The 72,089-nt window shown below is 36.8% G+C and overlaps 2 protein-coding genes across 2 annotated transcripts; both read right to left on the minus strand.

Moving 5' to 3' along the window:
- Nucleotides 1–13,831: 13,831 nt before the first annotated feature.
- LOC145130574 (uncharacterized) lies at nucleotides 13,832–14,638 on the minus strand. The gene is made up of 3 exons (XM_079065352.1): nucleotides 14,347–14,638; nucleotides 14,006–14,103; nucleotides 13,832–13,858 (listed from the first exon to the last, which is right to left on the minus strand). The coding sequence occupies exons 1-3, from the start codon at nucleotides 14,636–14,638 to the stop codon at nucleotides 13,832–13,834; spliced, it is 417 nt and encodes a 138-aa protein (XP_078921478.1).
- A 4,195-nt stretch (nucleotides 14,639–18,833) lies between these two features.
- On the minus strand, nucleotides 18,834–19,181 carry LOC145130575 (uncharacterized). The gene has a single exon (XM_079065353.1). It carries the CDS (start codon nucleotides 19,179–19,181, stop codon nucleotides 18,834–18,836), a length of 348 nt encoding a protein of 115 aa, XP_078921479.1.
- Nucleotides 19,182–72,089: the final 52,908 nt, after the last annotated feature.

Genomic DNA, 72,089 nt, shown 5'->3' on the forward strand with positions numbered 1-72,089 from the left:
GTGAAATCCTCACGATAACCTAAGACCTCGTCACGAAACCCGGAAACCTAGGTACTATAAAGTTGGTAATCTAGGCGGAGACCAGTCATACTCTGCTGAAGGGCAGCAATATCCTGGCGGATGTCAAGATAGTGCTGGTAAGTGAAGGGGGAGTTAGGGTTAGGGTGAGGTGGCTGGGTGGGCTGGGGCTCCTCCTAAAAGTCAGTCTGCATCGGTTCAGGCTGGCTATAGGAGAGTGGGGTGGCGTCCGTGTAATTAGGGTGCATAATGGACGAAGATGGTCGGTCAAAATGCGGACGCGCGGGTGCCTGCTATGACCTGCGTGGGCAAAGAGGTGGTGGAATGTTCGATGGTAGAACCCATGCAGTCTTGCTAATGGGATCAGCGAGGGCGATGTCATCAGGACTAGTGACTTTGAAATAAGTGGATCGTCCTAACATCCAGACATTCCCACCCGGGGCGGGACGTAACATGTGCATTGCCCGAAGGTTCTTCAGGGTCAAACGAAAGGATTCACGCGAAAAGAAGGTGTACTCCGGAAGAAATTGCTCCACGACGGTGTGAGCAATGACTGTAATCAGACTGCCACAACGAATGGCACCACCGGTGTTGACGTTTCTAACCCTATAGAATCTTTTGATGATTACATCACCAAAATGAGGGCGGTACGACCGATGATCATGCACCATAAAAGGAAAAGTTCGGCTTTGCCGGCTTTGGTGGTCTCAACCTGTGCGTAAATAATATTGCATATAACTTTCAATGCAGTACTTCAGAACTGGATGGACAATACTAGTTTGAATGTATTGGTACGCCTCGTAAAATTCCAATCCTGTGATGGAGTGCCAAAAATCGCGCATATTGAAGGCGGCGGTGGATTGGGATAGGTTGGTATGGGTGTGCGGAAAAAGGTACACAACTGGTCGATGTGGATAGAGTGCGGGGTATTGAAATAGCGAAAAGCAACATTTCCCTCTTGGTTGACTTCATTGAGGGTAGCTAGGTACTCTCGGGTGAGTAAGGGACAGGTGGGGAAATCCGCAGATAAAAGACGCTCCCAACCAATATTGGCAAAAAGAGCACGAACACCATCGTAGATATGGAGTTCCCGCATTAATGTGCGGCTGGGGGCCAGGCTTGTGGTAAAATCTCGCGGTCGAGAAGTCGCTAGTAACAGTTAAATGTGGCCTGTGAACCTAAATCTATAGTCACATTGTCCGCCTGAACAATGTATGACGGGTCCAAGATGTCAACATTTCTGCGTGAACAGGAAGGTGTAGGAGGCATTTTTCAAGTCAAAAACTGGGACAGATCAGGCATAATTTCCAGATAAACAATAATCAAGCAAAAAAAATAATAAAAATATATTTTTTTTTCTAACTACTCCCACAACGGATACGCAAGCCTGTGACACCAGTCAAATTTAGGTTAAAAATAAATTGATCAATAATCGTAATTGGGATGAACCAGATGGTAGAGTTTGTAACAAGGTTTCCAAAAATATAAAGAACACTAAAATCCGAGGTATAACGAAGAAGTTATGACCAATCGAAAATCCGCGACAAAACCGGCAAAACATTGTTCAGTGTAAAAAGTGAATTTTCGATAAAAGGCTTTTTAGCCTTAACAATCTAAATGAAAGTTGTAGAATATGTTAAACCGAGAACGTTCATAAAAAGAACGTAAAAATCTGACTTCGTATGAGGAAGTTATGATTTTTCTAAGTTTCGGTTTAGCAGTAGACAACTAAAACCTCGAAATATAAATCGATCGATATTTAGCCGACACAACTTAAACGAGAATCGAAGGTCTCGTCAAAAGTAGTACAACGGTAAAAAGACAGACGAAAACGGACGTCGGATGAAGAAGTTATGAATTTTTAACGAATTTCCTGTCCCGGTCTGTTAAAAATAATAATATTAAAAATCAAGTCTAAATCAGCCGACGAAGTCTAAACCAAAGTCGTAGAGTATAATTTTACCTACGCGTACATATAAAGAACGTCGAAAACGGAGCTCGTATGCGAAAGTTATGATTTTCGCAAGTTTTTGGCACAAAAATCAAGAAATATTGAAAACTGGGCAATTTCGCAAGGCTGACCTTCGGCCACGTCACCTCGCATGCGAGGCCTCCACGTGTTATCTTCTGGTTGGACTGCAGTTTACCGTGTCGCATTCTGATTGGACCGCAGCCGAGGTCCACCAAGCAGCCGAAACCCTCGCATGAGACACCCCCGGACACCCCTCGGACCTTCGTGGCGCCTTCCCATTGGACCGAAGTTGGGTCCAGTCCGAAGCCAACACCTGCGAGCCACCTGTCCGAAGCAGCCTCCTTCCTTCGCCACCTGTCCGAACACGTGTCAGTCTCGCATAGCTTCGGATCCGATGCTCCGGCCTATATAAGGCATGCGAGGGCTTCCGAGAAATTCACATATTTCACCCCAAAATTCATCTTTCTTCACACTTTCTACCCCCACAAGCATATTTACAATCCCTAAAGCCCCGGTATCCTATTTCAAACCCTATGCAAGCCTCGAAGCCCCGAGATGCCCGAGAAGTTAACCTCTCTCCAGTCGAAACTCTGCCCGATTTGAGCCGGTTTCTCGTCAAATAAACTCCTTTCCGGGAAACGAAACGCTGCCCAAATCACCATCTAACAAGTGAGTTCATACCCCTATAATTTTTCTTTTTAATGGTTTTTAAATGCTTTTTAGGGGGGGAATACAAGTTGAACACAATTTAAAATTGTGCTAATAATTGTATGCGATAATAATCACACAAAGGGTTTCCTTATGCTTTTAAGGATTACCAAATACTTCCAAAATGACTTAAAGTCATGTTAAATCTTTAAAGTCATGTAAACTCCGTTAAAATTCTTTGAAAAAGGGTTTATAAACTATTTCAAATTATAATTGCCAAAATCATGTTTATATATGTATAAGTATATAAATAAGATTTGAAGGGCTTAGGACTAATGAATTATCTTATTTCCTTTTCCTTGTTTGGATGTGGACTTAAGGTGGTGTTATTTGTCCGAAGGTCGTTTCCTTCTTAATTATATATATATATATATATATATATATATATATATATATATATATATATATATATATATATATATATATATATATATATATATATATTATACATATATGAATATAAAAGGTTACTCCATTCGGTATCATTACCTTTGTATCATGCTGAGCAAAGGTGTTCATCCATGAGAAATCATGCTAATCAGATAGAACATATAAATTATAATAGGTATAATTTATGATTCAAAACTAAATATACAAGTATGATTCACGATTGTATACTTTCCAAGGAAATTACCAACAATTCATTTATCTATACCAAGATATGTATAATACTTTTAATATAAGGATAATATATGAAAGAAGTAATAATACATTATACCGGGTTTGCATTAACAAAGGTACTATACAGAGTACCAGGGTTAGCAATCACGGGGTAATAATACATCATACCGGGTTTGCATTAACAAAGGTACTATACAGAGTACCAGGGTTAGCAATCACGGGGTAATAATACATCATACCGGGTTTCCATTAACAAAGGTACGATACAGAGTATCAGGGTTAGCAATCACGGGGTAATAATACATCGTAAATCTCGTTGAAACAATAAATTTGTGAGACTCTTCATGGTGTACTTATCTAAGTACGACTTTAAGTCCTGACTTATTAACCAGAATCTCTTGTAGGGGGAGCGTGAATTTGTGTATAGATCTATATGGGACTGACAATCCCGCACCTTTACTGTTCGCTACAGTTTGGCGGGCAGGCCTAGGGTGTCAAATATCATATCGTTTCCGACGCCTGAAGAACGTCACAGCAGGCATATCAGTCATATTTGTATGGTTAATAGAACTCACATGGATAAAACAACGAGTGAATTACTAAGTAATATACTTATCTTAAAACAGTAAGAAAAGATAATTACATCCTGACCAAATATACCTTCTGTTAGTTTTTACTTACAGTAAAAACTACGTATCATGAAATCAAGTATGGTAAATATACTTGTACTTCTGGTTTTGAACATTTAAAACCACAAGGCAGTATTATGGATAATATAATATTTTCCAGGATTAATACTAATGTTTTTACTATAGAACGGATATAACTAAGAATACTTTTACAAATGAAACGGTTTGTGGGATTACACCACTTTTACAAATGAAACAGTTTATGGAATTAAACTACTTTTACAAAGGAAACGGTTTATGGGATTAAACCACTTTTACAAATGAAACGGTTTATGGAATTAAACTACTTTTACAAAGGAAACGGTTTATGGGATTAAACCACTTTTACAAAGGAAACGGTTTATGGGATTAAACCACTTTTACAAATGGGAACTTAGTCATTCACTTTCTGTAAACTAATATAACATAAAGGACCTTTAGTGGTTAATTCTATAATTCCTTAGTTTTTACATCAGAGTTATACATAAGTAATATCCGATTGACAGTGAAATGTGTGACTTCCGCCTTACTTCCTGTTCCTTGTTTGGTTGTGGGCTTTGGGCAGATACACTCATTTAACTGTCCATTCGATATTGGGTTATATATAATTAGTATAAACTAAGTAATTACAGAGGGAAACTATTGAGGTTATCAATCTATCACCTCAGGAAATATAGGATTTTCTGGAGGAACCAGTGAACTTATCCAAAGAACTTAGGGTATACTTAACAGAACTAAAATACTTATGAACTCACCAGCTTAAATGCTGATCTACTCTTTCCAACTAACTTGTATTCTCAGGAATCCAGTACACAGGTACACTCCCGAAGCTTTTGAGAAGACTACCTAGTACCGTACCGCGACTCTTGTCTTCTACTGTACCTACTTTGGTGTTTAAATATGTAATGTTTAAACATTTATGTAAAACTTATACTTATTAATGCAATGGTTGTTTGTACTTTGATTACGATATTACATGTGTTGTGATACTTACCTGAAGTCCTCCGCCCACGAACGTTTCCGCCGTTCTGGTTTGGGGGTGTGACAGATTGGTATCAGAGCAGTGTTTATAGTGAACTCAGTATATCAGTCATAAAAGATATACAACTATATAGTCATTGTGATAAAAACACTCTGACCAAGAGTTATACTTTAAAAATATAACAATATTTTATAAAAGTGTAAGTACATGCATAATATATATAGTAGAATGAGTATCACAAGAAGAACAAAACAAAAGTATTTGGATGTTGGACATTGCAGTTAAACCTAGACAGTAACGTAATCATATCTGGGATCAATATAGCCTGATCAACTATATTCATTCGAGATATGACCAACATATGTTTGGGGAGTGATTGTAGTGTTGCAACAGGTCTAAAACTTCCCTAAGCACCAGAAGAATTCTAGAACCAAACATAAAGATTAAAATACTATGGGAGTATTTTAGGATGCTATAACAAGAAAACTGAAAATTTGTTAAGCTCTTATATCTGGAAGACCAAGAATCAAACTCATAACTAAAATAACATGGAGGTATTTTGCATACCTTTAGGGAAATGTTAAATAGATCTCTTCTGATAAGTCTATAATTACTAAGTGGATACGTTAAGGTTATATATATAGCCGAGATTTTATAGACTTAGAATATGTGATTTTCACTCTACTTCCTTTTCCTTGTTTGGATGTGGTTTTAGAGTAGGATTACTTATTTGAAGGTCTATTTGATCTGGATTATATATAATCGGTACACACCATATGATTGCAGAAGGACCAGAAAGGATCACCTTCGTAAAAATTTAAATTTTCTCATAGATTCTTTAGACATTCCCATTCTCGTGTAAACCCCTTCGATAGATGTAGTCACTCCAGCAATCAATAGAAGAGTCAAGGAGGATCCAACATAATTTCATTAGGAGGATTCCGAGAAAGAAACAGATGATAAGTAAATAAACTATAGAAATCATTTAGTGCCCTTACCCTATTAAGGACACCAATGAGAGGTTCGCATGAACTTCTGAGATTCAAAATCTTCATTATGAAGTAATGGGGATCAGTGTTAGAATCGGAAGTAAGACAGCTCGGGAATTCAATATACCTACAGAGGAGAAGGACACCCTATAGATACCAGGAGAGAACAAATCATTACAACCTAGAATAGAACTGAGAACAGAGGAAAACCACGTGTGATTCATGTGAAGTGTTTCAGCGCCTTTTCATCTAAGTAATAACTAATAAATGATACAACCTAGTGAGTTAGTATTTATACCACTCACATTAGGTTTTGAGCTTATCCTATTTTCCTGTCACGGCTAATAACAATAAATCAGATCACGAAATCTTAATTGATAGTGATTACTTCTCAAATTCATAAGTCTATTTTATGTGGACACTGTTATGAATTGTTTTCGAATATTTTCGAAAGTTGGAAAACGATATCCACCAATCGAAGGTAACTTAGTTCAGATGATACTCGGTTCATAACCATTCTAGAAACTTATTTATGTACCTTACCAGGACTGCATCATGGGAATGCAGGTCGAATCATTGAGAACAATATAACAAAAAGAATGATTTATACAAAGATACAAATGGTTAGAATACATCTAGAGACAACGATAGTCGCTCACGAGCTCATTTTCTTATCATGAAACAGAATCATGCCTCCGAAGGAATGTAACCAACCCACCGGCAAAACACCAATCCTTTAAATAGATGCGGCTACGTTTCAAGCTGCGGTCACAGCAGCTGTAGCAGCAGTCATGGCAAACCTTAATGCTAACAATGCAAATGTTAGTAGTAATGCTATCGGTAACCCCGATCGTGGTGATGGCCAAGTACAACAACGAGCACCTACTTGTAAGGACACTTTGAACCTTAAGCCTAATATCCTGAAACAAAAGTTCGAAAACAAAAAAGGGAGTTGTTCAACTCAAGAACCTAACATAGGGCAACGAACTGGGGCAGTCAATACCCCCATCAGCCCTGTTATTTTAGCACCAACCATGTCGTACTTAGGAAACCTCCCACACTGCAGCAAGTGCAACTATCATCATCATGGAGTTTGCCGAGAGCTGCATTACAATAGATGCAACCTGAAGGGGCATACCACCCGCATCTGTAGAACTCCGTTTGAGTTCATCACTTCAACTACCAATGTTGGAACCATCCCCATATGTCACCTTTGTGGTGAAATAGGACATTACAAGAGGGACTGTCCAACAGAGAAGAACGACGGGGGAGCAGGAGGGATTTGACCCCAATGCATGGGAAGGCATCAAAGAACGCTGTTATATTTTGGTACGCTTCCAAACCCCGATAATTATCTATAATTATGATTACTCTTCCGTTCAAATTAAATCACAACAATTATATAAAATTTGAAACCCTAACAGGTAAGTATGATGACTTAGTGTATACATAAGGGTCATTTATAATTAAGATTTGTAAACTTAGAGTGAGTAATCTCGCCTCATTTCCCGTTCCTTGTTTGGTTGTGGATTTTGGGCAGGGTTGCTCAGTCAAAGGTCTTACCAATCTTAATTATACATGACTTGTATACACCAAGCAATTATAGAGAGACCTAGTAAGGATCGTTTCATGAAAGTTCATAATTTGAAATTATCAGAACCCTCGTATTGGTAGTACCCGCCAATTTCGAATCAAAAAGGGGTTCGTAGCGATAATAACATAATAAAACCAGAAGCGCTGAAAACTTAGGTACATAGGATATTATCCTAGTAATCATTCCTCCCAGAACAAATTAATATCTATTTCGTCGAGAAAATTCCGACATCCTCATTCGACATGGTTTGGCCTGGCCCTTACCATGTGAAATTTTTTATGCTGTATAAGAGAACTTTTTCCTTAATCAGCCGTAAGATGAAATTCTTCCAATCCATAACGCAAAACCCTTAGGTTGTCTCTCATTTCAAAACTTCAGAAGTACCCATGCGAAGGGTACCACGCCATTCTAGCCTACTCAGTAGACAGGAAACTTCAAACGAAAAGCACCGAAGTAGTCTTAGAAGTCAGTAACCACCGAAGTACCCCAATAGATCTCATAGGAAAATCATTGTACCGCAGGTCAAGTTCAAGAATAGAGACTAAGAACTCATTAGGTTAATCTATCGCTGCTAAGTGTATACACGAGAGTGGTATATAATTTAGACTTAACAAGATTTAGGATGTGTAATTCCGCCCTATCTCCTGTTCCTTGTTTGGTTGTGGACCTGGGGCAGAGTCACCCATCCGAACGTTTTGTGAAATCTAAATTATATACGACTTGTATACACGAGGTGATGGTGGATGAGCCAAGTACGAGTCTTATCATGAACTTCGGAGCAAAAGCCTTCATCATATATTCTATCAGGTGGAATTCAACGTGAGACCACGACAGTGGGTCGAGCTACTAAATGACTACGAATTCGAAATTCGTTATTATCCCGACAAAGCCAATATAGTAGCTGACACCCTAAGTCGGAAAGAGTACTCAGGTCATAGAGCCAATCATTGACTATGATAACCCATTCAAATCTGTCCACACAAAGTAAGGAGGCTCAACAAGAAGCCTTGAAACCTGAAAATGTGGCAAGTAGAGAAGATAACTAGAACGTGTGAGTGCACGGTATTCCAATATCTGTTATCTCCGCTGAGATAATAGAATCATCTCCCAGTTCAGGCAGTCACTCAAAAATCACTGGGAACTAGAGTAGTCATGAGCCTATGTGATCGACTATGGTAAAGAATGGGATACCCATTTACCAAATTAGTCGAGTCCTTTATCACACTAGCATTCAAGTTGCTCCATTCAAAACCTTCTGCGGTCACAAGTGCATATCCTATCTGTACTGGACTAAATTAGGTAATACGCAACTAGCTAGAGATCCAATTTCCACACAGCACCTTCGCTGATCTGGAATTCATCCGAGAAACTACCAAAAACAAAATACGAATCAGGAAGCGACATAAAGCTTCCAGAGTCAATCAGAGAAGCTACGGCTTCGATAAAAGAAAACCTTTGGAATTCCAGGTTGATGACCTTGTCATATGAAGGTCTTACCCCGGAAGGACAAGATATGCTTGAGAAAGCGTGGAATACTAAATTCAAGGTACATAGGACCATTTGAGATTCTTACCAGAATCGGTCTTGTACTTATAAACTTAAACTACCACAAAAACTTAATAACATTCATCCCACCTTTCTATCCGATAAAACACTTGTTATTTCACTCGATGAAATCAAGTTAAAATAAAAGTATACACTTTGTAGAAGAACCAATGGAGATCATGGACAGGGAAATCAAAAGAACCAAGCAAAGTCTTATCCCGTTAGTGAAGGTTCGCTGGATTACAAACCGGGGACCTGAATTCACTTGGGAAAGGGAAGATTAGACCTAGTCCATGAGTATCACTTTAGACTTAATTTCGGGACGAAATTCCCTCTAACGGAGGGATAATGTGACACCAGTCAAATTTAGGTCAAAAATAAATTGATCAATAATCGTAATTGGGATGAACCAGGTGGTAGAGTTTGTAACAAGGTTTCCAAAAATATAAAGAACACTGAAATCCGAGCTATAACGAAGAAGTTATGACCAATCGAAAATCTGTGACAAAACTGGCAAAACATTGTTCAGTGTAAAAAGTGAATTTTCGATCAAAGGCTTTTTAGCCTTAACAATCTAAATGAAAGTTGTAGAATATGTTAAACCGAGAACGTTCATAAAAAGAACGTAAAAATCTGACTTCGTATGAGAAAGTTATGATTTTTCTAAGTTTCGGTTTAGCAGTAGACAGCTAAAAATTCGAAATATAAATCAATCGATATTTAGCCGACACAACTTAAACGAGAATCGAAGGTCTCGTCAAAAGTAGTACAACGGTAAAAAGACAGACGAAAACGGACGTCGGATGAAGAAGTTTTGAATTTTTAACGGATTTCCTGTCCTGGTCTGTTAAAAATAATAATATTAAAAATCAAATCAAAATCAGCCGACGAAGTCTAAACGAAAGTCATAGATTATAATTATACCTATGCGTGCATATAAATAACATCGAAAACGGCGCTCGTATGCGAAAATTATGGTTTTCGGAAGTTTTTGGCACAAAAATCAAGAAATATTGAAAACCGGGCAATTTCGCAAGGCTGACCTTCGGCCATGTCACCTCGCATGCGAGGCCACCACGTGTCATCTTCTGGTTGGACCGCAGTTCACCGTGTCGTATTCTGATTGGACCGCAGCCGAGGTCAACTAAGCAGCCGACACCCTCGCATGAGACACCCCCGGACACCCCTAAGACAACCCTCGGACCTTCGTGGCGCCTTCCCATTGGACCGAAGTTGGGTCCAGTCCGAAGCCAACACCTACGAGCCTCCTATCCAAAGCAGCCTCCTTCCTTCGCCACCTGTCCGAACACGCGTCATTCTCGCATAGCTTCGGATCCGAGTCTCCGGCCTATATAAGGCATGCGAGGGCTTCCGAGAAATTCACATATTTCACCCAAAAATTCATCTTTCTTCACACTTTCTGCCCCCACAAGCATATTTACAATCCCTAAAGCCCCGGTATCCTATTACAAACCCTAAGCAAGCCTCGAAGCCCCGAGATTCCCGAGAAGTTAACCTCTCTCCAGTCCAAACTCTGCCCGATTTGAGCCGGTTTCTCGTCAAATAATCTCCTTTCCGGGAAACGAAACGCTGCCCAAATCACCATCTAACAAGTGAGTTCATACCCCTATAATTTTCCTTTTTAATGGTTTTTAAATGCTTTTTAGGGGGGGGAATACAAGTTGAACACAATTTGAAATTGTGCTAATAATTGTATGTGATAATAATCACACAAAGGGTTTCCTTATGCTTTTAAGGATTACCAAATACTTCCAAAATGACTTAAAGTCATGTTAAATCTTTAAAGTCATGTAAACTCCGTTAAAATTCTTTGAAAAAGGTTTTATAAACTATTTCAAATTATAATTGCCAAAATCATGTTTATATATGTATAAGTATATAAATAAGATTTGAACGGCTTAGGACTAATGAATTATCTTATTTCCTTTTCCTTGTTTGGATGTGGAATTAAGGTGGTGTTATTTGTCCGAAGGTCGTTTCCTTCTTAATTATATATATATTATACATATATGAATATAAAAGGTTACTCCTTTCGGTATCATTACCTTTGTATCGTGCTGAGCAAAGGTGTTCATCCATGAGAAATCATGCTAATCAGATAGAACATATAAATTATAATAGGTATAATTTATGATTCAAAACTAAATATACAAGTATGATTCACGATTGTATACTTTCCAAGGGAATTACCAACAATTCATTTATCTATACCAAGATATGTATAATACTTTTAATATAAGGATAATATATTAAAGAAGTAATAATACATGATATCGGGTTTGCATTTACAAAGGTACTATACAGAGTACCAGGGTTAGCAATCAAAGGGGTAATAATACATCATACCGGGTTTGCATTAACAAAGGTACTATACAGAGTACCAGGGTTAGCAATCACGGGGTAATAATACATCATATCGGGTTTCCATTAACAAAGGTACGATACAGAGTACCACGGTTAGCAATCACGGGGTAATAATACATCGTAAATCTCGTTGAAACAATAAATTTGTGAGACTCTTCATGGTGTACTTATCTAAGTACGACTTTAAGTCCTGACTAATTAACCAGAATCTCTTGTAGGGAGAGCGTGAATTTGTGTATAGATCTATATGGGACTGACAATCCCGCACCTTTACTGTTCGCTACAGTTTGGCCGGCAGGCCTAGGGTGTCAAATATCATATCGTTTCCGACGCCTGAAGAACGTCGCAGCAGGCATATCAGTCATATTAGTATGGTTAATAGAACTCACATGGATAAAACAACGAGTGAATTACTAAGTAATATACTTCTCTTAAAACAGTAAGAAAAGATAATTACATCCTGACCAAATATACCTTCTGTTAATTTTTACTTACAGTAAAAACTATGTATCATGAAATCAAGTATGGTAAATATACTTGTACTTCTTGTTTTGAACATTTAAAACCACAACGCAGTATTATGGATAATATAATATTTTCCAGGATTAATACTAATGTTTTTACTATAGAACGGATATAACTACGAATACTTTTACAAATGAAACGGTTTATGGGATTAAACCACTTTTACAAATGAAACAGTTTATGGAATTAAACCACTTTTACAAAGGAAACAGTTTATGGGATTAAACCCCTTTTACAAAGGAAACGGTTTATGGGATTAAACCACTTTTACAAATGAAAACTTAGTCATTCACTTTCTGTAAACTAGTATAACATAAAGGACCTTTAGTGGTTAATTCTATAATTCCTTAGTTTTTGCATCAGAGTTATACATAAGTAATATCCGATTGACAGTGAAATGTGTGACTTCCGCCTTACTTCCTGTTCCTTGTTTGGTTGTGCGCTTAGGGCAGATACACCCATTTAACTGTCCATTCGATATTGGGTTATATATAATTAGTATAAACTAAGTAATTACAGAGGGAAACTATTGAGGTTATCAATCTATCACCTCAGGAAATATAGGATTTTCTGGAGGAACCAGTGAACTTATCCAAAGAACTTAGGGTATACTTAACAGAACTAAAATACTTATGAACTCACCAGCTTAAATGTTGATCTACTCTTTCCAAATAACTTGTATTCTCAGGAATCCAGTAGACAATACACTCCCGAAGCTTTTGAGAAGACTACCTAGTACCGTACCGTGACTCTTGTCTTCTACTGTACCTACTTTGGTGTTTGAATATGTAATGTTTAAACACTTATGTAAAACTTATACTTATTAATGCAATGGTTGTTTGTACTTTGATTACTATATTACATGTGTTGTGATACTTACCTGAAGTCCTCCGCCCCCGAACGTTTCCGCCGTTCTGGTTTGGGGGTGTGACAAAGCCCGCACAAATATATGACAGAAACAAAAGAGTTCAGTTTCAGAACGAATATACCTGACTGCGCACTGAGCAGCAATATATTTATCGCGTTTGAAAAAGTTTTGAGTTTTGAAATTCAGTTCGAATGAACATCTTTTGAATTGTGTCCGGAACAAACGTTTCAAGTTTTCTGGGCATGCGGAGTTCTAACGGAGCGTAGATCTGAAAAAAGAAACTCACAAAAATTCAAATTTCAAAATGAAGAAAACATATTTTTGAAGAATTTCAACAGTGGAATCATGATTTCGTTACCGTAAAGATGTAGTAGAAGTAAAATAGAAGAGATTGATACCTTTTTTTTGCTTGATTTGGATGAAAAACGTGTAATTTATGTGGCTTTTGGTGAGAGAATTCTAGAAAAACTGGAATACGGAGAGAATTTTCGAGTTTGGTGGGTGACAAATGAGAGACTGCGACTAGTAACTATAGGAAAATCACAAGTTGCGATCACATAGACATAACTTGCGATCGCAAGTTTTTAAAAAATGATGATTTTGGGAGTTTTAAACAGTGATAATCGTCCAAATGTAAAAAAACGATACATGCGATCGCATGTATATAAGTTGCGATCGCAACTTTTATAAAACTTATGATTTCCGTTATAAAATAACTCGAGGATGCAATATTATAAAAAAAAATGGAAACATGCGATCGCAAGGAGCATACCTGCGATCGTATAAAATCTTTTTTCGTCAAAAATCGTTCCAAAAATCCTCAATGATCTCCTGCGACCCAAAAAAACACAACTTGCGATCGAAAGGACTGGACCTGCGATCGCATGTACCATAAAAATTGATTTTTCTAAATTTTTTCAAATCCTCTCTGTTCCTTTTTGTATGAAAAACATGATTCAGTTAAAAAGAGACGACCTAAGTATCTAAAAACACACTAAAAATGAAATTAAGTTAACAAAAAAAAAACGAAAACCAAAAACAAACGCCCGGGTTGCCTCCCGGTAAGCTGCCAGTTTTTACTATCGTTGGCTCGACATTGTTACTTGGTTTCAAGTCGGGATCTCGACTACCTCCACTTCCTCATTCGTAACTTGAAACCCTTCATAAAATGGTTTGAGACGATGACCAATAACCTTAAAAAACTTTCCTGTTTGTTCACTCTTAATTTCTATGGCACCATGATTAAACACGTTAGTAACAATAAAAGGTCTCTCCCAACGAGACCTTAATTTACTGGAAATAAGTTTGAAACGAGAATGATATAAGAGTACCTTTTTACCGGTAGTGAATACCTTTTGCGAGATCATTTTGTCATGGAAAGCTTTTGTCTTCTCCTTATAGATTGCTTCGTTCTCGTAAGCATCGTTCTAGATTTCTTCTAACTCTTGGATATCCAGCCTTCTTTTCTTACCAGCCTCATCCATGCTCATATTCAAATTTTTGACAACCCAATATGCTCGATGCTCCAATTCAACCGGTAATCGACAAGGTTTGCCAAAAACAATTTGATATGGTGACATGCCGATAGAAGTCTTGTATGATGTCCGGTGAGCCCATAACGCATCATCCAATCGAATACTCCAATCTTTCTTGACCGGATTAATGGTTTTCTCTATATTTCCCTTGATCTGTCTGTTTGAAGCTTCTGCTTGCCCTGTTGGTTTGTGGGTGATATGTTGTGGATACCCGATGTGTAACACCATATTTCTTGAGAACTGCTTAAAGGGTGCGGTTGCAGAAATGCGTACCCCGATCACTAATAATGGCTTTTGGTGTCCGAAACCGTGCGAATATGTTTGTCTTGACAGAATCAACTACAACCTTGGCATCGTCTATTTGTGTAGCTTTTGCCTCGACCCATTTGGACACGTAATCCACAGCAAGTAAGATATACACAAACCCAAAAGATTGCGGAAACGGACCCATGAAGTCTATACCCCAAACATCAAAGATTTCACATACTAAGATTGGGGTAAGTGGCATTTGATTCTGAGATGTCAAAGACCCAGTCATTTGGCAACTTTCACAAGTTTTGCAAAACAGAAAAGAGTCACAAAAAATATGAGGCCAATAAAGACCGTTGTCCAAGACCTTGCGTGCGGTTCGTTGAGGACCATAATGCCCTCCACAAGCTTCTGAATGGCAGAAATTCAGAATTGACTTGAATTCATCTTGAGGGACACATCTTCTAATCACCTGATCAGAACAATGTTTCCATAAATACGGCTCGTCCCAGACTTATCTTTTCGCCTCCTTCTTTCTTTTATCTTTCTGGGTTCGGGTAAGATTTGAAGGGGGTTCTCTAGAGACCAAGTAGTTCACTATATCAGCAAACCAAGGAGGGTTCTACACAGCGAATATATGCTCATCAGGAAATGTTTCGCGAATCAGTGTCAGGTCTTCAGGTGGGGTGTGTCGGCTCAAATGATCAGCCACCAAATTTTCTCTCCCACTTTTGTCCCTGATCTCTATATCAAATTCCTATAGCAACAAAATCCATTTGATCAACCTTGGCTTTGAGTCTTTTTTGGCAAGAAGGTACCGGATACTGTGTGATCAGAAAAGATTATAACTTTCGTGCCCAGCAGATATTGTCTGAATTTTTCTAATGCAAAAACAATTGACAGCAACTCTTTTTCTGTGGTGGAGTAATTTGCTTGGGCGTCCAAAGTTTTTGATGTGTAATATATAATGTGGGGAACCCAGTATTTTCTTTGTCATAAAACAACTCCAACAACAGTGTTACTTGCGTCACACATTATCTCGAATGGTAAACTCCAGTCTGGTGGCTGAATAATGGGGGCTGAAGTAAGAAGATTTTTCAGCACATCAAAAGCTTTCTTGCAATCTTCACTGAAGTCAAATTCAACATCTTTTTGTAGCAAGTGGCACATGGGAACTGATATCTTCGAAAAATCTTTTATAAACCTCCTGTAAAAACCTGCATGACCAAGGAAAGAACACACTTCCCGAACACTCTTCGGGTAGGGTAAGCTTTTTATAACATCTATTTTTTCTTTGTCGAATTCCAAACCTCTTTTTGAAACAATATGGCCCAGAATCAGACCTTGGTCAACCATAAAGTGACATTTTTCAAAAAGACCAAGTCTGTTTCAATACATCTTTGCAAGATTTTTGTGAGGTTTTTCAAACAAATATCAAAGGAGTCTCCATAGACGGTAAAATCGTCCATGAAGACTTCTATGGTATTTTCGACATAATCAGAAAAGATACTAACCATACACCTCTGGAAGGTAGCGAGTGCGTTGCAGAGTCCAAAAGGCATACGTCTGTATGCGAATGTCCTGAATGGGCAGGTGAAGGTCGTTTTCTCCTGGTCTTCTGGAGCAACTGGAATCTGATGGAAACCTGAGAATCTATCCAAACAGCAGTAGTGAGATTTTCCAGCAAGCCTCTCCAGCATCTAATATATAAATGGGAGAGGAAAATGATCTTTCTGGGTGGCTGCGTTTAATTTTCTGTAATCGATAAAAATGTGCCATCCGTTCTGAGCCCGAGTTGGAACCAGCTATCCTTCTTTGTTCTCTACCACTATCACTCCAGCCTTCTTTGGTACGACTTGAACTGGGCTGACCCATTTGCTGTCAGATATCAGGTATATCATCCCAGCATCCAATAACTTCATAACTTCTTTTTTAACCGCCTCCATCATTGGTGGTTTTAATCTACGTTGGTCTTCCCACAATGGCTTATAATCTTCTTCCATCAAAATTTTATGCATGCTGAGAGATGGGCTGAGTCCTTTGATGTTTGCAATAGTCCACCCAATCGTGCTTTTATACTCCTTCAAAATTCTGATAAGTTCTGACTCTTCTTTTTCTGATAACTTTTTGGATATGATGACTGGTGGTGTTTCTTTTCTCTAATATATGCATATTTCAGGTGCTCTGTAAGCGTCTTCAACTCCAAGATGGGAGCTTGCACTACAGAAGGAAAAAGTTTGGAGTTAGAAACTGGTAATTTAAGAGTTTGGGTACCATACCTCAACTTTCTCTACTGGTCCATATGAGTTGCCATCTCTTGAACTTCTCTATCAACCACATATTTTTCTGATAAAACCTGAGCTGCATTAATAGACATATTTTTGTGGAGCACTAATGCTAGTGACTCACGGTTAGCAATCACAAAATATTCTGCAGAGAGTGGTTCAATTATATCAATGAAATTAAGGGCTGAAACATCATCAGGATAATGAATGGCGTCATAAATATTGAAGTTGATAACTTCACCATCAAATTCCATTGAAAGGGTACCATCATAAACATCTATTTTGGTTCTGGCAGTATTTAAAAATGGTATCCCCAAAAGAATGGAACCTGAATTTTGGTGAGTCGTCATCTCCCATATCTAAAACATAGAAATCAACTGGGAATATAAGTTCATTCACTTGAACCAAAACGTCTTCCATCACACCTTTTGGGTGCATAACTGAATGATGACTCCTGTTCTTTTTAATGGCCCTACCCCGATAGTTTAAAAAGTGAATATGGCAAAACATTTATAGAAGCTCCTAAGTCCAACATAGCTCGTGGCACTGAAAGGTTCCCCAACTTGCAAGGAATAGTAAATACTCCTGGATCGTTACACTTTGGGGGTAGCCTTTTCAGTAAAACAGCTGCAACATTCTCTCTTACTTTAACTGTTTCGTTTCCTTTTAATTTTCTTTTTGAAGTACATAACTCTCTTAAAAATTTAGCATATCATGGTAGTTGTTTAATGGCATCAAGAAAAGGAATATTTACCTCAACCTTTCTGAAGAAATCCATAATATCTTTGTTTTCCTTTTCTTTTTTCGTATTTTTCAGTCTTGAGGGAAAAGGGGGAGGAGTAATTTTTACCTCAGCTTCAGCAGGTCTATCTTTTTTCTGCACCTCTTCAGTTACCTCAGGTTCTTGCTCAACCACGATCTTTTCTTCCTCATCTTCTTGCTGATCTGGTCCTTTGTAGTTTTTACCACTTCTAAGAGTGACAGCTGCTTCGAGTTTTTCTCAGTCTGAGATGGGAATTTTCCTTGTGTTTGAGATTCTAGTTTGCTCATAGTGTTCGCGAGTTGTGATACCTCTTGCTCCAGATTTTTGATGCTAGAATTGGTTTCATTCTTAAAAGCTTGGGTACTGGTAGCAAGACTTTTAACAATGTCTTCCAAAGACATGTTGGAACTACTAGCTTGTGATGAATAGGTGGTTGTTGAAAGTTGTTTTGGTGTTGATTTTGCTGGAAAGATTGCTAAAATCTAGGTGGAGCTTGGTATTGGTTTCTTTGCGGAAAGTTATATTGAGGTCTTGGCTGAAAATTGTTGTTTTGAGGTCCTCCCTAAGCTTGGTTGTTGCGATGTTGATCAAATGGCCTTTGCTGAAATCCTCCCATAGCTTGAACAGATTCAGTATCTTCTTGAAGTAGTGGGCACATATCTTTTGGGTGCCCGGTTTTGCAGCAGATCCCCCAAGGTTTGACTTTTTGCTCAATACCTTTTCTTTTGTCAACAAAAGGACAGCCTTATTCAATTCTGAAATCTGAGATTCCAGGTGGGCGTTACTTATTTCTTTGACTCCTCTTGGCTGGTCTGGGTACCATTCTTCTTCAGTTTCTGAATGCTTAGATTCATTTTCCAGCTTTTTAACCAATGTCCGGATCTCTGTTGGTGTCATATCTGAAAGTGACCCTCTAATTGATGCATTTATAAGTCGCCTCTCCATGGGTATCAAGCCTTCACAGAAACACTGGTACAACTGATAATCACTAATGCCATGTTGAGGGCATCGAACCAGCAACTTCTTGAACCGCTCCGAATAAGTGTGGAGAGCCTCTCTTTTGCCTTGGTTTATACCAAGAATCTCTCTGCGCAGGTTTGACACTTTCGCCTCAAAAAAATATTTCTCAAGAAAAAGTTGCGAGTTCATTCCAGCTTGTTATTGAACCAGACGGGAGGCCATATAACCACTCATTTGCTGCATCTTGAAGTGAAAAAGGAAACGCCCTTTGTTTAATCTGGTCTTCAGTAACTGCATGGGGTTTCATTCCAGAACAGACGACATAGAATTCCTTGAGAAATTTGTGAGGGTCTTCATTCTCAAGGCCTCGGAACGGGGGCAGCAGATGGATTAAACCAGATTTGAGCTCAAAGTTTTGAGCTTCTGGAAAGGTGATACACAGAGGTGTCTGGGTAACCTCTCGTGTTACCCATTCGCAGAGAGTCTTTTCAGCATCGTCTCCGTTTTCGCTCATGATGGATTCTGTTTCAGTTTCAGAAGAATCTATGAGTTCGGGTTTGTCTGAAGATGATGAGGAGTATTTTTTGAACAGGCTGTTAACGGGTGAGGTAGGTGGTGCTTTTGGAAAAGGTTGAAATCAGGCTTCAGGTTCGTTCCACAAGGGAGTGCCTTGTGGTGTGGGTGTTTTATAATGTGAGGAGGGGGGAGGCTGAGGTTCCTGCTTTTTGCTTCCGAAGTTTTGCCTCCTTCTTTAGCTTCCTAGCAGTCTTCTCAATTTATGGATCAAAAATTAGATCACCTGTACGTGAAGATCTTGGCATAAAACTAGTAGTGTTTACTGTGTCCCTGGCAATGACGCCAATTTTTTAAAACCGATGTCGTGCACGATTTAAACAAATAAAAGTATAAATAGACTTCTCTTTTGCACCAACAGGTAGTACGGGTAAGCCGGGTCGGATCCTCAGGGACACGTCCTAAAGTCTTAGCCTCTTTGCGTAGGGCACAAACTAATTATTGACAAACGAATAAAACATAAATGGGGGGAGGGTTTATTTCTGAAAATTTAAAATAATAAAAATAAAAAATTATGAAAGATTAACTGAATTTAAAAGTGGTGAAAATTCAAATAAGAGAAAGCAATTCCAGTTTCGCGGTGACTCCCTGATCATATAATTAACCTTCAACACATTATTTGAATATGCACTTGTTTAAACTGGAACTAAAGTTCATTAACAAGCTCTAATGACCTCTATACAAAAATCATTTAATCAAAATAAGTTATTTGAATTAAATCTATCTTTTTACCAAATTAACCAAACAAGCTCTTGATTAACAAAGAAAAGTTGCATTAGACACAATGTAATTTCCCAATAAAGTCCAATACCTCTCATAGGCTCGGAGGCGTTAAAACTTGTTTGATCAATTCATATTAGAGTTAACCCTAAACACAAAATTAATCTAAAATATGTTACTTTTTACCAATTAATCTTGGCAATTACGGATCTAAACAATTAGATAACCAGAATGATTCACAAACAATTCAAGTGGCCAACAGAAATTGAAATCAAAATCAAACACTCAATTAAAAACAGAATTGATCAAACTAAACAATATTCACAGTCAAACATAGTGCGTAATGGTTAATCATACGAAAAGGTTATGTCTTGCGAAACTGAAATCTGAGTTTTTAGCCTGTCATGGCTAAAAACAGATTATAAACAGTAGAAAATAGAGTCTAAACGATAAATCTTACTAAACAATGAAAATAAATTGAATCGTGTCCTTTAGATCTGCGTTCTTCACTTGAAACCCTTTGAAAATCGCTTTAGAATCGCCAGGAATCGCCAATTACGGTTACTAGATAACCGTGTGGCTCTATTTATACGTCCAAAATTAAAAACGTCGTGCATGCGATCGCATGTACACGAGTTGCGATCGCATGTATTACCAAAAATGCGTCCTATGCTTTTTAAATGAAGTACGTTACCATTTTGATTCGTTTTAGCCAAGTTACGATCGCATAAAGATAGGTTGCGATCGCATGGACAATTGTTGCGATCGCATAAAGGTATTTTTCTCATCCTGGTGAATTTTTGGCACGAAAAAAACTACGAAGCGAAGCTGCGACCAAACATGCGATCGCATGGATAAAGTTGCGATCGCAAGCCCTTAATTTTGTCTCTTTTCGATTGTCGTTCCTCCTTCCAAGTTGTTCTTGAGCATTCCTCGGCATCCTTCCTTGGTCTAGACTCCAGATACGCCCCAAAGCATCCACTAACGCGTCCCAAACTTGCGTAATCATCCATGTGCTCCAAATTGCCCTAAAAAGTCATAACAAAAGTGAGCAGTACAGGCATTCTACAAAATAATCACGAAACACAAAATACATAAGAATAATTGGGAGTTAGTTAGGTTTATATAATAAAATATGAAGGAAATTGTGCTAAAAGATGCATATAAAATGCATCTAACAGTTACTAAACCAAGGTCCCTTCCTGAGTGGTCCTAACAACTTCCTTAACAGTTTGAATGGTCATGATCAGTTCCTTGAACCTGAATACCAACATGTCAATGATTTGTCCCATGATATCGATTAACTCTTCTAGTAAGGTATGTGATACTTCAACAACAATTCAATTGTGTAGTGATACCTTGTCTAAACCATTCTTAGGGTTCTCTACTTCATGGTGTGTAGTTAACATTCTTTTAATATAAATAGAACTTGTGATGACCTATTATGATAACTATTACTACAAGGGGTTAATAAAGAACTAACACCTAAGACATCTCTCATCTGTTTTATCCTCCTCATTACTAATAATTCAATTCTTTATCCTATGATTATGGGAGGCCAACATATAATCATAGCAATTGTCATATTATAATGACCTTTTACTGCATGATGCACGGATGTACATCGAACTAGACTATTTTCCTTAAAATTTAAATACTTAACATAGGAGGCACCTTTCCTTCATGTTCAAATGTGGTGTAACCATATCATGGTAGGTAGCAACTCTAGCTGCTAGTTGCTCTACCCCAATAAGGATTGTAATCCTTCTATATATCGGCTTGATCATCATCTTCCTAAGTGGCTAAAATCGGTACTACATCGGGCGAGGTTCTCAGAACCAACTCACTTATGCAACTATACTTTATTTGGACTCGATCCTTTATGGCTACTTGAGCTCAAACTTAGAGTTGCTCTTATAGTCATCACCATCATCTTCTTCCTGATCCAATTGTGAGTCTTGTGCTTCAGGTAGTATAGGCCTCTACTACCTTTCACACCTACTCATACTTGTCCTAAAATTTGTCTCACGGTTTCCAAGTCACTTCCAATACTACACACGATGATCGCTAAACATATATATGTATGTGTACCATGAGCACATATAAATAGGTTTTTCCTAGACTCTACTAGGACTTTTCATCTTTACCGATGCCATATCAAGCATATATATTAAACTTTCTAGATTCTCCTTATAGGATTCCTTCCCACTTCACCCTATTATTTGCTGAGGAAGAACTTATACCAATATTAACTTTTTATCGGACAAATACAATTGCATGCTGCTAAAATCAAATAGTATATCGACTGAAAAATTCGACATTATGACGGTTAGACTCAAACGAGAGCTGTGCAATAGCGCCAAATCAAGCAATCTAAGATTATTTAATTTCGGGAGCATGCAACCTAATGTACTTGTCGAATAACTAATTAATATTAATATAGGTTCTAAGCAGTAAATAATAAGCAAACCCCTAGTCTATAAGGCATCTTAAATATTAGGCAACTTTTTTAGCAATTCCTAGAAAGATTCCTAGCCTACATACTAGCATGCATTTCTAAAATTTCACTAATCATAACAAATATGGATATTTTGGTAATCACTTTCCTTTCTAAGATTTGGATGACGGTACGCATCGCATTCTTTGCTTCTGAATAAAGTTCTTTTTCTTAAAAATATTTGTTAAAATGTTCAGATCCTCGGTTTGAGTCTAGAATTACGCGAGTGTTTATCCAGTTTGCTCAAACTAGGGCTCTGATACCAACTTGTCACGTCCTGATTTTCATGGAAACATGTTGCGAATGCGTGTGTGTACAGTCGAACCTTCCCCTTCACATGAGTAATTGAAACACATTTATATTCAACTAGGTAAGCACGAACCTTAGTGAGTTCCCCAAAATACCATATACAACAATACATATAAAATGCATACACATAATGGCCTTCAGCATAAAGTTGGTTTGCCCTTGGCCTTCGTCACGAAGATGGTCCTCCCTTTTTTCCTTCAGCATATTGTTGGTCCGTACTTTAGCCTTTAGCATAATGCTAGTCTACCGGAGTCTATTCGCCTTCAGAACAAATTTGGGCCGCCCTCAACTCCCACATAATATATCCATACACATATATAACCGACAAACAGTTCAACATGACAGGCGATCAACAAAACTAGTCTAGTGGCCTAATTGCATACTACATGGCAACTATATCCTAACATACAAAGCATATATACTGGAGCAGATAATATAATGAGGAAACTCACCTAAATAATTACTAAGATGATTGACAACTATCTGGGTGATTCTACTGACGATTCAACTGGCGGGTAACGTGCCCAACAAGTATTAACATGTAATACTATTAATTATTAATCCTTATGATAATCTGGAAATAAAAGCTAGATATTTCACTAATACCAATGAATACCGAGAGTTCTATCAAATAAGGATCAGCCAGGTCGGACAGTTCAGAGGCAGTTCCATTCTGGCATATAGCATTTCTGAAATCCAACAACCAAGCCAACGTGACCATTCTAGACACTTCTCCCATAAGTAGATCAATCGATATTATAATTAGAATTACTGATAAATTGTATTTCTACATTCATAACGATGATTATGAACATAAATATAAGTTACACTAAAAGTAATATTCAGTGTAGCTTAACGTACTAGGATTTACGAAGAAATGTCTAGAAATTGTACTGGCAGAACTTTGAATCAATAGCTCCTAATTGTCGAGCTATCAGGGACCTTATAGCTAGCCAAAATACCCTAAATATTAAAGAATTTTCACAATTAAAACTCAAAGAATCAGAGGGAGAGTATGTGAATTGGTGTGGGGGAAATGATGTTGAATGCAGTAATTATAGGCGAATTCAGGATGCGTTTCACGAACACGCTCGAGTGCGCGCACATGTGCATAGGATTTTCTGATTTTTCAAAATCATATATTCTTCATACTAGCTCACTTTTTGATGTTCTTTATATCCACGCGTACCTAACGATGAGATCTATAACTTTTGTTTAGACTCTATCGACTAATTCTCACTTTATTTTAAAGCTATATTTTTAATGGGCTTAGACTATTAAAGTCCATATAAAAATCATATCTTTCTCATATGAATTCCATTCTCGACCTTCTTTATATCGACGGAATCATATAGACGAGATCTTCAACTCTCATTTAGATTGATTTTATTAACAATCAACCGATCTCTATATTTCGTTTTCTGTGTCGCACACTGTTCCGCTGAAATTTCTAAAAATCATAACTTCCTCATATGAAGTTATATTTAGGCATTCTTTATATGTACGCTCTCGATTTTACTACTACTATGACTTTTGAAAAGACTATTTATCCTAATTAGTCTTCTATCAAAACGTCTTTTTGTTATGTAATCAATCGTTTATACTCCTAGGCGAAAACAGGGTGTTAGAGCCCAGAAGCAATTGTTTGATCTATGACCTCCCTTAGTACTTCATCTGTGAAACTCAACAAAATGGCACTATGTGCCTTCGTCAGAATGTCCACCCTTTTTCAGCCGACATGGCCTTTGGCAGTTTTGCCTCTCCTTCCAGTGCCGATGTATATCCTTATTGAACCAGAAGAGCCCTCATCTTCATCTACCACAAATTCAAGTCATTTGAACCTTTGAACTTCTCAAAATCAAACTTGTGAGTAGGCATCTTTAAACATAGGAACACAAACCACAGTTCTGATACCACTTGTTAGGAAGTAAAGCGGAAAACAAGCAAAACCAAAAGCACACAAGATACAATATTTACATCGTTCGGTAAAGGTGACCTACATCTACAGGCAGGAGGGGAGAATTATTTATTTATGAGATCTCCAATATAGGTTACAAGTACAACTCACTAGAGATTCACGTATCATTCTAGAATATAAGACACTTAGAATGACTAGCAGGCATCACTATTTATATTGAAGGGATCATACCTGAAACACTAATTGGCCAAGTCCATAGGAACATTCATCCATGAGAAACAATACACGAGCATCAACAATGAACATGATGGATTGCCATGAGCCACAATGGAGCATCATGATGCACAAGTGGCACATTATGAACACTAGTGGCACTTCATGGTGTATTCCTTGAGCATCTTCAACGTCTGAGCATCATAGAGGAATTCATATTATATGTGGCTCATCATGGGATACCATGGCTCATCAAGGACACAAGTGGCACATCCTTTCACCAAGATAGTGCATCATCCTTGAAGGATGGTGCACCTTATGCAAGGAATGTCACATCCTCTCCAAGAATGGCGCACTCTCCTCAAAAATGGCGTATGAGGCTTCAATGTGGCACATCTGCCTTCCAAAGTGGAAAATATTCTTCCAAAGTGGAGCATCTACTTCTCAAGTAGTGTATGTATCTTGCCAATGGTCTATCACCATTTCGAATGGTGCACCATGCTTCAAGAGTGGCACACCTTAAGCATGGATGGTTCATCTATGCACAAAGGTGCTTCATCCCACTCCCAAGTGCTCCATACCTCTTCCAGGTGTTGCATACCACCTTGTAGAAATCCGTTCCTTTGTCACTTGATTTGTTACTTCATTAGATGATTCATTCCCATCTCAGATGATTCTTTCCTTTGACACATGTTCCATGAGCCCCAAGTACTCCATTGAGTTCCGAGTGCTCCATTAAACTCAAATGCTCCAAATGCTCCATTCACATTTAACAATACATGTAGTTTCCTAATAGTATACATACGTATAGCATAATACCAAAAGGGAAAACACAAGTAAGATACTCATTGTGGGGACAATTGTTCCAAGGTAAGTGTACTCACCTTAAGTCCTGAGCTTGAAACACCAAGCTTCTTCTTCACTTGAACTATGTCACTTCACTCCAAACTTCCCAAATCAATCACCTAATGTAACACCTATAGATTTGGGCTAGACAAATAAGATATAATAAGTGATAGTTATTATAATTTTAGCCCTCGTATAAGGAGATCGCTAGTCTTGCGCGTCGCAGACTACATATTATAAGTTTTTTAGGAAATTTATCGATAAGCGATAAAACAAAATTTTGATAGAAGGTTATTTAGGATAAATAATATTAGATAATTTTTTAGTAGATGTAACATGGATTTCGTACATATAAAGAAGCTGGAATCCGACTTCGTATGAAGAAGTTATGCTTCTTTGAAGTTTCGCGATTAAACCAACACGGCTATGCGCGTCGCAAAAAGTGAATTTTAGATAGGTTGATTATTATCCTAAGCAATCTAAATGAAAGTCATAGTAATCGTAAAACCGAGAGTGTGCATATAGAGAACATCCAAATCTGACTTCGTATGAGGAAGTTATGATTTTTCGAAGTTTCAACGCAATTGTGTTAGTAGAGAAATCGAAATTAAAATCGGTTTGTTGTTAGGCTAAACAATCTAAACTAGAGTTGAGGATCTCATGATTAAGAGTTTTTCGGTATAAAGACAAATGAGAATGGAGTTTGTATAAAGGGGTTATGAATTCCGCACAGATTTTAACAATCTAAACCGGTCCAAATATGAATTTTTGCTAGAGCGATAATTAGCTATTGAGATCTTAATAAAAGTTGTATTGCTTGTCGAGAGGATTTCAGAGATATAAAGAACGTCGAAAATGGAGCTTATATGCGAAAGTTATGGCCATCCGAAGATCTGTGAAAATTTACCTGTCGCGATGACGTGGCACGAAGAGGAGGTTCCACGTGGCGTGGTCGGAGAGCTGACTCGTTCAAGAGACATGGTGATGGGGCACCACAAAAAGCCGACATGTGGCCCACGGAGGTTGTGACACGTAGCCATGTTAGAAGCGGCGTCAACCAAGCTACGTGGACCAAGGCGAAGGTGACACGTTGCATCAGAAAAAGGAGGACATGCTAGCAATGTCTGCGGCGAGCACATATAAGTGGCATGACACGACTCCTTCATTTTCATATAAAATGCTGCGAAATATGCCCATTCTTTCTCACAATTCATCTAGAAACTCTTTGAAGACCCCCACCCACCCACCCACCTCTTGAGTCCTATTTCTTTAAACTTTTAGGATAATTTAGTAGAACCTATGGAGCTCTAGGAGCCTGACAAGAAGGAGTATTCGGCTCATGGTTCTGTTCGCCCAATTTCCTGGTTTTCGCTAAATCTCTGTAAGTTAAGCTACACTTGTTTTATTTCAATTATAACTTATATTTATGTTCATAGTCGTTATTATGAACCTATAAATAAGATTTACCGGTGATTCCAAGTCATTATACTGATTGATCTACTTACGGGAATGATGTCTAGGCTGGAATTAGTGAGTTGTTTAAAGTGGGATTTCCAAAAAAGTATAGGTTGTATACCAAACAGACCCTACCTCTGATATGATCCTACCTGGTTGTTCCTTACTTGATATATCTTGATGTAGACATTGGGATTAGTGAGGAATGTATAGTATCATTAGTCACCAGGAACATTATATTGAGACTCATTACTAATCGTACTTAGTTCATGTCAAAGGAAAAGCTTAGGTGTTAGGTGAAGCTCTGCTGAAATCATCACTTATCTACTTTTAACAAGTGAGTGCATAGTTACTTTCGACTTACACATATATATCAAGTATTTAAATTTCCTAGATGCCCTATTTGCTTATTATATGTGTTCCTCATGTATGTGCTAAATAAGATAATGATTTCTACTTGCAATAAATTATATATGTATTTTATTATACATATGTTGTACCGGGTTAAAAGGGTATAGAGAGAAAGAGATGAGATAATGGTGAGAGACCATACCACAAATAAAATAATGGTTAGAGACAATACCAGACATAATATAATGGTGAGATACCATTCTAAAGATAAAATAGTGGTGAAATACCATTCCAGAGATAATATAATGGTGAGAGACCATGCCCACCTGAGAGCAGTTATCTAGCAGAGTATTGATGACGACCACTGACTCTTCTAGACAGTCAGTGGAAAACTAGCAGACTTTCAATCTGTCGATGTTATTGAATCATACTATCCGGGAGTATGGATTTTGTGTTTATTTGAGTAATCTATCCCCCTCATGGTTGCCTTATCGACATGTATTGCTAAGGAATCCACACGGCAATATTGTCTATTTGTTGTTACAGAGATCATTTAGGATAGGACCTTGGAGATTATCATTTTAGGATCGAAGAGTGAGAATAACGAGAATAGGTAATCAGGATTAATCTATTTTGTGTGATATATATACTTAAAACAATATAATAAAAATATTATGGGTTGGAAACCCTATGTGCTTACCAGGCTCCCAAGCCTGACTCACTCAGTTTTTTTATATCATAGGTAGTGGTACGAAGGTACATGGATAGTGATTTGAAGAGAGATTCTAGAAGATATAGGTCATTAGTATAATATGATATTGTAGGCCTGTAATGTTTATGTTCATACTTGTGTTTCTTGTATCATTTTTGACATCCCATGTTTTAATAATCAATGAAAAACAATTCTTCAAAAATATTTTTATGAGACAAATTCTGCAAGATAAAGAATCCTCTGTTCTAAAATAAGCATAAAGAAAAGGTTTTTTCCGGCCCTGAAAATGGGGATGTCACACCTAATATCATTGAAAGGTGTGAAATGACTAAAATACCCTTTTACCGGTCAACTTAACATTCTAAACTCAAAATACTCTCATAATGTCCTAATATGGATCGAAGAAACAAAATGAAACTGAATGAATGAGCCAAACCCAAGGCACAAGCAAAACAGAAAACCAAAAAAGAGGTAGGATAGTAACCGCGGTGCGACCCGCTATGGTTCGTGCCATATAAACTGGAGCAGAAGCAAAATTTTGGTTTTAGTTTCTCATTTAGCCATCTTACTTTCAATAATACTCCAAAACAATTCAAATGACTCCAAGGAAATCATCATAGGTTATAATAACTGAAAATAACATAAAAAGGATCCCCAATTGGTTCATATCCTTGGAATAACATTAAAACATCTATAATTGTATAAAAAATCATTTTGTTGTTAAATGGTAGCTTAGATTGTAAAACTGAAGGAATTACATCAAAAGACCAATTGTTATGACTCCACATATACTAATACTCATATAAAATCCATTTTTTATGAGAAAAAAGCGTTATAAACACTTTATACTTGAAACATGCACAATACCAAATTCCAGTACTCTTATGAACTTTTAAAACCATTAAAACACCATTTTATGACACTACATGAACAATTTATTTCATAATTTTTCAAGGTGATTAAATACCAACACTAGACTTTAAGGTTAAATTATAACAGTGTATGTACACTTGAGACACAGATTAGAGATCATTTTTGATCAAGCTATTCTTAAATCACCATAAATCCAAGGATGCACCAAAATACATAAAACCTCACCATGGGACAAGGCTAATCACATGGATCATAGATTGGAATAGAATACATATTCTAGACATAACACAAAACTCATATCATTTTCTGGAACTATGAAATTTAATCTAAAACACATAGGGTCCGAAAATACCCAAATTATGAGATGAAAGCTAATCTTGAATCAAACACTAGAAACAATTAGTCATGAATTAACAAATGGATCATAGATTTGAAAGCACATAAGAAATCTAATGACAAGTTCAAGCTCATATCATTGTTTGGAGCCATAAATTTGAATTTATGAACTCTAGGTTTGAAATGATCAAATTGTCACCATGGAAGCTAGATTTGAAGCAAATGCCAAGTAATCTCACCATAAGTCATAAATTAATAAATAGACCATAGGGTTGAAGTTTAATACAATCACTTAGCATAAATCAAGCTCATAACTAGACAATGGTCATCAAATTCGGATTTCACTATTGGTGGTTAAGGATACCCATCAAAACAACTACAATCTAATAAATCTCACAACCATTTGTAGGTTAGAGCTTGGAGATGGATTAAGGAATGAAACAACATCAATAATCACATAAAATAACACAAGTAGAGTACAAATTTCGGATTTGAAACCCTATAAAACCCTAAATCTAATTTGGGGAGAGGCGAGAGAAACTACCTTCCAATCTAGATGATGAGAGGATATTACCATGGCTTCAATAAACAACCTCAAGCTTCATACACCATGGAATTAGGAAGGGAAAATCAAGTTGGGGGGGGGGAGAGGAATCGTTGCACATTGAATAGAGAATAAAGGGATAAAGAATGAGAAAAGCTTAAAAACAATGCAGCCTATAATTTGTTCAGTGCCGAAAACTTTGGCACGTGAACCTGAGTTTGGCAGCCTTTACATTTTTTGGCCCCACTTCGTAAATTCTTTTCAAAATTGGTCTGCAACTTGGCCCAAATCTTATAATAACTTATCATATGTCACACCCCCAAACCGGAATGGCGGAAACGTTCGGGGGCGGAGGACGTCATGTACAGTATCACAACAATTGAATAATAGTAATCAAAGCAACAAAAACCATTGTATTAATAACATACTATTTACATTGTGTTCAAAACATTACTTGTATAGCATTAAAACTATTACAAAAGTTAAGGCGTAATGCTACTATGCTCCGTCTTCGTAACACCTGAGTGGGTACCTGTCTACTAACTTTCCTGAGAATACAAGTGGTTTGAAAAAGTGTCAACATTTAAGTTGGTGAGTTCATAAGTATTTCGTTGGAAAAGATATGTTCTTTGTTCTTTGAAAATGTTCGTGTGTTCCTCCAGAAAATCTTATATTTTCTTAGTAAAATGGAATGTAATCTTAGTACTTTGAAACCAAAAAGAATAAGTTTCTTTATGTTTATAATCTGTGATTCACGGTTCTGATTCATGTAATTGGTATGACCCTTCCTGTTACCTCCTATGATTACTTAGTGTATGCAAATTGTATATAATAAAAATCAAACGGACAGTCGATTGGGTGAATTTGCCCTAAGCCCACAACCAAACAAGGAACAGGAAGAAAGGCGAAAATCACACATTCCACTGCATATCGGATCTTCATTATATAGAATCCTAACGTATAAATTAAGTGATCATAGACTTTAGTAATAAGAATACTTGATATATATTATTCTGAACTTCTGTTTGTACCATATCGGTAAATAGTATAAAGTTTTGCTTTTCATGTAACTGCGTGTAAATCTAGAACTTATGTACTAGCAAAATAATGTAATATAGTTTTACATTTAAATAAAACCCTTGAAAGTATATTTGCTCTGAAATCTGAATGTAAGGTTAATAATAAATTAAGATTATTTGATAATATATTATTCGTAAGTGAGTCGTTGTTTTCTCTTTGTGAGTTTTTATAACCATACTGACCCAGAGGAGCAGGAGGAGTTTAACAAATAGGACAGAAAGGAGCAACGAGGAACCTATTGGGAATTTTGGTACGTTTTCCAAATAACAATAATTAAACATCGAATTTTCACTGAAAATATTTGACAATTAAAAATCAAAATCATAAATTAAAGCATCATTTATATAAAAACTTAGGGATCCTTACAGGTGACCTATGATGGCTTAGTGTAACATTAGAGTCATATATAGTTATGGTTCTGCAGGCTTAGAGTGAGTGATTATGCCTCATTTCCTGTTTCTTGTTTGATTGTGAATTTACGGCAGAGTTACTCAGTCGAATGTCTTCTCAATCTTAACTATATACGATTTGTATACACTAAGCGATTATAGAGGGACTTTGTAGGGATCATATTACGAGATTTCATCAGTAATTATCAAAGTACTCTGACTGCCTATATTCACTAAATGCAGTACAAATATTCATAGTAGTAATAACAACGATAAAACAGAGAACACTAAAGACATAAACATAGAATGTATTATCATTCTAACAAACACTTCCTCCTAATTGACTTAACACCCGTTACGATAAGAATTCCGACGACGTTATTAGACATGAATTGGCTTGGTCCTCACCATATCAACTTCATGTACTACAAAAAGACCCTTCGCCTTAACCAATCATTTAACGAAAACTTTTCAAACTATAATGACAAACCCGACACAAACCTCCAAATCATCTCTCGCCTCAAAGCTCAGAACTACCCACACAAGGGGTACCATGCCTTCCTAACTCACACGGTAGAAAAGAAATAGGAAATGAAAGCGATCAAGGATGTTCCAGAAGTTCGTAACCTTCCCGAAGTATTCCCCGCAGACCTCACAGGAATACCACTCGTACAACAAGTCAAGTTCAGAAATAGAGACTAAGGACCCATGCGACTAACCTATCACTAGTAGGTGTATATACGACTTGTATACACAAGGTGATGATAGATGAACCAGGTATGAGTCCTACCATGAACTTCAGGACAAAGATGCCCAAGACTACGAGTGGACACACTACTATTCAAGTAAACGTAGACGAGTAAACCAAACCCACACCATTCCCCGTCTTAAATACAGCTTACCATCCCTACATAAACAATAAGATTAAACAAAACAAAGTTGCATAATAATAGTGAAGGTTCGCTAGAATGCCAAGCGAGGACCTGAATTCACTTGGGAACGGGAAGATCAGATGAAACAGAAATACCCACATCTTTTCCCTAGTTCATGAGTAACACTTTAGAAACAATTTCGGGAGGAAATTCCCTCTAACAGGGGGATGATGTCACAACTGGAAAAAAATTCTAGATCAATCAAGGCCCAAACTTCAACCATGTAACCGTAAATTTTAAATGTCAAAGTCTAGATCAACCATTGTAACTCGTTTTGAAGAAATAAAGATATTAAACAAATAAGATGAAAATAAGAGTCAAAAATAAAATGTTATATAAACTTGATTTGTATGAATAAAGTGGTAGTGGTCGTGACATGGATTCTGGAAATATAAAGAATACCGAAATCCGAGTTATAACAAAGAAGTTATGACCTATCGAAGTTTCGCGACAAAACCAGCACAACGTTCTGTGACGTAAATAGTGAGTTTACAATCGAATGCTTTTAGCCTTAGGTATCTAGGAGAAATTTGTAACATATGTTAAACCGAGAGCATCAATAAAAAGAATCTCCAAATCTGACTTTGTATGAGGAAGTTATGATTTTTCTAAGATTCGGCACAGCAGTGTACAGCCCGAAATTCGAATTATAGATAGAGTGATTTCTAGCCGACACAACCTAAACGAGAATCGAAGATATCATCAATAGTAGTTCAATGGTAAAAAGACAGACAAAACGGATGTCGGATGAAGAAGTTATGAATTTTTAACAGACTTTTCCTGTCCTGGCCTGTTAAAAATATAACATTAAAAATAAAGTCAAAATTTGCCGACGAAGTCTAAACGAAAGTCGTAGAGTATGGTCTCACCTAGGTGTGGATATAAAGAACGTCGAAAATGGAGCTCGTATGCGAAAGTTATGAATTTTTGAAGTTCAAAGCCCAAATTACAAGATTGGTCCGAAGGGGAACGCCCCGCGTAGAGGGTTACGCCCAGCGTTCGCGTTGCATGGCCTCGGATTGACCACGTAGACTCAGCCAGATCCGGAAACCTATTCTCCCTACACCTTCGCATGATAGCCGCGTGTCCTAGCTGTGTCACGTCCGAAGCTCGGATACCAATCAGAAGACACGTAGCAACTACGCCCAGCGTACGCGAGGATTACGCCCAACGTAATGTGAGGCTTCGGTCAGTATAAATAGGGTGCGAGACCTCCATATTTTATTTACTAAATTTCACACTTTTACACTCTAAACTCTTTCACAAGCTATCCTAACACCCCCCGGGGCCTCGGAAACTTCCTAACACCCGAAGCAATCCCCGGAGCACCCGAAGTCCCCAAGAAAAGAGTTTTTCGGTTTGAAACTCGGCCCGCGCAAAACCCAGTTTTTAACAGAAACTCACGGTTTCGTCAAGGAAAAATCATTTCTAGAAGCGAAGTGTTGTCTGAATCACTACTTTATCAAGTGATTTCATACCCCTATATTTTACAACTCTGTTCTATGTTTTTAGGGGGGGGGGGGATACAAGTAATATACAAGAAAATTTACTTTAAAACGCAAACATCCAAATACGTTTATCTTTTTATTTTTATGAAAAGATTTTACTATCAAATTCATATATTACTACGGGCAAAGTTTTGGTAAAACATAACAATACGATAAACATATACACGAGATTTTGTTTTATTCAGTTTAATATATATAACTATATATATACAATTATTGAGTATAACTTGAATCCTATGATAAACTATATAAATATAGTTTATGGAACATGTTAAGACGTAACGGTTTTCACACCAACACGGAACCAAACATATAAACTATAATAGGTATGGTTTATGGAACAAAGATACTATTTTACAAAGTTCAGGTTACAATATGGAAACAAACTTATAAACTATAACAGGTATAGTTTATGGAACAAAGGATCTATTTTACAAAGTACATGTTAACAGATAAACAAAAAGGGTTTTCAGTTATTATTCGTAAACACGTTGAAGCAATTTGTGAGACTTTTTCGTGTACTTATCAAAGTACGGGTAAAAGTCCTGATTTATAACCAGAGTCTCTTGTAGGGAGATCGAGATATTTGTGTATACATCTATTTGGGACTGACAATCCCACACCTAAACTGTTAGCTACAGTTAGGCAGACAAGCTTGTGGTGACAAATGTCTTTAACGTTCCGACGCCTGAAAAACATCGTAATCACGCCGACTGGGTCAGTATGGTTATAAAAACTCACAAAGAGAAAACAACGACACACTTACGAATAATATATTATCAAATAATCTTAATTTATTATTAACCTTACATTCGGATTTCAGAGCAAATATACTTTCAAGGGTTTTATTTAAATATCAAACTATATAACATTATTTTGCTAGTACATAAGTTCTAGATTTACACGCAGTTACATGAAAAGCAAAACTTTATACTATTTACCGATATGGTACAAATAGAAGTTCAGAATAATATATATCAAGTATTCTTATTACTAAAGTCTATGATCACTTAATGCATGCGTTAGGATTCTATATAATGAAGATCCGATAGGCAGTGGAATGTGTGATTTCCGCCTTTCTTCCTGTTCCTTGTTTGGTTGTGAGCTTAGGGCAGATTCACCCAATCGACTATCCGTTCGATTTTTATTATATACAATTTGCATACACTAAGTAATCATAGGAGGTAACAGGACGGGTCATACCAATTATATGAATCAGAACCTTGAATCAAAGATTATAAACATAAAGAAACTTATTCTTTTTGGTTTCAAAGTACTAAGATTACATTCCATTTTACTAAGCAAATATAAGATTTTCTGGAGGAACACACGAACATTTTCAAAGAACAAATAACATATCTTTTCCAACAAAATACTTATGAACTCACCAACTTAAATGTTGACACTTTTTCAAACCACTTGTATTCTCAGGAAAGTTAGTAGACAGGTACCCTCTCAGGCGTTACGAAGACGGAGCATAGTAGCATTACGCCTTAAATTTTGTAATAGTTTTAATGTTATACAAGTAATTTTTTGAACACAATGTAAATACTATGTTATTTATACAATGGTTGTTGTTGCTTTGATTACTATTATTCAATTGTTGTGATACTGTACATGACGTCATCCCCCCCGAACGTTTCCGCCGTTCCGGTTTGGGGGTGTGACATCATACGTCTATTATTGGTCCTTACCCATCATAAACTATTCCAACTTGGTACAATATAAATATTTCGTGAACTTCCAAAGTTAAACACAAGTTTTTCCAACTTGTCACTTTTGATCCCTTAACTTGAAAAGTTTTCATTTGATACCCAAACATTATCAGTATTTATTTATGATTTAGAAATATGGTTGATTATGATTATTACTCTAAATTATTTACTCTCATTTTTTAATTTATTTTATATCAATTTATTTATTTTAACTTAAAGAAATTTTTTTATTTTTACCACAAAAGCCCAAAACTTCTAGCCCCAAAAAACATGATGTTACAATTATCCACTATTTAAGGGTGATTACGTACTTGAAATTAGTAAGGGAAACAAAAAGCCACAATGTTCTAATCTGGAATATCAAAACCTCCTTTCGTGACCATCTTCAATAAATTCCCTGATGCATAACATGCGTAGATTAACCGATGTAGGGACGACTTTCTAACTCTCATCTCGATGTAGTTTCTTACTTTGCTTCCTAGGCTTGACACAGAGAATTGCATAAATCTTACCACCAAGAGGTCATCAATCCTGGGTAGGGATACCAGTTCATGATGTGTCTTTCTAGTCCGACTATAGAGAATAGTCTTCATCAATAAGAACTTGTAATTACTTCCTAGAATATAACCTTATTTCTCTAAAGCTCTTGATTTCATTGATGATTTTTTATCGATGTTATTCTCTATTTATATAGGACAAAAAATTGAGAATTTTGGTAGGTTTTTTTTGGTTTATGTGTTTCTATATATATATATATATATATATATATATATATATATATATATATATATATATATATATATATATATATATATATATATATATATATATATATAATGCATACATATTCAATGTCTTAAAAAACGAATTATTATGCATTACGTACAATAAAATAAAGCATCTCTTAAAAAATGTCTTAAAGACAACTTTTAGAGCTTCTTTTATAAGTAGATGATGCATACAAAATCAAGTACAAAAGTAACCCGGTACAATCAACCCTTCCATCTTTATTTCTTTCTCCACTTGAATATTTCACACGGATCATAGTCCTAGCTTTATACATCTAATAGATGAAAATGATTTAAAGAAAGATTACAATGCAACAAACAAAATGGAAAAAATTATACAACAAACAAGTACAAATCACATGATGTAAGATTACAATCCTACCTAAAGTTTAACTTGTTTTAAAATATGGAGGAGCCACAACCATTTCTTTACTCCTCATTAGTCCTCTCTCTTTCTCTTCAAAAGTTTGTTCAAAATGCATATCTTCTTCTGGCGAATCACTAGGAAAAAATATTGATTTATATTCATACCAATAAAACTCTTGACTACTACAAATTCGATACCTTAATGTGAACAATTTTTTCGGATATTATGAAAACCACCAAATCAAGTTTTCTTATAGGGCTGAATTTTGGTGGTGCATACTGAAAATGAAGCTTCATGAATCTCTCACACCGATCAAGATGAGTAATTGGTGTAGTTGTGTTCATGTGAAATAGGATTCACTTTGATCTGTTGACAAACAAGAATAGTTCCAAGTAAAAGTTTAATAAGCATATGCATATAGTACTTATGATATGTGGATAACCTGCCATTCCTATTTGTAACCCAATTTATTATTTTTTTTATTATTATTTTCAATCTTCAAAAATAGAAGAAAACTTAGTTTATTTGAGTTTTTTTTCTGTTACATCCCAAAAATCTAAAAAAATTTCATTTTTAAAATCATTTAATAATTCATAAATCATTCAATTCATTGCTTCCAAAATACATAGTCATAATCAGAGTCTCCCAAAATTATTTATCAATAAAATATTCAGGGATGATGTACACAATCATGCCATTGCCTTGCCGTGATCATCTTATGCACCTAAAACCATGAAATCAAACTGTAAGCCAAAGCTTAGTGAGTTCCCCCAAAGTACCCCACACAACACAATACATAGAATGCACGCAAGTCGACCTATAGTACAAGGCTAGACCGCGGTCGAGCCTTCAGCTACAAGTTGGACCGCTCCTGAGCCTACAACATAAGTTGGACCACTCCCTTGGGCCTACAGTATCAACTGGACCGCCCGGGTTTCTTCGCCTTTAGCACAAATGCCTCAACCCATCCAAACAATAACATGTCGACATATGCAACAATAATCAAATACCAGCAAGTATAGGTAATCATACGGAACAACCAGTCTAACATTTAACTAACAAATACTTGTAATCATATAGATCTACCAGTCTAACATATAACCAGCATAACAAAATCCTATATACATGATACATAAGCTACTGGGCCGACATTGGTGCCTTCGACCCACAAGTACATTGAGGAAAACTCACATCAATCAAGTATTAGAGAAAACATGAACGAGAGTTGTTGATACCAGACCTCCTCACACTATCAATTCACCACAAGCGTTAAATCAAAACCAATGTAAAAACCTCAAACCAACAAGTCCTTAGGCTAAGACTAATTCCTGTAATGTAAAAGACCATTTTGCCCTTCCAAGTCATCAACCCCTCATAGTTGACCAAAGGTCAAACTGGTCAAAAAGTTAACGGTCAATGCCCTGTTGGCTTATGCTCTGTGTACTCAATTTGTGCCATGCGTAGTGGTACATCGTGCGTACTTAGAGTATGCCCTACATACTACGATGTTAATCCATTACCATTTTTAGATCTTAATCCATAAATACCAATCATCTGTGGGTCAGATCTGGTCCGAATAAACGTCTAGAGTGATAAAGTTCCTAACTTTATGCCTTTGCATGGTTTAAAAGAGAACAATACCAAATCTCAGGTCCAAATAATACTCAAACGCCCAAATACTCATGCATGGAAGGATGGGAGTGACCAAGAACCAATTTTTATCAATCTATAAGCCTAGAAATGCTATAAAATGCCACCGTTGAGGAATATAGTAGCTCATACTCACTCAAACCAAGATCAAGGGACAAAAAGCTCATAAAATCAATAACAAACTAGATATATCTAATCAATCATCAAGGCTCAAGATCAATACCTCATAGAGGATGTCAAACAAGAGTAGAGTCTGGATCTATAAGCTTTGGACTCCCCAAGCACAGATTTAATGACCTCCTTCTTCTCAAAACACGCAAACAACACTCAAGTGCTTCAAAATACTCACAAGGTGGCTATGGTCCGACTTTTAGGCTCAAGACAGTGGAGGCTGATGATAAGGACCCCAAGGGGTTAGAGTTCTTAAATAGGGCTCAAAACCCCGAAATTGGGTTTTTTTTACTCAACGCAATTACGCAATGCGTAAAATAGGCTATACCTTGAGTAGGCCACTAAAAACGCCTAACGCCTCCCACCCTTTAGCCACTACTCCCTGCGTACTTAGGGTACGCCCTGCATAGTGCAATGCTCCAATTTCCAGCTCAACTTTAAACAACCATACCTTCTTCGTTTCAACTCTATTTTCAGCATTCATTATTTGCACGGATGTTAGGACATGATTTGTGGTTTACACTTTACTTTACATAGCTTTTAGTGTAACGCCCGGTTCCTATTATTTAATTTAAATAAGAATTATTCATATTTGCAAAGGGACTCGACGAGTTGGAGGCCCCAAACTCGTCGAGTAGGGATTTGATATGTTGGATGCAAGACTCGAAGTCTACTCGACGAGTCGAGGAGCCTCGACTCGACGCGTAGGTCTGCCAGAGTGAAACCCTAATTTTCAGGGTTTGCACCCTATTTAAAGGCCTTATCACCCCATTTTGGCTTCCCTCATCGCCTCCCTTAGTCCAGAAAACCCTAATTTGAAACCCTAACCCATTTTGAGTGTTCTTGAGCCATTGTTGTGTGTTTTTGGTGGTTTTGAAGCTTGAGAAGGAAGAGGAAGCTTGGGAGTTCAAGAGGAAGCAAGTAGATCCAGAGGCTGTGTTCCATTTACAACTTATTTGAGGTATAAAGTTTATACCTTGTCCATTCATCTATTAGATCACTTTTTGGAGCAGTCTAGGGCTTTAAGGAGCCATTTTTGGAACCATTCATGGATGAAAGCATGTTTTGGGGTTTTGACTTTAGATTCAGGGTCCTTGAGGGACTCTATGGCATAAATGTGACAACTTTATGGCCATGGGAGTCCCATGAATCCTATGACCCACTTTTTAGGGTTTTTTGAGCTAAATAGCTCATACATGAGCGTAATGTTTGTAACTTTACGTGTTATATCGACCCTAGGAGGCCAACTCTTTGTTTTGGATGCGTTAAGCCCGACTGATATCGATTGGATAGATTTGGATCATGGGGGCTCGACAAGTCGTTCTTAGGACTCGACGAGTTGGTCTTGGTTCCCCAACCTTCTCTGTTACTTAGCAAACTTGTTGAGTCTAGAAGATGACTCAGCCAGTTAGACATGTTTATGGACATAAAGGTCAGGAACTCGAAGAGTCCAAGGATGAACTCGGCGAGTAAATGATCAAATGTCCCGACTGTATGAAGGGGAACTCGACGAGTCCAAGGAAGGACTCGATGAGTTCAAATGGAAAGTCTCGATTCTGTCATAAGGAGAAACTCGGCGAGTTAGAGGGTAACTCGACGAGTCAGATCGCAAATTCGAGATTCTCTAAATTATGGAACTCGACGAGTTGATGGACCAACTCGGTGAGTTGAGTCAATCAGGATGTTGACTTTGGCCAGGGTGTTGACCTTGACTTTGACTTGGCCATTATCCAAGATTGACCCGTAAAGGGGTTATGAATATGAAAGAGTAACTAAAGGAGACTGTTATGTGTAGGAGTATGAGGAGGGTTGATCCCAACACAGAGGACAATTCATTTGCTGCACGACTTTGAGGTGAGTTACCTTCCAGTAGAAGTGGGTCTAAGGCCACAATGCCGGCCCACTAGTAGGATCTGTTGGTTAGATAATGGTCTTTATGATAGTTATCTGGGTTCGCCGCTATCTGTTATGTTTTATGTGCTAGCCTAGTATGATGTTGTGTGATAGTGGTAGTAGGGGGAATAGTCCATGTATCAGGTCAAAAGGACAAAAGGACAAAAGGGGTAGGTCGGGCACCCCGGTATGTCTGACAGTATGTTTATGTTATGCTGTTATGTGGTAGTAGGTAGGGGTGAAATAGTCCCTGTAACCGTTTGAGATACACCGGAGGGTAGGTCGGGCACCCAGATATGTCTAACATGGGGTAGGTTAGGCACCCCGGTATGCCTAAAAGGGGTAGGTTGAGCACCCCTATATGCACAGAAAGGTAGGTCGGGCACCCAGATATGCCTCGCAGTATGTTTATAGTATGGTATGTGGTATGATGGGGGAACTCACTAAGCTTTATGCTCATTGTTTACAATTTTGGTTTTAGGTACCTCTGCTTCGAAGGGGAAGGAGCCAGCATAACTGCAGCGCATCACACACATGATTTTCTACACATGAGATTCTTGGGCTTTATACTCTGACATTGTTACTATTTGATGATATGGTTTTGGATGCGTGAACTATGGTTTTATGAAATAAATTACTTGATGATGTTTTCTTACAAATTGTTTTTTATAAATCGTTATATTGAAAATTAAATTTTTGGTCTTGAATTTTGGTATGTTACATTTAGATTTCTCGGTCTAGGGCCAAAAACACCATGAATTCAGTGTTGTTTGGACTGAAATCACTAAGTGATTTCGGTTGGGCTTTGGGCTGGGCCTTGGTAATTAGGTCTAGGTATATATATATATATATATATATATATATATATATATATATATATTGTATTGATTCAGCCATGTTTAGAGTTAGTGATTCTAGTTGTTGATTTCAAGATTTAAGAGAGACAGTGAGAACCGAGAGACATAGAGAGTCTTATGTACTAGACTATTGATTAATATAGTGTGCATTGAAGATTCAAAATTGTGTTCTTATTTCACATTTACGATTTGTATCATTCACTTGATTGGGATTCCGCACCAATCTCATGATTTAGATTGATACCTAGATCGGGGTTTTACAATTGGTATCAGAGCTTGAAAACGGCTTAAAGTTGTTTTGGTATCAATCAGTTTTCAAAACAATCCATAAATTTTTTGAAGTTTCTTTTGATGTTTTTTGAGTTCTTTTTGACAAAAATAATTGTAGCTGCTCGTTGTGTTCATCATTTTCTTAGTGTTCTTCACTAATTTTGGAGGATATTGCATTAGAGATCGTTTTTTGTAAATTACCAAATTTGGGATTCTTTGGATAAGGAAAGACGATCAAAACCTTGATTTCGGTTAGGTTTTAGTGTTCTCGGCGGCTGAATAACGTTCTCGGTAACAAGATATATGGTTCTCAGCTTGGAAGAGTTCTCGGCCAAGAAATATCATTCTCGGTCAACTATTTCCGGTCAGACATTTCGGTCAAAGAGTTGACCTTCAAGGTTCTCGGTCAACAGAGTGTTGACTATTGGTGTTTTCAGTCACAGAGCATTTATCTTGGTCTTCGGTCAAAATCAAATTGCACAATCAAATTTTTACCGTTGGTAAGTAATGAGCTCTTATAATAGTTCAATCACCACTTTTAGTACCAAAGAGGTTATTGAAGTTTCATGCTCTAAATCTTGAGTAGATGAAGTTAATAAATATCGTGAGCAAAATGATTTATTAGTTAGAGAAGTTTTTAATCTTAAAAATGAAATATATGAAATTAAGAAAGTAAAGAAGCCTCTTAAATAAAAACTAGATGCTCAAAATAAAGATCTAAGCATGATTAAAGAAGAATATAGCACCAAATGTGTTCACTATCGTTTTGCCAAAGAGAAAATTGCAAACTTAACTGCCGAACTTGATGCGTTAAAAGCTAAATTTAAAGATGTTGAATTTAACTTTAAGAAATTTGATGTGTCAAGTGAGATAGTTGAATCTATGATAGAAAAACAATTGAAATGGAAAAATAACCAGAAAGAGGGTCTGGGGTATCATATTGTACCACCTCCTTTCAATGATAACTATACTCCGGCTTCTGAAACCATAGAGACAGAAAATTGTGTTCAACATAGTCAGCCTACTGTAACTGTTTCAGTTAAGACTGAAAAATCCGGCAAAACTGAGAATATTGAGTTGAACGATACTAATGTTTCTACTTCATGTGCAGAGAAAGTAACAGTGCAAGACGGGTGCGAGAAAAACAAAGATAATTCTAGTTTTTATGAAAACTCTTCGAAAACTAACATTTTATCTTCTGTTGCTTCAAAAGCTTGTGATAACTCTGATAACAATTTTAAGCCACATAAAGTTGTGAAATAATTTGTTAAATGTGCTTGTACTTGTGGAAATTCAGTTGGACAGGGACCAAGTTCTGAACGTATTCCTTTTAAAAGACAAACATGCTTTAACTGTGGAATTCTTGGTCATATTGCCAGAAATTGTCCAAATCGTGCATGTATTCCCTATTATGCCCAAGGTAGGCAGAACGTATCTCAAGGAAGATCTTTCAAGAGAAACTCCTCGAGATCACGTGATGGTGACTGGAATACTGCCAAGACCAAAAATCAGACTCTCAAGAACAAAAAGGTCATGTCTGACAAGAGATCTGATTTGAGAAATAGTTCAGTCGAACCAAGATCGGTAAGGTCGAAGTCATCTCGGCGATCGGTCTCAAGCTCCAAAACAAGTTCTGAAGCATCCATCCGATTAAACAAGAAAATGGTTAAACCTGACTACATATGGGTACCAAAAGTTCCCATTCCCAATTTGTGTCAAAATTCTAACATCTCTTCATTTTCTGTGTTTGATAAACAAGATATGACTTGGGAACGCGTATCACGCGTTGATGGCAAAGGTCAACCCAGTTTCAAAATGGATTGGGTTCCTAAAACCTATTAATCCCGCACTCTGTGCCGGAGCAGCTATGGAGGAATATCATCAGACTTCGGTATATTGATAGTGGTTGTTCCAGGCACATGATAGGAGACATCTCTCATCTGCATGACATTCAGAATTTTAATGGAGAGCATGTGTCCTTTGCGGGAAAGGAAAAGGAAAGATCACAAATGGGGATTACATCAATTGCTAAATAATGGTTAGAATTCTCTGACTCTTCTATCTTCTGTGATAATGATGTTGCTATTCAAATTGTTAAAAATCCAGTTCAGCATTCTAAAACCAAGCACATATATATTAAAGTTCATTTTATATGATATTGGTTTGATCGTAAACTTGTTCATTTGGAATATATCCACACTGATAATAATGTGGGCAATTTGTGTACAAAATATTTTGGAAAAGCTTGTTTTGATGTGTTTGTGAGTTTTCTTAAAATGATTCGTTTTGAAGACTGACAAATTTTTTTTTTGTACATTTTGTATTTCAATTTTGTTTTCGTTAAATTTGTTCATATTTTTTTCCTTTCTCCTCTATGCACAATTTTAGGGGGAGAATTAAAACCAAACAAAAATCATAAAATTCAAAATTTCCAAAAATATCTTTATTTCTGTTTTTATTTTTTTTCAAAAAAATCAAAAATCCAAAAATATTGTATTTAATCGTATTTTAATTTTATTTTTATTCCTAGTTAGTTTTTTTGTGTGCTAAGTTTATTTTATTTTTATTTTTATTTCTAAAATTTCTTTGTCTTGAAACGTAGATGAGCAAGGAGAAGAGACCTGGAAAGAAATTAACGGTCATTACACTTCACATTACTTTCACAAGGAATTGAAGGCATGAAACTGCACAACCTGTCAGTTAGGCAGTTTCTTTCTAAGAACTGTAATATTTAAGGAATTGAAGGCATGAAACTGTACAAATTGTCATGTCATACCCTGTTAAGATAGGTGTCGCCCTTTATAGGCTGACCATGTTCATTCAACAAGCAATGGTTGGGAGTTACGTCTCCATGTTAGTCTTGTCATTTCATGTAACCTAAGAACTGTTGTGGCACCAGGGCGATACACCCAGCCAGGAAATAGATATCGCTGAACATCCCGCCCAGGTTCTTGACATTCTTTTTGTCATGCAAAACTGTGGAGACTCAAATGTATTCCCGAATGCATTCTCCGCAGGTAAGGAATTAACGGTATTGACACTAGGGCGATGCACCTCGCAAGGCACGATTATCGCTGAATGTCCCGCCAAAGGGCCTTGACCTCGTGTCATGCTAAACTGTGGAAATATGTCCTCGGATACTTTTTTCACACGATGGTTTTGTGAGTTATTCCTAATTAACTCTCACTGGCACTAGAATGGTACACTCAGCTGAGATTCAAAAACCATTGAACGTCTCGCCAAGGGACAAGTTAACTTGTTAACTTGAAAAACTGTAATGAGATCTTTGATCAAGGATATGCAGGGGCTAACATCAAAAAATAGCCACGAGTAGTTCTCTGATACTCAACAAATCGCAGTGTGTTCCTCCGTGTTCACACAGATACTACTAGTAGTCTCCATCTGAGCCAAGGCTGGGTCCTTGAACAACTGTGGTGAGAAGGGTCTTTATGACTCTATGATCCACAAAGACTTTTAGTCATGGTTACTTTTCAAGACACATCTGTGATCAATGAAGAATATTCATTCGAAGGAACAAGAAGTGAAGATTATTTTTCAACACACAACCTTTCAACCCCATAAGCAAGGTGAAGTTGTATTTGAAGTTATGTGACGAATTGCATTGAAGCCTCCTCAATCAATTTGATGCTATCTATGAACCTGCTGAAGTGATCCAGAAGAATCAGTTTCTCTATAATTATCTCTGAAGTATTTCAAAGCTGAAAGTGCTGATTTACAAGAACCTATACAAGAAGCCTCCATACCCAATGTGCGTTCAAAGTCAAAATTTAAAGGAAGTCCAACTGTAGAAATTCATATGTTCATATTGAAGTTGTGAAGAAATCGGGGAAAGAGCTGAAAGTCAAGATCAAGGAAGACTGAAAAGAAAAGAAAAATATAAACCAAGGGGGCGATTGCTAGGACAGGATTTGTGGTTTATACTTTAATTACATAGCTTTTAGAGTACTTGGTCTAGGACCGAAAGCACCATGAATTCAGTGTTGTTTGGACCGAAATAAGTGATTTCGGTTGGGCTTTGGGCTGGGCCTTTGTAATTAGGTCTAGCTATATATATATTGTATTGATTCAGTCGTGTTTAGAGTTAGTGATCCTAGTTGTGATTTTGAGATTTGAGAGAGACAGAGAGAACCGAGAGACATAGAGAGTCTTATGTACTAGACTATTGATTAATATAGTGTGCATTGAAGATTCAAAATTGTGTTCTTATTTCATATTTACGATTTATGTCATTCACTTGATTGGGATTCCACACCAATCTCGTGATTTGGATTGATACCTAGATCGGGGTTTTACAACGGATATGTATTGACAAGCCCCATAGTCTTATCTGGTTACATTGGACTAAAAACATATCGAACTAAAATCCTTAATTCATGCAAGAAACCTGAGATATCACCTTTCCAAATTTCCCTTTGCTTCAAGGCACAAGTCGAGGGCTTTAATTACTTAATCCACAATTACCACCATCCTAAAAGGCCTAAACCCTATTCCTTGAAGCCTAACACCATCACTTGATCAAATCTCCGCCCGACGTCTCGAAATTAGAACATTACTAAAACCAGGTGTTACAATTCTCTCCCACTTAAACTGTATTTCATCCTCAAAATCTGACTCGGTTGGAATTTATGAAAAATATACTAACACTATTCACATGCCCCTAATATCGCTTCATAACATTAACATATCCAATTTGAAAACTCGGGAGACCATATGGAACCTAACTGGTATCAGCAACAATCTAAACACTTGAAAGCATTCAATTTCAACAACCATCTCCCCTCCCCTAACTATAGAAACGAGAATCCACCAACATAAATTTTAAGTGACAAACATACTCGCTGATGATCATCCACTTTTCATACTTATCCCAAGTCACTGACCAGGAACTCCATCCAACCGAGTATAACAATGCTCAAAATATTTCGATCAAGAATTCCAACCCAACCCAAGCTCAGAAACCGCCTGAAAATTCACAAATACACACTTGACTTCCCGTCGAGTCATCACCATCCTACAGCTCCCACGAGCATATTAGTGGTCAATTTGAAAGAAAATCTTGGGTAATATAGATACTCCTATGCATTCAGGGGTACAATTTAACTAATAATTCATCCAAGGTACCTACAACTAACTCTACCACTAGCAACTCAACTTAATCAAAACCAACCCTGCAACAACGAATAAGGATCCACTAAGGACTCCACGAGGAACTGCCGATAAACAACCGTGACTTTTCCAAGAAGTCAAAATCCTGCCCAGGTTGGACCCAACCCGCCGGCTACTAAGCCATCAATAGTATTTCCTTATTACTCAAAATACCCAATTATGCCAAAGACCAACGAATCACATATACGGATCTCCATGGAACATATGCCGACCCAACACACAAGTGAAAACCATGATGGTTCACGACACGTCGTGACACCATCCAATCATTGGAATGAGAAGCTCACGGTTCCTCACGGTTCTTGCTATCACCCAATCTCAAACATGAAGATTCCTGACCAACGCCCGGTGGGCCTATATATATATGACCATCATCCCACCGTCTTGAAGGAACTCAAACAACATCCCACTTACCAAAACCATAGGACCATGCCATAGTACAATACACAACCCTCCATAGTCTCACGACCATTCCTGGAATGGCCTAAATCATCCTATAGAATGCTACGAGCCAAGTCGTAGACTTACCACACTTTCACAACTGTCTACCAACCTAGTGAATGCTATAGCTACCCCGAAGTCTTATAACACTTCGACAACTTCCATGGGCCCAACCCATCGTCTTGCCAACTACCCACAAGAATACCCAACCAAAGATCAATATGAGCCGAACCCCCAGCCTGTTGAACCCTATCAGGTTTTCGGATTGTGCTTCAAACCTATAGCCTTCATCAGACAAGAACAGGCATAGAGGTTCTAACACAACCATCAACCTAAACCTAGACATGGATCCAAAATTCCCCTACCTCTACTTCATGTCCCCTAATGTGATAACCTGAATCCTTAATTTTTGGTTCCCATACTTCAACAAACCAATAGACACTATTCCTTGCATAATCCTTTACTCATACCACAACCAGAAACTAGCTATCCTCTTGTCCTTAGATACAAAACTCCAAGTTATTCCGCACTTGAAAATATTTCCAATACTCCCAAGTGGTTCTCCCCTACTTGTAATCAGCCACTCCCTAACGACTTCAAGAATTCCACTATGTGTCCACAATCCATAGCATCCAAACCCCAACTTATGATCACAATCCATATCAATAAACATTCCAACCATGAAACCTTCTCATAGTAATATATCAATCTTAAATAGTCGAATAGATCATACAATTGCTCAAATTATTGATCCAAACTTCCAATTTGAAGGAAAACTGCATAATTAACCTGAATGCTATCAGAACCAAGATCAGATTGACTACTTTACAACCCTGCTGGCGCGACCCACCGAAATTTGATTCCTCATAGATCCGAAGCCCTTCTAGAAAACTGGTCAACGTCGTTGAGACACTCAAACCATGGATCCAAAAATATCCATTGTTGCACACTTGAAGAAAGATTTATGCACCCACAACACCGTCAACTGATGCTGCTCGAAAATTCTCGAACAATCTCAACCACTGAATAAAACTTGTGTGAAAGTGAATCCACCACACCCTGAAGTATGTTGATAAATCCACAATAGCTCTGCCCTTACTAATAATAGTGATCGGTTCAATGAGCTAACCAATCCTTCAATTGATATACAACCTAAGCGTCACGTGCTCCCCTTAACTCTATTTCGTTGACCTAGAAGGGACAGACAGCTACAACGAGATATTTATCTAGAAGCTTCGAATGTAAGGACCACGCGCACAAGCCTGAAAGCATGAATCTAACAGCGACTCACCATACACCCGCTTCTAATCAATCCTTTAATCCTCTTCACCATAAAATATCTCAACAAACACGAACACCTTAAATCCAACAAACTTACACTGCAACTTCCTCTAACCCATTGTGTTGGAACCATCAAAACCAATCTGGATGTTGATTTTTCAAGGAAAACATTCAGACCTCCCCCACTCAGGGCTTGCTCCCTCATTAGCTGACGTCTTCCACGTTGAAGACTAAAACCAGCAGTGTTGTAAAACTCGCCGAGTTGGCCGATTACTCCTCCGAGTACTCGCTACTCGACCCCTTACCGAGGCGAGTTACAGAATCCCGAGTACTCCCCGATCGGCCCCTTTACTGAACTGAGTAGTGTTGTAAAACTAGGTCAACTCGGTGAACAATATGTATACTATACTTAATGATTTATTATTTAACACACACATATGATTATTACTACATATATATCTTAAATGTTCAGTAATTATTCACGAAGTGAGACCATTATGTGTTTTTTAGCTTTCTTGTATTCACACGTATCTAATTTTGTTATATATTTCAATCAACTTATGATTTTAACTTATGATTTTGACATATATAATTTCCCTAAAAATATTTCTACATGAATTACCGAATCCGAGTACTCCCCGAGTACTCCCGAGTACTCCCGGGGACTCGCTACTCGGTAGTCGGCCGAACAGGTACCGAGTAACGAGTTTTGCAACCTTGAAAACCAGTTCATCCAAATACCCTATAAACACGGCTCTCGGTATGAAAAATAGCATTTAACAATTATTTGAATAATAATAATCAAACAATCATAACAAAACTCTGATTCTTAGGTGGAGACTTAAGTAAACCGAACATAGCGTCTCACACACAATCACATGATCATAAGCATAAATAATAATAGCATGAAGGATTCGAATACGATACATACCCGCGAGGTCTTGTGGTCTTGAATCTGCTTCTTGGAAAACCGCAAATGATGGAGTATGAGCCACCCCGGTCATCAAAAGTGGGCAATTTTCCCTAATGTGACCAGGCTAATGATACCGTTGACATAATTCTACCTCCAGGTTGCAAAATTCACGAACGTGGTCATTCCTTCCACACGTGCCACATCTAAACATGCAACACACATTCTCATGGGTTCCTCCATCCTTGACATGCATGACTTGGTCCGGCTGGCCTCCAGTACCCAGATTAGCAACATCGAACTCTTCACCCATCGCTGAAAATGTTAAATCATGAGTCCGTTTTCTCTTTCTGTGTCACGTGCCCACATCAAGATCTCTTCCCTAGTCACCTCAACAGCTTATGAGTGATTCGACCAACGATACCATGCAACGCTTCCAGTAATATTTGTGAAACCTCAATGGTAATCCAACCTCGTAATAGTGTGTCCTTTGCATAATTTTTGGAGGAATCTGTTTCCTGCCCAAACATCGACGTCCTATTAAACAAGACCAAACTTTCATCTCATTAACAAAATGTCATCATTAATCCATCACACCTCACTTTCTATACAAAAATTCGCACATCAATCCTATACTGGATTTTTAGAATCCTTGTAACTTTCCTTGATTTGAGTACGGATCATATGCTTTCAGTAGTATGGGCCCAATACTACCTTCCACACATATCCATACTTTCCTCAAGAATCATCCTGAGTCCTCTAAGTCACCTCCTCATAATGATACTTCCAAAACCTGATAAACAACGCATCATGACTACAACACTTCCCAGGCTCTCCTAGGATCCCCGCCTCACCCTACCATCAGCTGCTGAAAAGCTCATATTAATGCCAACTAACTAATTCATGAATATAGTATTATGTGTAACCAAGATTAAATAATTCTTCAACTAAAAGACTCAACCCTACAACAGTTGGACTCAAACGAGAGCTACACAATAGGTCCAAATCAATCACTCTAATATTATTTAATCTTTGTAGCATATAACTTAACGTATTCATTTAATAGTTAACTCACATAAATATGAGTCCTACAAAGCACAAAGCAAGAAGCATTCGAGCAGAAGAACTCTACATGCAATAACGTATCATAAATATCAAGCAATCCTCACATACAAATCCTGAAAATCCTCAGCTAACTCACTATCACGCATATCTACCGGTTCACAGATCAAGCACAAAAGGCATCTCCCCTAAGCATGCATTCTAGCATGCAACCCTGAGCAGATCCTTATTCTAACTTCTAGCATGCATATTTATCATATCATTAATACACATAAAAAGTGTGGGTATCTTGGGTAATACTTCCTTGGCTCTGGATGATTATACACATCGTATCCTCTCCTTTAGTTATTTTAAAGTTAATTATTAAAAATATTTTGCAGATCCATAGTTTGAGACTGGAATCAAACAAAATTTCATCCAATTCTCTCAAATCGAGGCTCTGATACCAACTTGTAACATCCCAAAAATCATGACAATATTTTTATTTTTAAAATCATTTAATAATTCATAAATCATTCAATTCATTGTTTCCAAAACACATGGTCATAAATCAGAGTCTCCCAAAATCATTATTCAATAAAAATATCCAGGGATGATGTGCACAATCACACATTTTCCTTGCCCTGATCATCTGATGTACCTAAAACCATGAAATCAAACTGCAAGTCAAAGCTTAGTGAGTTCCCAAAGTACCACACACAGAAACATACATACAATGCTTCAACTTGGCCTATAGCACAAGGTTGGACCGCAGTCGAGCCTTCAGCTACAAGTTGGATCGTTCCCGAGCCTACAACATAAGTTAGACTGCTCCCTTAGGCCTACAGTATCAACTGGACCGCCCATGTATCTTGGCCTTCAGCACAAAGTAGGACTGCCTCAACCCAACCAAACAATAACATGTCGACATATGCAACAATAATCAAATACCGGCAAGTACAGGTAATCATACAGATCTACCATTCCAACATATAACCAGCGAATATAGGTAATCATACAGATCTACCAGTCTAACATATAACCATCATAACATCATACTATATATCAGGATACATAACCTAGTGGGCCGATATTGGTACCTTCGACCCACAAGTACAGTGAGGAAAACTCACCTAATTCAGTTGTCACAGAAAACATGAACTAGAGCTACTGATACCCGAACTGCTCACACTATCAATTCACCAAAAGCCTTAAATCAAAACCAAGGTAAAAATTTCAAACCGACGAGTCCTTAGACTAAGACTAATTCCTCTAAGGGTAAAAGACCATTTTTCCTTTCCAAGTCCTCAACCCCTCACAGTTGACCAAAGGTCAAACTGGTCAAAAAGTGAACCGTCAACACCTTGTTGACTTACGCCCTACTTACTCAATCTAAGCGTTGCGTACTGGTATGCCATGCGTACTTAGAGTACACCATGCATACTATGTTGTTAAGACATTTCCATTTATATCTCTTAATCCATAAAGACCAACCATCTATTGGTTAGATCTGGTCCTCATAAACGTCTAAAGTGATAAAGTTCCTAACTTTATGCCTTTGCATGGCTTAAAAGAGAACAATACCAAATCTCAAGTCCAAATCACAGTCAAATGCCCAAATAGTCATGCATAGAAGGATGAGAGTGACCAAGCTCCCATTTTTATCACTCTACAAGCCCAAAAATGCTAGAAAATACCACCCATGAGGCATGGAGTAGCTCATACTCGCTAGAACCAAGATTAAGGGAAAAAGTCTCATAAAATCCATAATAAGCTAGATCTATCTAATGAATCGTCAAGGATGAAGCTTTATACCTCTTGGAGGATGTTGAAGAGGAGTAGAGTGTGGATCTATAAGATTTGGACTCCTCAAGAATAAATCAAGGGCTTTAATTACTTAATCGCACATTACCACCATCCGGAAAGGCCTAAACCCTGTTCCTTGAAGCCTAACACCACCACTTGATCAAACCTCGGTCCGACATCTCGAAATTAGAATATTACAAAAACCAGGTGTCATTTTCGAAATTCAGATGTAGAAGGTGAGAAATTGATTTGGGTTAAATCCTTTGTCATGCTATTTCCTTAAACAACTTAGGTCCATAGACAAAGTCGTTTTGATTTCAAAATCAAGTTTCAAGACAAACATATATTTTTTAAAAAAAAGTTTCCAGATTCAAAGCCACTTATGTTCTAGAAAAAGCCTACATCCAAACATATCTAGATCTGGATTAGATATGAGTGCAACCTTAAATGAAATCCATCCAAAATCCAAATCGAGAAAATTAACACAAAAATGCAAATATATATATATATATATATATATATATATATATATATATATATATATATATATATATTTGTGGCCAAGATTTCGGTTAATGTAGAGCCTCTTTAAGAAGAAGAAATCAAAAAGTGTTTTGATGATTTTGACAAGATGAAATCGATATATGTTTGACATGCAATAAGTATGGTCGTATTCTAACAGGATTTTAAAATCTTTTAGTGAAACCATGAATTGATTTTTACATCCCACTTTAACCTTTAAAAATACACAGTAATTTCTTTTGGACATCTGCTGCTCTATGGTTCTGTGTTTCTAAGTCGCCTCTTGAGTTGGCTTTTTCGGTCACTATACCGCCGGAGAAACCATTCCACAGCTATAACCCCATTTCTTGCTACGCGATGCCATCACCATTGAAAACATCGAACACCCATCACCACCGCTGTCTCCAACTCCATCAAAAGCATAGCCACCGATGCATCGGCCACTTATAACCGCTCCATCATCACAACCACCTCATCATCATCATCGCAGGCCACCATCGCTTCCAAAGTCATTGGCATCAATCATTGATAACCACCATTTTTACCGAGAGCAAGAGAAAAAAAAAGAGAGGTGTGCATGTTTGTGAGTCTGAAACGCACGTATGGCACAAATACTAGGGGTGGAATTGGTACGGTACCAATTTATTTTTCTCTGAACCGTGTACCGTACCAACTATAATTGGTATAAAAAAATTTCTACCGGTACCGTACCAAGTATACTTGGTACCAATTTATTTGGCTACCAACATGTTTGGTTGGTACAAATTGGTAATGGTATATACCAGCTTCTTGTAATTTTCTATTGTAAGATTTAAAAATAAACAAAGACATCAGGATTTTGATGTTTAGTATATAAATTAGTTATGTAGTTCTTTTTGTTTACAAAAGAATTCTACTAAACAAAGACATCGGGATTTTGATGTTTAGTATAGAAATTACTTACGTAGTTCTTTTTGTTTACAAAAGAACTATACTAAAGTAATGCTAAAGTAACGTTTTAATTTTGTGCTTTAACGTGGTAATAACTATTGACTAATACAATCAAATGGCTAATATAATGTTATTAAAACTGTAAACACTAAACGCAATTAATAGTTGAAATATATGATTTCATATATATATATATATATATATATATATATATATATATATATATCCCAGTGAAAGGTACGAAAACCATATCATATCTGTTTAAAAATATAAAACTTGGTAAGCGTTATTGGAAGCAAGAAAAATTATGTGAAAACATTGCAAAATTTAAAAATACTTATTCATGTTGAATGTGGCATCCAGAGAAACAACGTCTCCAAAAGCATTGTAGTTGTACTTTGCAGTTTCGTCAGCCCAAAAAATCGAATTCAATTTTTTCTCAACAACTCTAAAATCGAAAGAAAAACTTGGGATATTTTTTTTTCCTTTCCAGCATCTTCACTACAAGGAATTTTGCATCCCTGGCACCTATGTAAGAATTGAGATTTCTCGTACTGTTCTTGAAATCAGAAACCAACCCACCTTGAATGTCAGAACCCCCTTGAAGTCCGGAATACAATGTATGTGCTCTTGAGGCACCAATATTTTGCTTTGACAAGTTATGAATAAAGATCTCCTGTGAATAATCAAGTTTCCTCTTTGTACGAGATAAAAACATATTGTCCTTACCAAACAACTTATGATTATGTTGTTCGACAAATTCAGCAACATTATATTTATTAGTACCATGTACTAGAATAACAACAATTTTCGCTTTGCATTCGCACCTAAATGAGTCTTTCCTTCTCTGAATCTTATTATGTTGGGGGTCCAAAGTATCCACTTTAGCGGTTGTTGGTTTACCTTCCCGATTGCATAGCAAATGTCGTTGTGTGGTAATGCCATATTTGGTTGTTCTAAATGGTCCAAGCCTGACATCAAAGCCTGCTAATGATGCATAATTGTAATACATTGATAATGATGTTGTATATGAATCCAAAATTGAATTGATTTTAGGTTTGATGTTGTCTGAAACAACAGGAATCCAATACGATGATCCACCAGGAGAGACATAAGCATGTGTAACATGAGATTGTTCTGCATAAAAGAAAAATTAAAAAAGTGGCAAAGAATTGATCTAGTTTATTAAACTTTTTTTTTCATATACTAACCTTTCTGAAATTCAATGTTATCATCGTCTATAGTATAATCTGCCTCATTATCATTGAACTCGAATTCGTTTTCTGCATTTTTTAATAAGAGTATGTGTAATGGATACGTAAATATATATAAAAACGAAAAAATACTTAAAATACATCACCTGGGTTATGATTACTAGAATCACCGAAATGATATTCAGAATTGTCATATATGTGATCTTGAATGTGTTCTAATGGATCCTCATCTTTGCAAGTGCAAGTTACGCCATAACTCAAAAAAAATATACAAAATTTCAACATTATTATTATACAAATTAACAAATATTAAAAACTTATAAAGTAAATTCACCTAAATTTAGATTGCTAATCTCAGATATTTGAAAGTCGACATTATGTAGAGAATCATGATCCCGTAACCCGAAATCTTCATACTTCTTAGGATATGCATGTTGATCATGAATATGATCGTCACCAGCTGATACTGTATCATCCATAAGATAAGTAACAGCACGATTGAACACCAGTTGATTGGAGAAAGCAAAATAAATTCAATATTACAAACTTTGAGCCAATTCAGTATATATTAAAAAAGGAGAAACCGTGTAATTGATATGTAACTAAAAATGTGTGATATCTGTATTCATTGTTATCAAATATTTGGTTTTTTTAAATTTTTAGAAAGATTGTAAGGATAATAATCAACAAAAAATCTTATTATTCATCATGATATTCTAAATATTTGACATATTCAATTTCCAAATATAATAAATTGTGTAGATATGACTTCAACACATCCTGCGTTTTAAATTAAACTTTTAAAAAATTAATTCTGCAAACTCTAAAAAAAAAATATTGAATTTACAAATGATTTCTGGTTTGTTATGACATAAACGCGTATACTAAATAATCAATTAATATCACAAGAGTGTTATTCTGTGAGAAAATCACAAACAAGATCTACAATAAATTTATTTTTCACACATTTGTTCTGTATATTCTCGTACAACTTAACATAGACATACTTATACCACGGTATCATGATACAACAATCTTATTCTGTAAAAGTATATGTGATAATAATAACATTAAATTTATTTTGCTCATGTTTGATCTGTATATTGTAATACAAATTAGCATTCTGGTAGAATTTCATCCCAAGAATTCTACCAGAATCTTTGACTAGTCAATATGTAAAACGAAATTATAAACACTTATTCTTTAAGAATATAAACATTGTGTTTTTGTTTTTTATGTACATTCTACTACTTTTGATAATAAGAATTGTGTTTTTGTTTGTTCTGTACGAATAATAAAAAATTATATTTTATATCACACATTCTTACAGAATGTGTACACATAACATTAAGTACAACACAATTTACAAAGAAATGTTATATCCAGAAATATTAGAACAAAAATACATTTACAACAACATCTCTGTAGACATATGATAAATAAGAAAATGTATGGAATTTTAATCAAACTCAAAATGAGAATTATTAATATTAATTGAATGAAAATATAAACTTACAAGGAGAACCCCTATACTTCATGAATCCATATCATTATTATACTGAAATAAAACTCCATAAAATCCGATAAAACTAAATTGAAAACATTATTCAGATCCTAAAATATGTTGACGAAGTAAACATCTACTCTCTGTTGACCCTTGCTTGAGGACAATTCCTCCTATCATGACCAACACCAAAACAAATCTCACATCTTCTTATTTTCTTCCGATCTTGATGCACTTGGCATTGATTGACATTCTGATCATTGTTATCAGAAAAGTCCTTCTTATTGTTATCAATATTATCTTTGTTCTGAAAAACACAACAATAAAATTCAAAAAATGAATTTCATCACTGGAATATCGTAAAGAACAAATATGAGATGAATCATATAAATGAGATGAATCATATGATAAACGATACTTCAACACTATAAAAAAAATTCCATGAACAACATACCTCCATTAACGAAAAATCAGAATAAGAAAATTGCTCTGAAGATGATGAACTATGAATCTGCAATGGATTAAAACGTATACGATATATATATATATATATATATATATATATATATATATATATATATATATATATATATATATATATATATATATATATATATATATATATATATATGTTATATTCGTTGATAGGCTTCGTTGATAAAATGCATATTTAATAGTCTGATATTTAGGAATTTGATTGATATCAATCAAAGTTTAATTAACTGGGAAAAAATAAATTATATTGCAAGATTACATTAATACCCTTTAAGAATAATTGGTCCACATTTGTCCATACAATAACACAATACTTAGTTTAAACAAATGAACCTATCTCTCTCTCTCTATATATATATATATATATATATATATATATATATATATATATATATATATATATATATATATATATATATATATATAATAAATGAATTGGTTGGTACGGTATTACCATGGTATTCAAATTTTTGTACCATTATCGTACCAATATTGATCAATTGGTACGTTACTACCAACCAAACATGTTGGCTACCAAATGTATTGGCTACTAAGTTTCTTGGTTCGGTTGGTAACATGTTGGTTGGTTTTTCGTGGTACAATTTTACCAGTCCTAACAAATACACATTCTAATTTTAGTTGGGCTAGATTAAAATAAAACAAGCTAATAGTTTTCTGATGGGCTAAATTCATGTGGGCTAATTTTGTTAAGTTAGACTAAGGATTTGTACGTAAAAAAATTGTTTTTATTAGATTTATAGATTTTAATGAACGAAAGATCTAAATTTTAAATCTTATTCATAATTTTTTGTCATCCGCTTAATACTTCATAGATTATCAACTACCTATTTAAATTATAGATTTATTTTGGGAAAATGACGCAACAGGTCTACTATGTATTTCGACTTTACCCTTTCAGTCCTTAAAGTTTTTCCGTGGCTTTTAAGAGAACAAACTATTTTTTGTCGGGTCGATTTGGTCCTTTTTTAAGAACTGAAGGGGTAAACCGGTTACCATCTACCACATCATTAAATGAATTGCCAAATATGTTTGTCAGCTCATCATTGCTTATATTTTCTGTCTTGAAAGATAATCCTAAATACAAATATAAAAATAAAATTAATGGGTACAACTTTTCCATGTGTAAACAAGCCACAAAAAATAGTAGAGACTTTTAGTTCATTTACCATCATCTTTCAGATCAGCGCAAGGTACTGCTGTAAATCCAATTTATACTCTTCCGATCTTCCATACGACGAGAGCAACAAGATGTCGGAGGTTTTCAATTGTCGTGAACGGAATAGAAGGAGGAGGATCGACCAAATACAAAGGAACCATTGGTGCCTAGTTGGTCTTGTGGGTACAGACGAAGCGAAACATGGTAGATAGAAAGCCTCCATTGTTTTTCTTCAAAACTATTGGGGATTAGTGAGGTGGGGTCACCGGAGCACTGTTTGAGATTTAGAGAGGTGGTAATGACGACGGAATTGAGATGTGATGGACTGAGGAAGGATGAAGATGACAGGTTGCGTATGAAGGGAACGACAATGACAGTGGACTTGGTTTCTAAGAAGAAGACAACATTATTGATCAGTCACCGTGTTCAACGACTTACTCCTCCTTCCTCCGCCGCCGTTACCTTCCTTTTTCATCGCAGATGACGACCCTCCTTCCTACATCACGATAAATTTGCCAATCCTCTAACTTCTGTGTGTATGTGTGCGACTTCTATGTGTGTGAAATGTGTGAAATTTCAAATTGTATCATCGATTCATAATATTTGGTTCTCAAAACAATTTCGATAAGAAATATACAAAATTGATTAAACTATAAAAATAGAAAACAATTTTAGGACATAAAGTCATATTCAATCGATTTCATAAGGTTAGATTTGAGTGAAATTTGAAATATTAACCAAGAACACCAAGAACTCATCAATGGAGAAAACCCTAAAACATAGGATTCCCATGAAGAGATGAGGTAGTGACCAAAAAAGCAGGTCGGCATCAATTTTGTTCCCTTAAAGGGCAAGAAAATAATTTTAGGGACTGAAAGAGTAAAGTCGAAATACATAATAGAGCCGTTGCGTCATTTTCCCATTTATTTTTTCAAAACAAAATGAATACCATATTTCCATAAATACGTTGAATTATTCAACATTTTCTTATAACATTTTTCTTATATTTATTTTAAAAAAGCTTTTATTATAGATTAGGGTGTGTTAGACACGAAGCGTTTGGGAGCTTCTAGGTTTTAGCTTTTGACAAAACGTTCTAGTTTAAACAAAAAGCTTCGTTTGGCAGTACAAACGTTTAGCTTTTAGTTTAAACAAAACGCTCCAATTATAAAAGCTACTTCATGTAGCGTTTAACAAAACGCTATTGAGTTTTTTAAATCAATTTCCATATTTACCCTTAAAAATATATTTATATATTTATTTATTTTTAATCAATTGTCCTTTTATGTAATTTTATATATTTCAAAAGCATCTAGCTACTTTTGTCAAACATTCATATAACAAATAAAAGCTACAGTTTCCCGCTACCAGCTACCCGCTACACGCTACACGCTACACGCTACCCGCTACCCGCTTCCAGCTAACAACTATTTTTATCAAACACGCCCTAAGTTGGATTGTAGAAAATCCAATCAGCTTTATTCTTTTTTTTAGACGTAAGGAATTACTAAAAAATAAAAAATAAAAAAAAAATTGATACTATTCAATTTAAAGTTAGAAAGTTCTGTTGATTTAAAGTTGGAAAGTCTCGGCTAAAATCCTAAAATGACAAAATGTAAACCCTATACTTTAAATCGTGACATGAAACCCTGAACCATAATTTCAAAACATTAAACCTAAACCTTAGACCCTAATCTTTGAAACAAACTTATTTATCAAAAGAAACTCCCATATGAACTTATTTATAAAAAGAAACTTTCAAATTGTAAGCAACAAACGCTAAAAGTATATTTGAGCCATTATTTTTATTTATTCGCTACTCTCCGAAAAAAATTAATCACAACTCTCCGATATAAATTTAAAATTTTCATTATCTGGAACGAGATACAATTATAAGGCATTACCATTTAATGATATTACACTTCAATCAAATATAGAAAGAATACGGAACCTCTCTAAATGAAACATCACATGGGAAAGAGGTAAAGACGTAGAGACAATCAGTGTGAATACTTTTAAAAATGATTTGTTTAATAGGGACTTATGTCACGGGCTCAATTTCTCAACCCGTGGTGACACTCGACTAGCTGCTTTTAAGGATAAGTAAGCCGTCAAAATAAAACATTCTAAAAATATAGTTCAAAAATTTTATTTTTAATTATTTAATAAAACCATAGTTATCCAATCATCACATAAAATCATAAGTCATTGTATCTCAAAACATCATAAACATCTATCAATATATCAGAGTAAAAACATCCCAGACTAAAATCATGGTGTATGCACTGCAGTCATCTTGAGCTCTTCCCATTGCTACCGGAAGTACCTGAAAACCAAAACTAAAAACTGTAAGCACGAACCTTAGTGACTCTCCCCAAACTACCACATACCATACACATAATCATATAATCACATAATAACATATCATGGGCGTTGCCCGCTACATCGGGCCCCGCCCGACATCGGACAATGTCCGACATCGGGCCCCGCCCGACATCAGACCGAAATCCGGCATCGGGCCCCGCCCGGCGTCGAGTAAAGCTCGGTATACATATAAACATATCAACAAATACACATAAATAATCACATAACATAAACATATAAACATTCCTCGGCCCTGGCCGGCATCAGACCGAAATCCGGAAACATAGAAACATTCCTCGGGCATTGCCCGACATCGGACCGTAATCCGGAAACATACAAAACAGACACATGTAAGAATCACGAAGACATCAAGCATACAGACATTCCTCGGGCACCGCCCGACATCGGATCAGAATCCGGAAACATATAAATCTACATCGGGTACTGCCCGGCGTCAGACCTTAGTCCGGAACATACTAATATACATAAACGGGTCGGCATTAGTGCCTTCGACCCGTTCATACAGGAGGAAACTCACCTCACTGTCGGATGATAGTTGAAACGTCTCTGCCCGGAATCAGCTCTACTCACTGTCTGAATCAAAACAACCCCTTAGATACCATTCTATATTCATAACCCTTAAGGGTCACCTCTGGTCAAGTCAAAGTCAACGCTCTGAGTTGACTCAGCTCGTCAAGTTTACCCTTCATCTCGTCGAGTTCCCATGAATCTTGGAAACATGAAATCGCGATATAACTCGTCGAGTTTTCCTCCAACTCGCTGAGTTCCTCCTTCTCAACAGAAATGGGACTTTCCTAGTACAACTCGTCGAGTTCCCTTGTGGCCTCACCGAGTTCCATTAACAGAATTGGGAGTGTTCGCCCCAACTCGTCGAGTTCCTATGTGAACTCGCCGAGTTTCTCACATTTCTAGTCTATTTAGCACTTTCCTCATATCTAAGGTTCTAGAATATAGATCTACATTATTTCCATGGCATATTTCTACAAAGTCGACAACTTGATGGCTTTGCATGCCTCAAAAGGACCCAATCTCGATATATAACAACCTACTTCTTTGTACATGGTCTTTTCTTGGACAAGAACGGGTTTAAGACCATTTTTATGAATCTAAGGACCAAATAGCACTGGGAATGGAAGTTCTTAGCATCAGGACTATGAAGGTTATCATGCTTCCAACAATAGGGTCAAAAAGGCCCATAAAACAAGACTAAGAGAGATCTAAGCTTTTAATCATCAATTTAGGGACTTTTTACCTCAGAAAGTTGCCAAAGATGGACGAGATCGCAGATCTAGTGCTTCCCTTCAAGCTCAATGACCTTCTAGTTCTTCCAAGTCCTTCACCAAGCACAAAATCACACAAAAATCAAATTAAAAACCTCAAGTTTCTTACCAAGGAACTCACAATACGATTTAGGGTTTCAGGGAGGCTGATGAGGGCTGGTGGGAAGAGATTAAGTCCTTTAAATAGGGTGCAAAACCCTGGAAATTAAGGTTTCATCCCAGCCGGTCTACTCATCGAGTTGAGGCCTTTCAACTTGTGACATCCCTATTTTCACGGCAAAAAAAGACCGATTTTGTTTATGCTTTATAAAAATCAGAGTACCTCCTCTTTTAATAAAAAAACGTTGCGGAATTTGTTCCCAGAAAAACATGATAAATACGTTATCAAAGCATTTCCGAATAAATGTATTTTTATTCATTTTAAAACATTTGGGATCTCATCGTCAATACAGAAACATAAGCATAAACAGACCTTACATTCATTTACACTAGTGATCTACATCTCTTTTAAATCCCTCAGTGTAAAGTAGCTTCATATCGACACCTGTGATACAAATAAGCTTGAGTGGGTCAGGTTGGGAAACCTGGTGAGTACATAGGGTTTTCAACCCACAATAATTTAATTATTATGTTTAAACATCAAACAATCAATCCAATTACCCATCCCCATTATCTTCCTTACTCTTAAGGATCTACCCTAAGAATCATCTATCCTGCATTCGTTCATTTCGAAGCCCATTACTTCCAGGGTTTATATGATAGGCACTAAGTCCATAGCTGCCAATGCTTGTTCGTAAAGCAATAATTCCATAGCTGCTAAAGTTCATTCATCGGGTACTAAATCCATAGCTACCAGTGTTCAGCTAATAGGTACTAAATCCATAGCTACCAACGTTTATTTAATAGGTACTAAGTCCATAGCTACCAACGTTTATGTAACAGGTACTAAGTCCATAGCTACCAACGTTTCTCTAACAGGTACTAAGTCCAAAGCTACCAGTGTTTATCTAATAGGCACTAAGTCCATAGCTGCCGATGTTATTTATTAGGCACTAAGTCTATAGCTGCCAATGTTTACTCATACCATCTTTCATCTCTCATCGTTCATCTACCCATGTTTTACCCAACATATTTGTAGATATAAAATACATATACATTTTAAATCATTTAAAACATGTATAAAATCGTTCATCCAGCATAGAAAGCAAGCATTCAAATAATATGCACATATAGTACGTAATTTATATAAAATACTTCATATCTATGTGTAAGATGAAAGTAACTATGCACTCACTTGTTAAAGTGATGATTCCAAACTCGGGCAGCGCTTCACCTTTAACGATTTCTATTTTCCTTCGACGAAACCTAGCATTATTATCGCTAAATTTTAGTCTAATATTTACTGTGACTAATTATTAGTCTTAGCATTATTATTATTATATAAGCGTTTAAACAATATTTTCCAACCACTATGTACAGACAGGGGCCAGACATAAAACACCGGAGGGCAGGACCATTTTGGAATATAGCACTTCTGAAATCCAACAACCCTATGCAGCCCTTTAAACCAGATTCCCCGTACCATGAGTAGTTAAAAAGATATTATAACGACACTTATATAACCCATAATAATAGCTCAAATAATTATTATAAGGTCCTAATAACGTTACTATATTTAAATAAAAGCTATATTAAAAATTAGGTAGGCGTATCTTACGTACGAGGGGGTTTGGCTAGAAGCCGGGCTCTGCAGGGGCAGGACTTCCGAGCCCAAAGCTCTTCTTCTCAGAGCTGTCGACCGCTCCAGGGCTTTCATCTAGCGCTAGGGGAGTTTTTTTGTGTGGTTTAGAGAGACTGTAGCGAGAAGAAAGAATGGGAAAGGTGTGAAGAAAATGAGGGTGAGATAGGTTCTATTTATAGGGTGAAATATGGATGAACTTGGTGCCACATGTCACCATCTGGTGGCAAGACTTGGGGAGAAAGCAATGGCCAAGATTGTGCCACATCACCCATTTTCGCACAGCACACTTCCGACTTCTAAAATCCATAACTTTCGCATACGAGGTCCGTTTTTGACGTTCTTTATATCCACGCGTAGGTAAAAGTAATATCTACAACTTTCCTTTTGACTCCGTCGGCTAATTCTCGACCGATCTAAAATTTAACAGTAGAAGGTGACTACACTGTTAAATGTCCGCGTAAAATTCATAACTTCTACATACGGACTCCGTTTTCGTCTGTCTTTTTGTCGTTGATTTCCTATTAAGTAGATCTTCAATTCTCATTTAGGTCGCGTTGTCCAAAAACCGCTCGATCTAAAATTCAAGTTTCGGGCCGTGCACTGCTAGGCCAAATCTTAGAAAAATCATAACTTCCTCATACGAAGTCAGATTTGGGCGTTATTTTTATGCACGCTCTCGGTTTTTAGATCACTAAGGCCAAAAAGTCCTCTATCGTAAATTCACTATTTACGTCGCGTAGTGTCGTGTCGGTTTTGTCGCGAAACTTCGACGAGCCATAACTTCTTCGTTATAACTCGGATTTCGGCATTCTTTATATGTACGGAAACCTTGTGACATATTCTAAAACTTGGTTAAGATTACTCCTTCTAAATAATATTCCATAAAAAAACTCATTTTTGATGCTCACTGTCTCTAAATTGACTGGCCTGGATCTACGGGCGTTACACAACTCGTTGAGTAGGTTACGTAAATCACGCGGTCCTGATAATCTCTACTCGACGAGTCTGGAGCTTCCAACTCATCGAGTTGCTTTGTAAGCATGAATAAATTTATAAATTAAATGCATACCAGGAACCAGGCGTTACACAGACTGGGCATGAAGCACTTGCTAACGGATAAGGCCCAAGTACACTGATAGGCTAATGGCATGTATACGAATGTGAGCTAGACATATGGATAGATGTTCGTGCAGCGTGTCAGGTCCTACATGTATCTTCTTTATCCCAATGAATGCCTTTCCATATACATGTGCCAATTGGTTTCGCCCAGTCATGGGCTCATCAGGGAGGCGGCATTAGCCCCCGACCAGTTGTTGTCTAACCTGCATATTCCCTTTGAAATCAGGCCTTCGACCAACGCCAAGTGTAGCGTCCCAAAAATTAGAGCTAAAATTTCATTTTTGTTTAATTAAAATACCATCAACCAAACATTTCATGTTAAACCATAGTGAAATCAGAGTATGTCAATAATCATCCAAATACATCAAGTCAACAAGAAAATGCGGAACAACATGGTGTGTGCGATGCGATCATCCCGAGCTTTTCCCCTTCGATCCGGAAGTACCTAAAACATAAATTGAAAATCGTAAGCACGAAGGTTAGTGAGTTCCGCAAAATACCTCATACTATACATATCAAACATACAATAGGCCATGCTCGATATCATCGGGCTCCACTCGGTTTCGAGCCCCGCTAGGAACAGATATGTTTGTACCATGTGATGGGCCCACCCCCATGCACTCATCAGGCCCCGCCCGACATACATACACCATATACACACATGCAAAGTCACACATACAACTAGCATACAAATAACCATAATCCATGGGTCGGCATTGATGCCTTCGACCCACCAAACACTGGGAGGAGACTCACTTCAAACTGCTGAAACAACCAGATAAATGCTCGGACTGCTGATCCGGGAAAATCTACACACCAAATATCATCAAATAATACCCTAATTAATAATTACGTCATACACCATAACCGGGGCCCCAAGTCATCATCCTCAACCTCTAGGGTAAAAGACTATTTTACCTTTTCCTTACTGGGCCCAACTAGCTTGGCCCAATAATCCTATAGTGGCCCAAGGCCCACAAATGGCCCAACTCAAAACCTAAGGTCCAACTATGGACCAACAGCCACAAGGCCCAAAATCTAGCTAAGTGCCAAAGCTCAAAAGAAGCCCAACTCCAAAAGGGCCAAAAACCAATGAAAGTCCACTTCATTGTGTACGCCCCGCGTACTCAACGTTGACCAAGAAGCGTATTGTTGGCCCAGTACTCAAATTGTGCTAAGGAGTACGCCCAACGTACTGGCTAGAGTCCTAAAGGCTAATCAAGGGTCTTAATCCCCTAAGACCTTAACGTTAAAACCTCATATCTACATAATTTCAATGTCCTAACACGTAAAGTTGGCAACTTTATACTTGTGCATGACTTAATGGGACCTAATACTCATTTTTAACCATTAATACCCACAATACGAACCCTAACTCATGTATGGTCCAAAATAACACATCAAGATAGTATTTTTATGCACAAGGAACATCAGAGAGGCTAAGATCTTGTAACACTCGAGTTTCGTAAGTTTCGCATTTAACCCTTCTTATTAAAAAGCTTTTCATTTTGGTCCTTAAGCTAGTATGTGGGGCATACTAGGTGGTACGCTTAGTGTAGTAGCCCGAAGTTGATCGTGCATTCAGTCTACATATGTTGGGCGTACGTGGAGTACGCATGACGTACGTATGGATTAATGAAACCCTAATTTCTAGGGTTTGCACCCTATTTAAACCTTATGATAGCCTCATTTGGTCATGTTTAGACAACCTCCGCCTTCCCTTGTCCATAAATCGAAACCCTAGTGTGTTCTTGAGAGTTTTGAGCCATAAAGAGCGTTTTTTGGTGCTTTGTGAAGGAGAAGAAGAAGTGGACCACTTGGAGTTGTGCTTGGAGCTTGAGGATCTGGGATTAGCTCATCATTTGCTAACCTTTTGAGGAAAAAAGCTCACATCTTGCTAATCTATGATGCTGGATCTAGTTATGTTGCTATTTTATGTTTTTTGAGTCCTTGGAGTGATTGATGAGCTCCTTGTTTCACTCCAGAAGTGATTGATGGTAGATCTAGGTGTCATTTAGTCCCTTTGTTCATAAAATGCTAGCTTTGTGGTGTTTATGGACTTATGCATGTGTTCAGACCCTTTGTTAAGCTCTTTTGAGCTGTAGAGCCCCATTAAGCCATGCATGCAAGTAAAGTTGCCAACTTTACGTGATAAGTCACTCTAAGGAAGTCAGATGAGTGGTGGGTTGAGGTCTTAAACGAATAAGAGCTTAATGAAGAAAGTAGGCATATGAGGCGTGCGTTGGGCATACAAGCTGACTACGCCCCGCGTACTCAACAATGGGCTTCGGAATTTTGAGCTTTTCGGTATTGGGCCCATGTTGGACCTTAGGAGTCTAGGGCTTTGTTGAGCCATCAAAATTCTATTTTTGGGTTAATGCTATTTTATTGAACTCTTTTGGTTGAACCCCCACGAAGAGATTTGGGCCCAATTTGGAAGATCGGGCCATATTTGGGCTTTGGGTGATTATTTTGGAATATGGGCATTTTGGATAGTTGGTTTGGGCCTTGGCCTTGGCCTTGGGCCAAGTTAGGTAAAGGGTAAAATGGTATTTTACCCTAGTTTGGACTCTTGGTTATGAGTCGGAATCCAATTATTAATTGGATTTTATTTTATGTTGATAGCATGGGGATTTTAGTGGACCAACAGCCATAGATTTATTTGTAAGATTCAGCAGTCTGAGGTGAGTTTCCTCACTGTGTTTAGCGGATCGAAGGCACCAATGTTGGCCCATGGTTTATTATGTTAGGATGCTAGATGTCTGCGTGAATCTTGCATGTGTATGCGTTGGTATGTATACAGAGCGGGACTCGATGTCGTCCGGGGCCCGATGACTGGATTGTATGTTATTGTCTTTGTGATTATCACATGTTTTTATAAGTTTATATGTTTACCGGGAGGGGCCTGATGACTAACAGATCTATATACCAAGCGGGGCTCGATGTCGGGCGAGGCCCGATGGCCGGCGGGGTCCATTATGTGTTTATTATGTGTGATATGCACTATTTTAAGGAACTTACTAAGCTTTGTGCTTACGGTTTATGTTTCACGTAATTTTGGTTCGAAGGGGAAGAGCCCGAGATGATTGCAGATCACACACCACCTCATTCTGCATTTTGTGATTTACTATGATATTTTATGATGTATCGATACACTTGATTCACCTTGCTTTTATGTCAATGATTTGGATTATTGTTTTATAAATTTAAAAAAATGAAAATTCTTGGGTCTTATTTTTGGGATGTTACAGATCTAGCATTCCTAACTCCTGGGGTGACTCAAACCCACAAGGAGGACTCACAGGACCATAAAGTGCACAAATCATGCCCTAAACTAGATCTATCATAAAGAGTCATCAAGCTAAGAGCCTTATACCTCCAAAATCTTCCCATGTTGATGATAATTCTGGATCCACAAGCTTGAACTACACCAATGCAACTTCCAAGGGCTCCTCTTCCATCAAGATTACCAAAAACACTCTCAAATGTCACTTCCAAGCTCAAAACACTCAACATGAAATTAGGGTTTCGTTCTTAGGGTTTGGAGAGGTGGAGGTTGGTCATAAAAAGGTTCATGGGTGTCTTAAGGTGCTTAAATAGGGCACAAAACCTAAAAAATAGGGTTTGCCCCTGCTGACCGTACGCCCCACGTACCTACACGTGCGCCCCGCGTACGAGGGTGCCTCCGCGATCAGGATATCGAGCAAGTACGCCCAGCGTACGCCTAACATACTCGGATAGGGACCAAAATTCTACAAATTTTAAGGTTAAAGGCTAAAAAGAAAATACCTGGAATGCAAATCTTACACCAAGGCTCCCCGACTCTACCCGGATCTCAATAGCACTTGACTTGCGGAGAGGCAGACCCATCACAAGACTTCAACAGGTAGACAAGAACAACCCACTTAGGGATAAGACGCCCCCTTTAAGCGATCAAGCAGGCAAACCATAAGACATGTATTCATTCCTCAGTCAATACGCTCACGGAAAATTCGGTTCATAACACCCTCTCCGACTCGATTAGTCGGAACGTCCTTGTGCCAGGAGAGGTGGCTCAAACCGTCACACAACTCTCAACTCTTGGGCATTTCTTTATCAACCTTATCGCGGGTCATCGAGTTACTCATGCTCCATCCCCGACTTGAACTGTTTAATCTTCACTTGCTTTGATTGATTGAACCGTTGAGAAGCTTCAATACTTACTCGTAGAATATCGCCATCGCACCCATTCTCTTTCTCGGGTACTTGCAGATAGACTACCGTCATTAGACCATTTTCTTCCATAGGGCTCGCCCTCTCGAACGAAGCTTTGATACCACCTATCACGGGGTCAATTTCTCAACATGTGCGGCGCTCGGCTGGCCTGCTTTCAAGGATCGAGTAAGCCGTCAAATGGGACTCGGAATGGGCATGAAGCACTTGTTAATGGATAAGGGCCAAGTACACCGTGAGGCTAGTGGCATGTTTACGGATGTGAACTCGACATATGGATTGATGTCTGTGCAAAGTCTCGGGTCCTCCATGTATCTTCTTTATCCAGATGAATGGCCTTGTCATATACGTGTGTCAACTGGTTTCGTCCTGCCATGGGTTCATCAAGGAGGTGACATTAGCCCCCGACCAATTGTTGTCTAGCCCGCATGGTCCCCTTCAAAGTCAAACCTTCGACCAGCACCAAGGCTCCTCGGCTCTACCCGGATCTTAGCATCACTTGACTTGCCGAAAGGTGGACCCATCACAGGACTTCAACAGGAAGAGAAGAACAACCCACTTAAGGATAAGACACACACTTTAAGCGATAAAGCAGGCAAACTGGACGACACGTCTTTATTCCTCGGTCAACACGGTTAAGACAAATGCGGGTCGTAACACTTAGCTTTGTTTTTAGTTTTTTTAAAGAGAGCTTTGTTTTTTGGTTATTATGCTCACCTATAGTACAAATTGAGACATATTTTGCTAAAGGAAACTAATTGTTGAGATTAAATTATTTGCCTAAAAGAAAATTATCTGCCAGCTGTTGAAATTACAACAAGTTGCAGAAAAGAAACTCGTCTGAAAAAATCATACCAAAAGAAAGTAATTGCCATCGGAAACTAATCGTCAAAAGCAACTATCAGCGTCGTTACATTGCGTGGGTACACTATATATATATATATATATATATATATATATATATATATATATATATATATATATATATATATATATATATATATATATATATATATATAGGGTGAGGTTCAATAGAGAACCATAATTAACCAAGGAACCAATCGTGAGTGTCGGAAATCATAACGATCAACGGCTAAGAAAATAGATGTAGGCTTTTACATTGGACGCACACACACCGGATTATACCAAAAAATTCACCCTTACAAAAAAAACTCACCACTTTTTTTCGTTTAAAATTTTTTTTGGCCATGTTGTTTTATCAAAAAAAAAAAAAAACGAATATACCGTTGTTCACGATTTTTCGTCCTCTTTCCATAGAGATCCATGATGATATATAAAAAACGAACTTTTTTTTTTCGAAAAACACCCACTTCATTTTCTTTGTTGAAAAAAGTTAAGGTCTATTTTTTATAGAAAAAAATTAATAAATATATCAAAATTCATATTTTTTGTACTTTTTAAACATAGATTCATATTCATGTTAAAAAAAAAACGATATTTCAGTTAAGATTCACATTGTGAACCTGTTCAGATTCATATTGTAAACCTGTTCAGATTCACATTGTGAACCTCCTCAGATTCACAGTGTGCATAATAATAAGTCAGATTCACAGTATGAATTTGAACTGATCGGAGCTTTTTCACATTGTGAATGTTAAAAATTGAAATATTTACCGTTTAGATTCACAGTGTGAATCTACACTGATCGAGAGTTTTTTTTGTGAACCTTCTCAGATTCACAGTGTGCATAATAGTAATTCAGATTCACAATGTGAATCTGAACTGTTCGAGATTTTTCATATTGTGAATGTTAAAAATTGAAATATTTACAGTTTATATTCACAGTGTGAATCTATACTGTTCGAGGTTTTTTTTTTAATCGGTGTTGATTTTTATTAATAGAGTACAAAAAATTAATATTTTTGCTATAATTAGTTTTTTTTTGATAAAAATAAACTTAAATATTGAAAAAATTAAGAAAATTAAGTGGGTTTTTTTCGAAAAAAAAGTTCATTTTTATATATCATCATGGATCTCTATGGAATGAGGACGAAAAATCGTGAACAACGGTATATTCGTTTTTTTTTCGATAAAAAACTTGGCCTAAAAAAATTTTAAATGAAAAAAAGGAAGTGGGTTTTGTTATAATCCGGTACATGTGCGTCCATTATAAAATTTTACAACCTTTCATTTTGTCGTTGATCGCTTTAAATTCCGACGCTTTGGATTGGTTCCTTGGTTTTTTTGATTAATAACGGTTCTCTATTGAACTTTTATATATATATATATATATATATATATATATATATATATATATATATATATATATATATATATATATATATATATATATATATATATATATATATATTAAGAAATTTACAAGTTTTTGAAATCTTGTGAAATTATGGTATCAGAGCCAAGAAAAGTTTTTGGGGTGGTTATGCATGATATATTTATTTCATATTTATTTAATTTGGGTTTAGTATTCTCTAAGAAATTTATAAGTTTTAATAAGTATGACTCAGAGACAAGACCAGTGATTGGTTGGATTAGCGTAAAACGCGCAGATAAGGACGTAAGTCGCGGTGCCGGACCACAATCATCGTCGGGACAATTTGCCTCTGTTCATCGTAATTAAAACAAGTAAGTTTTCTTAAAGAATTTTAAAGCAAAATTATTTAAATATGAGTAAATTTTCACGCATACTATCTAAAAAATATATTCCTGGTAAAAATATCGATAATGAACAAGATTATGATAATCAAATAAATTCTATTGAAGAAACCGTTAATGGCATAGAACAAAGTTTGAATGATTGGACAATACCTAAAACTAATGTTAATACAATATATAGAATAGGAACTTTAGACTATTTTCAAGGTTATTCTATTAAAATGACAGAACAAACTTTGTCTATTGGTCAAAACCAACAAAATTTACATTTATTATCATCACGATCTATTCTAGAACATAGAATGAAATATAAATTTTTACATGTTGGTTTAGTCCAAATTGCTATCAAGCCTTTATTCAGACTTGGAATAGATGCCCCTGTTCTCCTTATTTTAAGAGACAAGAGACATAAAGATTTTCAAAATTCTATTTTAGCTATGGCTGAAACAAATATTGCTAACGGACCTATTTATTTCAATTGTTATCCAAATTTTTCTGTAGGGTTATTTGATAAAAATATTTTAGATACTTTAGTGTTAACTGTAGAAACAAAAAATTTAGAATTTAAAAATG

This window comes from Lactuca virosa, chromosome 8 (assembly GCF_052849685.1).
Source record: "Lactuca virosa cultivar CGN04683 chromosome 8, Lactuca_virosa_CGN04683_v6, whole genome shotgun sequence".
Classification (NCBI taxonomy): domain Eukaryota; kingdom Viridiplantae; phylum Streptophyta; class Magnoliopsida; order Asterales; family Asteraceae; genus Lactuca; species Lactuca virosa.

Bases quoted from the DNA above. Each gene is read 5' to 3' on its own strand.
- LOC145130574 (XM_079065352.1), bottom strand. From the start codon at position 14,638: ATGGTGTTACACATCGGGTATCCACAACATATCACCCACAAACCAACA. The intron at 14,104-14,346 runs GTAAGAAAAGAA...ATGGTGCCATAG, and splicing joins TATGAGCATGGATGAGGCTG to AAATTAAGAGTGAACAAACA. The intron at 13,859-14,005 runs GTAGTCGAGATC...GTGTGTTTTTAG, and splicing joins TTACGAATGAGGAAGTGGAG to ATACTTAGGTCGTCTCTTTT.
- LOC145130575 (XM_079065353.1), bottom strand. From the start codon at position 19,181: ATGAGCGAAAACGGAGACGATGCTGAAAAGACTCTCTGCGAATGGGTA.